The sequence below is a fragment of the Amphibalanus amphitrite genome, unplaced genomic scaffold (genome assembly GCF_019059575.1).
Source record: "Amphibalanus amphitrite isolate SeventyFive unplaced genomic scaffold, NRLGWU_Aamphi_draft 001635F_arrow, whole genome shotgun sequence".
Lineage (NCBI taxonomy): Eukaryota > Metazoa > Arthropoda > Thecostraca > Balanomorpha > Balanidae > Amphibalanus > Amphibalanus amphitrite.
This window is the reverse complement of record NW_024883128.1, coordinates 71,796-135,689: the sequence shown is the minus strand read 5'-3', so window position 1 is coordinate 135,689 and position 63,894 is coordinate 71,796. Positions and strand designations below refer to the sequence as shown.

The 63,894-nt window shown below is 48.3% G+C and overlaps 3 protein-coding genes and 1 long non-coding RNA gene across 6 annotated transcripts; all 4 read right to left on the bottom strand.

Moving 5' to 3' along the window:
- Positions 1-3,296: 3,296 nt before the first annotated feature.
- On the bottom strand, positions 3,297-10,532 carry LOC122374293. Of its 3 annotated transcripts, XR_006255191.1 has the most exons (6): positions 10,221-10,238; positions 9,921-10,108; positions 7,458-7,520; positions 5,507-5,563; positions 4,751-4,833; positions 3,297-3,775 (listed from the first exon to the last, which is right to left on the bottom strand). It is a non-coding gene; the product is annotated as an uncharacterized LOC122374293 (long non-coding RNA). The 3 variants fall into 3 exon arrangements; XR_006255189.1 differs by having other exon boundaries at positions 3,301-3,775; positions 9,921-10,532; XR_006255190.1 differs by lacking the exon at positions 3,297-3,775 and adding an exon at positions 3,837-3,939 and having other exon boundaries at positions 9,921-10,532.
- Positions 10,533-10,804: 272 nt separating this feature from the next.
- LOC122374292 (SCO-spondin-like) lies at positions 10,805-29,630 on the bottom strand. Its single transcript, XM_043352945.1, has 15 exons — positions 29,498-29,630; positions 29,231-29,263; positions 24,601-24,804; positions 24,158-24,322; positions 23,515-23,748; positions 23,120-23,230; positions 22,577-22,786; positions 21,938-22,153; positions 21,171-21,269; positions 20,652-20,855; positions 20,218-20,433; positions 19,806-19,894; positions 11,850-11,868; positions 11,400-11,609; positions 10,805-11,082 (listed from the first exon to the last, which is right to left on the bottom strand). The coding sequence occupies exons 1-15, from the start codon at positions 29,595-29,597 to the stop codon at positions 10,805-10,807; spliced, it is 2,388 nt and encodes a 795-aa protein (XP_043208880.1). The 5' UTR covers positions 29,598-29,630.
- Positions 29,631-32,458: 2,828 nt separating this feature from the next.
- On the bottom strand, positions 32,459-34,609 carry LOC122374291 (collagen alpha-3(V) chain-like). The gene has a single exon (XM_043352944.1). It carries the CDS (start codon positions 34,457-34,459, stop codon positions 32,459-32,461), a length of 2,001 nt encoding a protein of 666 aa, XP_043208879.1. The 5' UTR covers positions 34,460-34,609.
- A 119-nt stretch (positions 34,610-34,728) lies between these two features.
- On the bottom strand, positions 34,729-44,740 carry LOC122374290 (chorion peroxidase-like). Its single transcript, XM_043352943.1, has 6 exons — positions 44,622-44,740; positions 36,357-36,529; positions 35,755-36,156; positions 35,467-35,608; positions 34,788-35,200; positions 34,729-34,741 (listed from the first exon to the last, which is right to left on the bottom strand). Exons 1-6 carry the CDS (start codon positions 44,670-44,672, stop codon positions 34,729-34,731), a joined length of 1,194 nt encoding a protein of 397 aa, XP_043208878.1. The 5' UTR covers positions 44,673-44,740.
- Positions 44,741-63,894: the final 19,154 nt, after the last annotated feature.

Here is a 63,894-nt window from a genome sequence, read left to right as displayed (position 1 = left end):
CAAATACAGAAAAATGATAAACATAAAAAAGCATAAAACATAAATAAACATAAATGACATAAAAGCTGTAGAATTGACAGGGCTACAAAACTGCTATCTCGGATTTTTAAAATTCTTGGATTTTGATCCCAAAAATCAAAAAATAGATTTTTTGGATTTAATAGTCGAAAAATCCAAAACGTTTTTTTGAATTTCGCAAAAACCGGAATATATGTGGTAGTCCTTACCGCCTTCTATCCACATACCAAATTTGAGATTGATACCTCTTTTTTTGGCGAAGTTATAGCGAAAAAACTGTTCAAAATTGATGATGTCAAATTTTCAAACTCAATTTTTAGCAATTCTAGACCCCGTAGCGCAAAACAAAGACCACCATTAGACTCCCCCGTGACGAGCTGCATCGAATCAATACCCATTTTATGCAAAACTATCAACTTTAAAATTTGACCTTTTTTGGCCTGACCTTGACCTGACCTTCACCAGAAAGTGACCTAAGCCGTACCTGATAGTCTTATAACCAACACCATTGAGTTGGAAATGAAAAATTGGCCATAAAACATGCATCACACAACCTTAGTAAAGTTGGGTTCATGTGACCTGACCTGTGACCCTTGATGACCTGACCTGGTATTGTCAGTGACCTCTAATAGTAACATATCTACTAGGCAACTGACGCCCTATCGCTGATTCTCGACAAAATGCGTTTTCCTTGGTGTTATAGCGCATTCCCTAGAAGACCCGTGAACGGTGAAACATTTCATCTTTGACCTGACCTGTGACGTCATCGGTGACCCCGAGGTCAATGAAATTTGATTTCCGTAGACAAATTTGACAGGCCTTTCGAACGCCGTTTGAGTTTTGCGGATCCGTCCAGTAGTTTCGGAGATACGAGGGGGGAATAGTTCCCCCCCCCCCAACCAGGTCGCGTTATAAACAGACCCCACCAGGGCGCGGGTTAAAGCTGAATGCTCCCAGTGACGTCACTAGGATGCAGTAGGTAGTAGGCTGCCATTCCGGCTACGCCCGCTTTAACATCCAAAAGGGTAGGGTGATGGCTCATGCAAATCTTCTGGCACCGGGACCCTAACAGGACGGGCACTAGCAGGACGCGGGCCCCTGATCCTGACCGGCTGGCCCCTACGTAATTGATGGCTGGTCCCCCTCTGGTATTCTGATCCCCCGGCAGCTCGGATCCTTAACAGTCCGTGCCCCGGGTATCACAGACCGACGAGCCCCCGAAAGGCCCGGTACCCCAGAAGCGCTTGGCACTTGGCTCTCGCCTATCGGGCACCTGGCATCCAGGGCTCCCGACAACGCCGGCAGCACAGGCCTTCGAGGACGGGCCCCAGCAGCACAGGTCGATTCCTTTACTATACCTTTACATTTGACCGATTTAACTGTTTAACCATTATGCATATAGGAGGCGACACTGGTTATGGAGGTATAGTCACGATGAATGACTTTTACCGAACTGATACTGTATAGTTATCCAGATCTGTCAAAGGCAAATGCAAACAGGTGTAATAACATATGTAGACCATCTGGCTGCCCGGGTCCCTGGAAGAACGAGCCACTGCAGGCCTAGTTCCCCGCCAACATGGCCCTTTGAAGGTCAAAGCCCCTCCCCCGAAGACGGGTGGGTCTCTGGTACTTGGGCACTCAACGGCACGGGTCCCCTGATTGGCCGGCTCCCCGAAAGGACCCAGTTCGGGTAACCAGAAGGGTGGGCCCCATGTAGCTAGGACCCCTTTCAGCCCAGGCCTCTAGCAGCACATGGCCCAGAAGCCAGGCGCCCGGTCATCCGGGACCCCTAACCTCGCCTGCAGGTCCTCTTGAGCCACTACTAACTCCTAGAAATACAGGGTCCTTGGTATATCAAGGACCCCCTTCACGTGGTCCCTCACTGTTTGGTCCCAATGGAAAAACGGGTCCCTGGCACGAGCACAGGTGACAGGTCCCCTGGACGCCCTGGCCATAGACAAAAACAGATGTCGATCACGTCCCCTGAATTCCGTCCACTGCCCTAACCTGGAGGTCAAGCCCCCCCCCCCCCAACCTCTGGAGGTCAAGCCCCCCGGACCTCTGGAGGTCAAGCCCCTCCCCTGAAGGTCAAGCCCCCCCTTGGAAATCGTGTCCTTCCTAAGGAAAATCCTGTATCCGCGCCTAGCTCCTTTAACCAGCGCCCCGCTGGGGATCCTGGATTTCTACGCCCTGCTGGGGGGGGGGGGGGTTGAACACCCCCATTCTAACTCGGCTCCTGGACCACGTAGTGATACGCGGAAGGCGGCGTTCGAAAGCGCGCCAAAAATAATGAGAAAATCACTTCAGTCACTTTTTGGTCAGGTCAAAGGTCAGGTCAAAGGTCAGGTCACCAGAGGTCATTGAAGTCAAAATTTCGCCGATTTTCAGGTCGAATGTCGACAATTTCCAAAATGCCAAAGCATAACTCGGGAAGCAATAGAGCGCCGCGGAAAAGCGCATTCGATAGCCCTATTAGCGCCATTTCTGAGTAATTCTCTCAGATTTGACCTAGCGTCAACGGTTTTGCCTGCAGGGGGCAAAAACTGCCAAAATAGCCTATTTTTTTTCGGAAACAGTTTTTCTGTAATAACTTTTGACCCAAGCTTTGCACTAGCTTACTTTTACCGGCATCGTGTTCCTCTCGTCAAGCGCATCGAATGAACCATAATTTGACCTTGGAAGGTCAACTTGAAAATTTGACCTCAGGTCAAGGTCATGACCTGACCGGAAAGGGTCATGTTGCATATCAGTCGATCCGTATCGTCGAGCTGAACACATCTAAGGCGTTTTCATCGCCCTATCATGCTTCTATCAAAAGTTATTCGCGAAAAACTGTTAGATACCATTCGTGACCTGAGATGACCTCAAGGGCATAAACAGGGGTCATGGATACCATTTTAATGCTCAGTGTGTCTAAGTTCCTTGTAATTCAGTGTTCGGTAGTGTTTATAATGGCTTTCGTCCAAAAGAGGCGCCTTTCAATTTTCTCCCATTGACTTATGATGGGGAGGTCGCAAATTGACCTGACCTTAGGTCACCGATATCAAAATTCCGAGATATACATTTTATACATACTACTGATCTTAGGAATCGCTGAAAGTTTCAAAGCGATGGGTCACTCGGTGTAGCTGTGGCAGACATTGAAACTTTTTATGAGGTGAGGTCACTTCAAGTGATTTGGTGACCTGACCTTGAACGACCTTGGTCTGAAATTTTTACATGTGTAGAATTGATGTATGATAAGGTGTGCCAAAAACGGCGGCGATATTCGCGAAAAACCACAGGGGGGAGGGGTGTTCAAACACCCCCCTTGTACATACACAATCACAAGGCACAAATATAGGTACACAGTACACACACGGCAATTAATGATTTTGGTTTTAGGGGCACCCGACTGCCACATCATTTGGCTCATATGACACGCAATGGGCAGACCAGTCACACGCCCTGGGGAAACCACCCACTGACTTTCGCAGCGTTCAAGAAAACAAAATCGCATCATAAATTGATGTAGAAAGCTCTTATAAAGGATGGAGTCCATCAAAAACCAAACATGGGATAAAGCACAACAAAACAAGCAACGACTGAAAAATTAAACGCTCTTTTAAGTCACAATTGCATGCACCTAAACCCAATAAAAAACACAAGCCGTAGATTTGTTTAGCTAACTGGAATGCATAATGTATGGCTCTTACCGTGGTACTTTTGAAGGATCACAGGATTCAGGTTCTGCGCTGGCTCCCACGTAGGCATCCTTTGGAAAAGGAAAGGATGTCAGAAGGCCAGCTTAACAAAAAAACAAAAAAAAACAATCAAGTAGAAGTGGATTATCTTTGGAAGCTAGATGGCTTCTTTCTCGCGGCGTCGCACCGTAAATGTTCCATGTCACCGGTATCTCGGGATCTTTAGCCCCATTCCCTGCGAGTGGGGAAAGATTCCGTCATCCTCAGGTTTTCAATGGAATCCTCCATGGCAAGACCCCTAGCACAAATGCAAAACACAACCTTCGGCCCGCGACACCCAAACAAGGCGTCGCCCTTAGGTAGTTGAATTATGTCGCGAGTGTGTGCGTGAAATAAAATAATGTGAGTGAATTATTTCAATTCTAAACCCATAAATTTCGACCAGTTAACATGCTAAAGAATGTCTTTTATTCACTACTGGTTAGGCAGAATGCAGTTTCTGTAGTTTTAAAAGGAACCTAATCAATAAAAATAACTGATTTAACGTAAAAGCATATCAATGTCCTTTTCACAATGACGTTTCCAACGGGTTCAGAGGCCTATTCGGTGATTCCCAAACCAAGGAATGAATGACCCTAGCCATCAGACCGATCAATGAATCGTTTTCTTTTTTAACCCTAGTGCACACAAAGTGTCGAGGCTACCCGCATCGACACAATATACTGCATATGTTGAAACAGGGGCCAAGAAAGACCATGCTATTACTGCGATAACCACCAGGACATTCCAGCAGGATGACGCAACCAAACGCCCACTTTGAACAACCATGGAAAGAACCAGAAGGCCTGGTCCCTTTATCTCAAGAGCCAGCGGTCCCACCGCATTCCCGGGAATAGATACAAGTACATGATACGATGAAGTCTGCACACCAACGGAATTCATGAGAAAATATGCAAAAACAAAATTGTTTGTCCAATCGGTCACTAAGATATTGAAGGTGTCCCACTTCTCCCGCGTCCCAGTTATCCCCACTCTCCAACGCTTACCTGAAACCTTGCCACTTGATGAGGTACATCATGTTGCCGTCTTTCCACTGGTGGGCTAATATTCTTTCCACAAAATAGAGATCCTGAAAAAATCGATTCCGTCAATTACCTTTTCTTCAATTTAGCTTAACTAATTGGTAAGTTCGCCCCCCCCCCTCCACGTGTTCCTAATGCACTGTTAGCTTTAGTGTTCAGCCTGCAAAAAGAGGCTGATGATAGGTAATAGTGGCGCGTCGTCTTATCGATATCAGCTATATAAAAGAGAAGTTAAAAACTAATCTTTCAAAATCCGAAATTAAATCGTAATTGTTGATGAAACATTTTGCCTTATTTTGCTCAAGGCAACATTTGGCCATCAATCATAACTTGGCCGTTTTATCTGTAACTTGGCTCATTACTAATTGCTTAGATTATAACCGATTAAGAGCAAGTACGCAGGAGAAATTAAACATTACGTTCAATACAATTTTAGCGTCTCTTTAAATTAATACCACAAGAGATAGTCCCGACCAGACACACAAGTAGGTGCAAGTGAGGCGCCATTGCATATTGTGTAGGCGCTACCTGGCTGCTTCCGCGGGACTTATCCCTTTAATAATGCCCTCAGTAAAAGTTGTATCAGCAAACCAGGTTTGACCCACAGTAAACCTTCATGAAATTGTCTGCTAGCTAAGCATTAACAAAATGAGAAACAATTGTGGTGCTTACGAAATATGAATAATGTCTTTCGCATATGGATACTGAACGAACACTTACCTGAACAGTTTTCGCCACTTTCCTCCTTCGTCCAGAAGTAACAGCTGCTGGTCGCTTCTAAAAAAAAAAGAAATATTACCTCACTTCAATTGACACACCATGATTTAAAAAAAAAATAGAAGGGTTATCATGGTAACACGCAATTCATCATTCATAATTCGGGTAGAAAGGAATGATTAATTCATTTACATGCGCCCCCTTAACCTGCGCCCTGCTGGGGGGGGGGGGTGTTTGAACACCCCCCTTATGGTTTTTCGCAAATATCTCAAAAACGGCGCTCGTTTTTTGTACGCCTTATCACACATCAATTCTACACATGTTGTGAAAATTTCAGACCAAGGTCATTCAAGGTCAGGTCACCAGGTCACTTGAAGTGACCTCACCTCATAGTTTCAATGTCTGTCATAGCTACACCGAGTGACCGATCGCTTTGAAACTTTCAGAGATTGCTAAGAGCAATAGCATGTACAAAATGCATATTTCAGAATTTTGATATCGATGACCTAAGGTCAGGTCAATTTTGCGACCTCCCCATTATAAGTCAATGGGAGAAAATTGAAATGCGCCTCTTTTGGACGAAAGACATTATAAACACTCCCAAACACTGAATTACAAGTAATTTATACACACTGAACATGAAAATGGTGTCCATGACCCCTGTTTATGCCCTGAGGTCATCTTAGGTCACGAATGGCATCAACAGTTTTTCGCAAATTACTTTTGATAGAGGCATGCTAGAGCGATAAAAACGCCTTAGATGTGTTCAGCTCGACGATACGGATCAACTGATATGCAACATGACACTTTCCGGTCAGGTCATGACCTTGACCTGATGTCAAATTTTCAAGTTGACCTTTCAAGGTCAAGTTATAGTTCATTCGATGCGTCTTGACGAGAGGAACACGATGTCGGTAAAAGTAAGCTCGTACAAGGCTTGGGTAAAAAATCATTGCAGAAAAACTGTTTCCGAAAAAATCGGCTATTTTGCAGTTTTTGCCCCCTGCATGCAAAACCGTTGACGTTAGGTCAAATCTGAGAGAATTATTCAGAAAGGGCGTTAATAGGGCTATCGAATGCGCTTTTCCGCGGCGCTTTACCTCTATTGGTTCCCGAGTTATGCGTTGGCTTCATGGAAATTGTCGACATTCGACCTGGAAATCGGCGAAATTTTGCCTTCAATGACCTCTGGTGACCTGACCTTTGATTTGACCAAAAAATTGACCGTAGTGATTTCGTCATTATTTTTGGCGCTCTTTCGAACGCCGCCTTCCGCGTATCGCTACGTGGCCCAGGAGCCGAGTTAGAAGGGGAGGGGTGTTCAAACACCCCCCCCCCCCCAGCAGGGCGTGGAAATCCAGGACCCCCAGCCGGGCGCGGGTTAATGTAACTCACTCACTCACTCACTCACTCATTCACTCCCACTAATCCGCGCCGAGCCGGGAAGGGGCGTCTGGACCAGTCTGGACGGCCAACCCGTATTTTTTCTGAGCTGAGCGGAAAATTACCGTGCGTAGCGCCGCCAAACTTTGCCTACGTTTTCGGCCGTTCCTCTCAACAAAAGTTAGTTTTACTATCCTGTGTTAGTTAGTTTGTTAGTGTTGGTTACCCTGTGATGATCTACTCGCATCACCTTGAATTTAAAAATCAATTTTCTGTCCTTCACATACGTCTCGAAAGGGAAGGGAAATAATTAACAGCTCAAAGAACAATGGGTCTTTTATACGCGCAACGAAGGAGAATGATGGTTAACCCTACTTCCCCATTCCCACTTTAATTTAAGGACATATTTCTAACTTTTGAGGCAGTGAAACTGCCTCTCACGATTCACAGGCACGGCAGAAGTAACTCAATACAGAATGGTTCTTTCGAAATAAATATTACTTTATTTATTTGGATATGGAGATTGTTAAATGCAGACACATAAAACAGATTGGATGACCCCACATCTTACCTTGCGTACATTAGTACCAGACAGCATCTTGGACTATCAAAGTGGCCTGAACATCCAAGCTACCTGAAAAGAAAGCCTGCATGTAAGATAGCTAACAAGTCACCTGGAAAGAAAGCCTGTATGGTGAGATTTTTCTGTAAGCATTTATCTTTCTTTAGCCGCTTTTAGTAACTAAGGCAGAAAGAAGACAATCTGTATGGCCAACGGGCATGCAGCAGGTGACTCATAATTTTTGTTGCCACTGCAATTTTCCAACAACGAATTGAATTAAAAGGTCAAGAAAAATAGACTTTCAAACAAGGTATTAACGGTTCCTAGTACAATGCACTCTAGAGCTGGCCTTTACTCCTCACTTGAAAACCTTACATTGTTGACCTTCTCAACAACACACTTAGGTATATAGGTACCATTATATTTTATGAGGCAACTGGCATTATGCCTTCAATCGCTACATTTAAATGGCTGAGATGTGTGCAATTTGCAGTGTTATACACAAATGATGCTAAAAGGTCAGTTGTATGGTTGAGTACGGCATGTTGGGCAACTTAAAAAATAAAAAAAACTGGGCAAAGGACACCGCTGTATACAGTATACACCCTTAAACCATATTCCGGGCGGGCTCTGAAAGGTAAGATTCCGGGCAGGCAGGGCAGGCTTATCAGCCCCCCGTTATTTCTCGAAAACCACGCATCGACGCAGCAAACGGCGTTTGATAGGTCGGTCAAAGAGCTACAACTTTTAAATAAAAATGCGTCAGGTCAATATTGAGGTCACCAGAGGTCATAAAAATAAAATGTTATTGAAATAGTAACCTAAGTATAGTAGATAAAACTTTTGAATAAAGACATAAAATTGACACCATTGTGCTTCTCTTGTCGAGGCGATTCGAAACAAATACTTGATGACCTTCATTAAGGCCAATTTAAAACTTGACCTCTGGTGGGGGAGAGGTCATGACCCAATAGGGGCGGGGTTGATACGTCACGTTGTATAGCAAACGACGCGTGACTTGGCAAGGCAAGCAGTTTGGTGCCACTTACATGTCTTTAGCGCCAATTTATCATGGTTTATTGACAAGCAACTATTGATGACCTCGCACGAACTCAGATGACCTTTTCCTGTCTCTGTCAGTAAATGATACCTGGATCGTCATAGATGATTCAATATGTCAAAATCCTGAAAGACTTGAGTGGTTTTGACTCGTTTCCACAAAGCGGTGCGCATTTCAAATTTATCCATAGGCTTGTAATGTAAAGATAATGAATCTGACCTGACCTTACCTCAGGTCATAGATATACAAATTCTGAGATATACAAAATGGACATAACGGTAGGTCATTGGGGGACCCACCCATAAGTTAAGGTCATAAGGCCAAAGTGGGTCTTAATTTCATTAAAGGTGACCCATAAGATAACAAAATGCTAAAACTGAGCTGAAAACCATTTGGGATTGAGAGACTCTTCAAGCTTTGGCCTATTGACAATACACTAAGAGGTCATGACCATAAAATGTCTTTGAATGACCTAGTTAGGCGCGGGAACCGGGGGGGCTAGCGGGGGCTGAGCCCCTCCAACTTTTCGGCTGGGGGGCTCATTATGTATTTGAGCCCCCCCCCCTCCTCACAGCTGGAGGAATCAAAATCGGAAATCTACCAACATAATTTCATAGATTCATACAGAGGCACAGGAACCGGGGGAGGGGGCAGTGAGGGAAGCTTGCCCCCACAACTCTGGGGCCGTGGGAGCAGTGCCCCACAACTTTTCATGAGACCAGGAACTATTAGGGCAGCTTGTCCTCCCCAAATTAGGGGTAAAGTTAGAAGGGCTCAGCCCCCGCTAGCCCCCGGTTCCCGCGCCCGGCGCCACTGCCCAAAACCTACACTTATAAACATGGTGTTTTCCCCTAAACTGGATTCAGATTGGGATCCTGAACACAAGTACATACTTCAAACAGGTTAGTGCACAATGTAGGGCAGCCCTGCATTTTGTTGAATTGATCCGGAGCCAGAGTACCTACATCATTAATTGACCCCGAGGCCTGAGATCTTGTAAAGAAATAGCAAGTAGCGGCTAGCCACATTTCAAGGGTAGTCGTAAAGCAGGCGTAACACTTCTTTTAGCAACCAAGGAGAGGTGCTGTAGGTTAGGTTGTAGGTTGTAGGTTTTAGGTGGTAGGTTTTAGGTTTTAGGTTGTAGGTTTTAGGTTGTAGGTTTTAGGTTGTAGGTTTTAGGTTGTAGGTTGTACTGGTTAGGTCAGGTTTGGTTAGGTTTGGTTAGGTCTATTTTGGTTTGGTTTGATTAGAAAGCATCTCTGGGTATAGTGACCATCCGGCCCCGCTCCTTGGTTGCAAAAAGAAGTTGAAGTGTGACGCCTGCAAGTCCGGCCCAAACAATCGCATGGCAAATCGGTACTCTGCAATACCAGTATCCAACAAATAGATGTCTACAAATAATTTCCACTTACCTCACAGACTTCAAAAAGCTCCCAGCACAAAAAAAAAACACAAATTAGTACCACCCAAAGCTTTATCTCTTCCAAATCCCAACACTGACACCGCCACGTGGTGAGCCGTGCCGCGCCGATAACACCGCAACAAAAAACAGTGTTGTTGCAACTACACAAAACTTCATCATACTCTAATTCACGGGTTTCTAAGATACATAATATAATTAATTTATTTTTACACTTTTTTAAAAATAAAACAAACGTCTATTTTGATCGCTTCACATTCCACAGACCACACTATAAATCATATCATGTTACGTTTTTGCTGCATGCCCGCGCTAGCCCGCGCTGATCAAGGCGTGCGTTTCCGAGCTTCAACACAGAGCCAGCCGATGGTGGCGCCGTCTGTGGCAGATATTGGAACTACGAACCATCAAATTTTTTAGTTTAGAGATAGATGGCGCCTAAGGTGGACAATTTTTGAGTCCACCGAAACAGACTTGTTCTTTCGGATACGTTTACGTCCAGCTAAAAGGTGTTCTGTGCGTTTATTTTTACGTGGACTTTTTGGGTCCACCAAAACAGAATGTCCACAGTAAATCAGAAAAAAATCTTGAAAAGTCCACCTAAACCAGAATTTGGAAAGCATTCTGAAATTAAGGATGTAGACTTAGGCGAGTTATTGAAGTGAGTAACTTCGCTCCTAATCACGAAAAAGGTTTAATCGTGCCAGAAGTAAGCCCGTAATCCTTAGGAAACGTTCTCTCTCACTATGTTCTCATCAGCCGTTTACTCGAAGTATGTCATGACATGCTACTAGTAAAATGATGTGTCGGCCTTTGCGAGAAGTGACATGAACTTGATCATTTTTTTTTTCTCCCGAACGAGCCGTACTTTGCTCTTCAGTTCAACCTTCCGTTGCTTCCATTATCAGCAGTCAGGCGTCCGTGCAGAAGTTGCTCACCTTCTCTGTTGGGCGCTCTGCACACCTTGGTGGCCAGGTGACGGGGTCCCTCGACCAGTCCCGGCTGACAGGGTTCATCTACCGGTACCTCCTCCTCGCCGGGCGCCAGTTCCAGGCCGCACTGGCAATAGACGCAGTTCTCGCGGGAGGAGAAGCGGACCGTACCGCAGTCGGCCGGACACGGCTTGCCGCCGCACACCTTCACGTCGCCCTTCGCTGCGGGGCGGGGCAGAGGTGAGTGACAGAAGGGAAGAAATGATGACATCGGCTAGTGGAATGGAAACTCCCCAACATTTTGTATATAGGTAACTCTTTGGCTATTTTTCCAAAGATAGAATTAATAAGAATATAATAAAGTCACAAAGGAAAAAACGAAACATAACGTGAGTGTGAAACGGTTAGAAAGGGAGACGTAATAAGTGCAGGTTGGGAGAGAAAACACCGCAACGGTGGCCTGAGAGGAAACATCGCTTGCACCTAACAAACCAATGTATGCAATGATGGAGGAAATGGAGCATACACTGTACACTCACGCAGTGTATCGATGGGTCCACAGGCCTTGAAGAAGGCACCCGACTCCCTGAAGTCGGTACCGGGAGGGCAGGGCTCCTCGAACCCAACGTGGGTGTCTCCCGGCTCCCCCACGCCGCATTTGCACTCGAAGCAGTCCCTGCCGGCGTTGTAAGTCCTTCCGCAGTCTTGAGGGCACTCCGGCAGTCCTCCGTCACATGTCAGTGTGGACGCTAAAAAGAAAAGAATACGCTGAGCCATAGACCTCTGTACACCGTATGACCTCTGTATGCGGTGTACAGAGGTCTATGGCTGAGCGTGCGACTGTGCGTATTGCGCAAGTGCGTCAATTTGAAATGAAATTGACTTGCAAGCAAGCGGTGTTTATAATTTCATCAGCTTATATGCTCATCAAATTTGAGCGATATAAGCTTCGTATCAACATACTGTTGGCACGAAATTCAGTCGCTCACCAGAAGGCTCTCGTTTGCACTCCTGTGACGCCGATTTCGGTTTTAAGCGCAATCACGTGACACACCCCAGTCACGTGACCTAGAGGTGCGCTTTCAATAGACAGAGTGCGCTTATATCGAACCGAGAGTTGTACGCAATTAAAGACAATAAACGTGCTCAGTTTAACCTGCTCTCTTCAATAAAGCGAGATAAATGTTTCATAATTCTTCGGTACCAACGATATTGCCAATCCATCAAACATTGTAGTCAGGAGACGATTTGGCATTCGACACTTTTTCGAATTAATTCGGCGTTAGAATTGCACATATTTTAACAAATTGCGCTTTACAACAACAGTCGACTGAGCCGTCCGAGCGCACCCATTCCATCTGCGCCGGCAGGCGACAGAAACCGCCAGTGGCGGAATCAGGGAGGAAGGGGGGGGGGGGGGGTAAGAAAGTGGGGAAGAAGTAGCAAATGGCTTGTGGCGTCCGAAGCTCAATAAGAGCCTAGGTACTCAACCGGAGCCGGAGCCGTCCACAAATCTACGGCTGCATATCTTCTTTGAATTGGGCTGCCTAATCGTAGGCTATGACTTCATTGGTGGTTGATTTATTTCAACCGAATGTCATAGTCATGAGCTGCTGATCGCATGTCTCTGGTCCATCTGCATTCTGTAGTTACTATCATGAAATACTCGGGAAACTTTGCCCTATTATAGATACTGTGGCTGTTGACGGCGTTCGAGTGTGAAACCAAAGGCGTTAATGACGTAGAGGAACTTCAGTGAAAATGTCTCCCAATTACTCCAGTGACCTTGACTCCAGGGTGGTGTTTCACAGCAGATCGCTGAGTGCGCTGCGCGCGTCGGCGCGTTGGGTTTCCATGGCAATATCAACAAACTTCACTCTGACGCTAAGCTATGACGTCATCGCAAAACGCTAGCGCGCCGCTCCGCCAGCACGCTAGCAGCACTCGCACTCAAACCTCTGTTCTCTTTGTACTTGGTTCCTTAGGACCTCTGTTCCAAACGCGATTCATCATAAGCTAACAGATCGCTCGCAACGTCATTCGAGTGACGTCAGGGGTATGCCTTAGCTCCCAGCGCGCGCAGCGTCGGGCGGTGAGACAGGGGCCAGGGCCCAGGACAATATTCATTAATCGGTTTATCGTCCAAGGCCGTATATTAGGGGGTTAACTCGTCAGTAGGTTTGTTTACATTTGCTCAGCTGACGAAATGACGTCAATGGTCGTCCGCCCCGCAAGGATCAGACGGCCGCACACAGTAGGTAGGTACATAACGCGGGCACAGGCAACAATCTCATCGACCTTATCTTGATAGAAAACACAACAGTAAAACGCTCTAAACAGGGGCGCAGCCAAGGGGGGGGACACACTGGGCTTTAGCCCCCCCCCCCCCCAAATCTAGTAGGCGCCCTCACTGGATGGCGCCTTCCACGATCATTTCGGGGCGCCGAAGGCGCCTTTCTAATGTCCAGCACTCTAGGCGCCCTCGACGGTTAGCCATTGCGGTACACCATGCGGCACTGGCGCCCAGGTTTACAATTTTATATCTCTTTGTGGGTGAAGATGCACCCACAATCCTGAACTGCCAGACATCCACCCCCAATCTCCTGACCATCTAGCACCCTGGCATCATCTTCAGCGCCCTTCTGTCTGTTCGGCGCCTTTCTGATCTGTCGGCGCCCTTCTCGCCATTCAGCGCTCTTATGGCCTGCCGGCGCCCTTTTCACATTCGGCGCCCTCTGGGCTGACCAGTCGGCGCCTTCATGGTCCTTACCACACAGCATCCTCCTGATCTTTCTGCGCCCTCCACACTTGCCGGCGCCCTCCTGACCTGTCAGCGCCCTCCTTATCGTATTATAGCGCCCTCCTCACCGTACAGCGCCCTTATGGGCCCATCGATAGCGCTTCGGCGATACCTATCACCTAGAGGCTGCAATGGGGCCCTTAGAGTACGGTGTCAGACCCCCCAGAGGCCGGTGTTCGACCCAAGGGTCAGCGAAGGGCATCAAAGGGAAAAGGCCTAAGGTAGGGCCCCAGAGGCTGATGTGGGCCTTCAGAGGCAAGTGCGTGACGCCCAAAGGTAAGGCTTGAGCCCCCCAGAGAACATAATAGGGCCATCAGTGGCCGGTGTAGAGACCTCATAGGCCAGTTTGGGGCCCCTCAGAGGCTAGTGTGGGGCCTCAGGTGTCGGTATGAGGCACTTAAAGACCGTTATGGGTCCTCAGAAGCCGGCATCGATCCTTCAGAAGCCAGTACGGGGCCCTCAGAGGCACATAAGGGTCAGTTTGGGTCCCAAAGACAGAAATGGGAGTTGGGACCATCAGAGGCCGGTGTAGAGGCCTTTAGAGGATGGTTTGGGTCCTTAGGGGCAAAATTAGGGCCCTCAGAGACCAGTACAGGACCTGCAAAGGGCAGTTTGAGACCATCAGAAACCGAATTGGGCACTCAGGTCTCAGAGGCTAATGTGGGTCCTTACAGGCCAGCATGGGGCCCTCAGAGGTTAGCGTGGGGCCCTATAAGACCAACATGGGCCGGCGTTGGGCCCCAGAGGCCATTAGAGGGCCCTCAAAGGCTAAGATGGGCCCTCAGAGGCCGATGCGGGCCCTTAGAGGCCGGCATCAGGTCTTCAGAAGCCCGTGCGGGGCCCTCAGAGGCTAAGGTGGGTCCTTACAGGCCAGCACGGGCCATCAGAGGTCAGTGTGGGGCCCTAAAAGACCGGCATGGGCCGGCGTTGGACCCCAGAGGCCAACAGAAGGCCCTCAAAGGCCAAGATGAGCCCTCAGAAGCCGATGCTGACCCTTAGAGGTCGGCATCGGGTCTTCAGAATCCAGTGCGGGGGGCCCTCAGAGGCTAATGTGGGCCCATACAGACCGGCATGGGGCCCTCAAAGGTCAGAATGGGACCCTAAAAGACTGGCATTGGCCGGCGTTGGAACCCAGAGGCTAGCAGAGGGCCCTCAAAGGCCAAGATGGGCCCTCAGAGGCCGATGCGGACCCTTAGAGGCCGGCATGGGGTCTTCAGAATCCAGTGCGGGGCCCATAGAGGCTAATGTGTGTCCTTTTAGGCCAGCATGGGGTCCTCAGAGGTCAGTGTGCGACCCTAAAAGACCGGCATGGGCCGGCGTTGGACCCCAGAGGCCAGCGGAGGGCCCTCAAAGGCCAAGATGGGCCCTCAGACGCCGATGCGGGCCCTGAGCGGCCGGCATTGGGTCTTCAGAATCCAGTGCAGGGGCCCTCAGAGGCTAATGTGGGTCCTTACAGGCCAGCATGGGGCCCTTAGAGGTCAGTGTGGGGCCCTTAAAGGCCGGCATGGGCCGGCGTTGGACCCCAGAGACCAGCAGAGGGCCCTCAAAGGCCAAAATGGGCCCCCAGAGGCCGATGCGGGCTCTTAGAGGCCGGCATCAGGTCTTCAGAAGCCCGTGCGGGGCCCTAAGAGGCTAAGGTGGGTCCTTACAGGCCAGCACGGGCCATCAGAGGTCAGTGTGGGGCCCTTAAAGACCGGCATGGGCCGGCGTTGGACCCCAGAGGCCAACAGAAGGCTCTCAAAGGCCAAGATAGGCCCTCAGAAGCCGATGCGGGCTCTTAGAGGCCGGCATCAGGTCTTCAGAATCCAGTGCGGGGGGCCCTCAGAGGCTAATGTAGGCCCATACAGACCGGCATGGGGCCCTCAAAGGTCAGAATGGGACCCTAAAAGACTGGCATTGGCCGGCGTTGGAACCCAGAGGCCAACAGAAGGCCCTCAAAGGCCAAGATGGGCCCTCAGAAGCCGATGCTGGCCCTTAGAGGCCGGCATGGGGTCTTCAGAATCCAGTGCGGGGCCCTCAGAGGCACATAAGGGTCAGTTTGGGTCCCAAAGACAGAAATGGGAGTTGGGACCCTCAGAGGCCGGTGTGGGACCTTTAGAGGCTGGTTTGGGTCCTTAGGGGCAAAATTAGGGCCCTCAGAGACCAGTACAGGACCTGCAAAGGGCAGTTTGAGACCATCAGAAACCGAATTGGGCACTCAGAGGCTAATGTGGGTCCTTACAGGCCAGCACGGGCCCTCAGAGGTTAGCGTGGGGCCCTAAAAGACCAACATGGGCCGGCGTTGGGCCCCAGAGGCCATTAGAGGGCCCTCAAAGGCTAAGATGGGCCCTCAGAGGCCGATGTGGGCCCTTAGAGGCCGGCATCAGGTCTTCAGAAGCCCGTGCGGGGCCCTCAGAGGCTAAGGTGGGTCCTTACAGGCCAGCACGGGCCATCAGAGGTCAGTGTGGGGCCCTAAAAGACCGGCATGGGCCGGCGTTGGACCCCAGAGGCCAACAGAAGGCCCTCAAAGGCCAAGATGGGCCCTCAGAAGCCGATGCTGACCCTGAGAGGTCGGCATCGGGTCTTCAGAATCCAGTGCGGGGGGCCCTCAGAGGCTAATGTGAGCCCATACAGACCGGCATGGGCCCTCAAAGGTCAGAATGGGACCCTAAAAGACTGGCATTGGCCGGCGTTGGAACCCAGAGGCTAGCAGAGGGCCCTCAAAGGCCAAGATGGGCCCTCAGAGGCCGATGCGGACCCTTAGAGGCCGGCATGGGGTCCTCAGAATCCAGTGCGGGGCCCATAGAGGCTTATGTGTGTCCTTTCAGGCCAGCATGGGGTCCTCAGAGGTCAGTGTGGGACCCTAAAAGACCGGCATGGGCCGGCGTTGGACCCCAGAGGCCAGCGGAGGGCCCTCAAAGGCCAAGATGGGCCCTCAGACGCCGATGCGGGCCCTGAGCGGCCGGCATTGGGTCTTCAGAATCCAGTGAAGGGGCCCTCAGAGGCTAATGTGGGTCCTTGCAAGCCAGCATGGGGCCCTTAGAGGTCAGTGTGGGGCCCTTAAAGGCCGGCATGGGCCGGCGTTGGGCCCCAGAGGCCATTAGAGGGCCCTCAAAGGCTAAGATGGGCCCTCAGAGGCCGATGCGGGCCCTTAGAGGCCGGCATCAGGTCTTCAGAAGCCCGTGCGGGGCCCTCAGAGGCTAAGGTGGGTCCTTACAGGCCAGCACGGGCCATCAGAGGTCAGTGTGGGGCCCTAAAAGACCGGCATGGGCCGGCGTTGGACCCCAGAGGCCAACAGAAGGCCCTCAAAGGCCAAGATGGGCCCTCAGAAGCCGATGCTGACCCTTAGAGGTCGGCATCGGGTCTTGAGAATCCAGTGCGGGGGGCCGTCAGAGGCTAATGTGGGCCCATGCAGACCGGCATGGGGCCCTCAAAGGTCAGAATGGGACCCTAAAAGACTGGCATTGGCCGGCGTTGGAACCCAGAGGCTAGCAGAGGGCCCTCAAAGGCCAAGATGGGCCCTCAGAGGCCGATGCGGACCCTTAGAGGCCGGCATGGGGTCTTCAGAATCCAGTGCGGGGCCCATAGAGGCTAATGTGTGTCCTTTCAGGCCAGCATGGGGTCCTCAGAGGTCAGTGTGGGGCCCTAAAAGACCGGCATGGGCCGGCGTTGGACCCCAGAGGCCAGCGGAGGGCCCTCAAAGGCCAAGATGGGTCCTCAGACGCCGATGCGGGCCCTGAGCGGCCGGCATTGGGTCTTCAGAATCCAGTGCAGGGGCCCTCAGAGGCTAATGTGGGTCCTTACAGGCCAACATGGGGCCCTTAGAGGTCAGTGTGGGGCCCTTAAAGGCCGGCATGGGCCGGCGTTGGACCCCAGAGACCAGCAGAGGGCCCTCAAAGGCCAAAATGGGCCCCCAGAGGCCGATGCGGGCTCTTAGAGGCCGGCATCAGGTCTTCAGAAGCCCGTGCGGGGCCCTCAGAGGCTAAGGTGGGTCCTTACAGGCCAGCACGGGCCATCAGATGTCAGTGTGGGGTCCTAAAAGACCGGCATGGGCCGGCGTTGGACCCCAGAGGCCAACAGAAGGCTCTCAAAGGCCAAGATAGGCCCTCAGAAGCCGATGCGGGCTCTTAGAGGCCGGCATCAGGTCTTCAGAATCCAGTGCGGGGGCCCTCAGAGGCTAATGTAGGCCCATACAGACCGGCATGGGGCCCTCAAAGGTCAGAATGGGACCCTAAAAGACTGGCATTGGCCGGCGTTGGAACCCAGAGGCCAACAGAAGGCCCTCAAAGGCCAAGATGGGCCCTCAGAAGCCGATGCTGACCCTTAGAGGCCGGCATGGGGTCTTCAGAATCCAGTGCGGGGCCCATAGAGGCTAATGTGGGTCCTTTCAGGCCAGCATGAGCCCTCAGAGGTCAGTGTGGGGCCCTTAAAGGCCGGCATGGGCCGGCGTTGGACCCCAGAGACCAGCGGAGGGCCCTCAAAGGCCAAAATGGGCCCCTAGAGGCCGATGCGGGCTCTTAGAGGCCGACATCGGGTCTTCAGAATCCAGTGCGGGGCCCTCAGAGGCACTTAAAGGCTAGTCTTGGGACTAGAGAGACAGAAATGAGGCCACCAGAGGCCGGCGTGAGGCTATCAGACGCCGGATGGGCCCCTGAGGCCGGTTTAGGGGCCCTTAAAGGCCAGTGGAGGGCCCTCAGAGGTCAATGTGGGTCCTCAGCGGTCAATGTGGACGCTTGACCGCCACTGAAGGGCTCTCAGAGGTCAGTGTAGGACCCTCAAAGACTGGTATAGGAGCTGTTAATAGCTGGCGTGGGTTTCTCGAGCCTCGTGACAATCGAATACGGGCCAGGGCCCCATACGGCCATGGGGGCCCATCGGTTGTTTGGGGGGGGGGCAAATGATATGATGCCCCCCTGATTTGCCTTTTGGGGGGCATGGCCCTGATGCCCCCCCCCCCTGCGACCGCCACTGGAGCCGTCCGCCTTGCATACACCTATGCATTCATATCTCGGCCAACACCGACCAGCTGAGCGCCACACGGACACATTTGGCAGCACATACACCAGTGCGAAGGAAATCCCCTCCGCTAATACTTTACGCATAACAGGCCTAATGAAGAGGGGTTCCGCGCAAGCAACAGGTAAGTATGCGCATAGAGTAAATACAACAAAACTGGTCGTTAACATCTAAACATGCTAAAGTATAGCATAAAAGGCATTAAATCCACAAAACCAGTGGCTGAAGCCGCCTCTGTCAAGTAAATTGTGCCGTCAAGTGTAAGTGCAATGCGCCCAAATCAAACATAAAAGTGTCTGGAAAGGGCGCATATGCGCTCGGATCATACTGCAGAGCGTCGTAAAATGGCGCAGTGCGCTTTTATCTGACTCGGTAGTGTCGTTTTTAGGCTAAGTGTCTGATAATTGCGCCTGAAGTCGACTCGGGAAGATTATTCAAACAGGTATTTCGAGAAAAATACAGTGTTAAAAGCAAAAAAAAAGCTGTTGGAATGCGTTTTGCAAACACACCTATCAATTAAAAGTGTTTGGGTCACCTTCAGGTCATTATTTAAAAAAAAACTTGTTCACCGAATTCCAGCTCAACATCTAGGTAAGGTATACGACACCCACTCCGTCTTCGCGGCAAAATCCTTCATCTGAAAATTCAAGTACATATGGTTGTGAGTGTGATGTACCAAATGTATGCATTATGCATCAGAAATGACGAGCGAGAAAATCTCTTTCAAATGAGCATCATTTTTTAAAGATTGGTTACGAAATAAACGAATGAGAACAGAAAAACGGAAAGTGCTCGACCACTCAGGGTCCAACAGGACTGTTGAATACAGGCGCAATTTACCCACGATTTGTCGCGAATGAGCGCAGTTTTACCGCATCGTTCTGCATCGCGTTTTTCTCATTTGTGGCGGAATCAAACAGTGTCCTGATACTATCACATATTCCGGGGGGCTAAATTTACCTCTTTTCATTGCAGCGAGCTTCCTAGAATGCATAACTTTGAAGATTTTGCGACATGAAAGAAATGTCGTATTTCAGCGCAGTTTGAGTGTGCAATTTGCGGCAACTGTCGCTTTTAAGCGCTGTCGTTTTATTTTGCGCAAAGTCGAATTCGAGCGCAAAAAAGTCGAATGAGGGTTGAATCGCATTCCCGGCGTGCAAGCCGGCTCTCCATCGTTTGTGCACACACACCGGCTACAGCCGTCGTGCTGCACACTCCACTCCGAGCCCGGCTGGCAGCCTGTGAAAAACAGCGAGGGTGAAGCCCGGGAAGTTAGACGGGATTGTGACTAGCATTAAACGGAACACTGGCCTGGCATATTTACTATTTAGGAAGCGCACGCGAGATGCAAGACGTCGCTCCAACTTTTATCCATATGAAACAAGACACAAATACCGACGGATGAAAAGATGAGAAGGAACACGCTTGGCAAGAGAGGACAAGTTAATTCAATTAAAAATGCATCCTAATTCTCTTGAGATCCAAGCATTGGTGATTGAAGAAGTCATGGCTGGTTTTGGAATGGAGTTTGTCGCGGTTTCGTAGCGTCACTCGTCGCTCACCCTGTCCGAGGCAGACTTTGGTGGCGAACTGGCTCGGTCCCTCGGCCAGTCCGGGCGGACAGGGGGCGTCGATGGCCACCTGGACGTCACCGAACTGCAGCTGCGGCCCGCACTGGCAGCGGTAGCAGCCGGAGGCGGCGTCCAACACCTCGCCACAGTCGGCCGGACACGGACCAGAACAGTACTGGCGGCCCTCGCGGCCACCGCCCGGAACAGCTAAACAAGCAAGCACACCGACAGCCGGAGAGATGAGAATCGGAAACAATACACTCCCATTTGGACCGCTAAATTGAGGAGTTATCGCGACAATGCGAATGTTTTTTGGATGATAGCGCATTTGGATGGTCAGGTATAAAGCATTATTACAGTATTGTCGTAGTAAATCAGAGGCTTGGCAAGCGGTGCATCAACGATATTAACACATTTACTCGCACCTGGTGAGCAGGTTTTGGTGGCGAACTGGTGCTCCTTGGTGGTGAAGCCGGGCGGACACGGCTCGTCAATGGCCACAGTGATGTCGCCCTCCTCTAGGCGCGGCCCGCACTGACAGTACTGGCAGTAGCTGTCGGAGCCGGCCGTGCCGCAGTCGGCCGGACAGCCCCGCAGCTGGCTGTCACACACCTGCACGTCGCCGTACTCTGCAGAAGAAAATTAGGCCTTTGCTGTTTTGATATGCACTCTTCAACATGCTTTAGCACTCTGGTCAAGAGCTATCGTAGTTCAGGCTTTCGGCTTCATCTAGTGGTGAACGCTTGATGATTGATATAAGCTTATATTTATGATTCATAAAGGAAATATTTGAGAGAGCAACGTGTGCTTAGTAGGACAAATAACATTCTGGTATAAGACATATGTTTCGCGGTGTGAACTGTGAAAATGAAGATCGCGCTATATGCTAATTAGCATTAGTTTTTTAGTGACTCTAATTTTACAGCGAGACATTCGATACTCACCTGGAAGGGTACAGTCCCGCAAAGTGCACGTGGGGACACCACTATCTTGGCAGATGCAAATGTCGCACTTGATGTTATATGTGGTATTTGGTACACATTCTGAAAAAGCATGAGAAGAGACAATTGACTCCAAATGAACATCTTTCATTCCAACGGCAGAAAGATATCACCCGACGGGAAGACTGGCTTATTACATTGGCAGCGCGTTGCCGAGGCTCGAAATGCCAGGTAGGTGTTTTAGGTTGTTTTATGCAGCCGGGTTCGACTCCCGAGGTTCCTCAGTACGAGTTGGCATTCGTCGGGAAAGCGGTACTCGGTGTTGATCCAGTTTTCCCAACAGACGATTTGTTTCAGCTGCGTAACAAGATGTCAAAGAGGAAACAAGTAACAAAGCTCAGCCGCAACCCTCGCTTCCCGTCTCAATGACTCAGAATATGAGCATCAGCAGTGCAGTGGCGACTGAAGTCCAGCTGATGCCAACTACTAACTGGATGTGTCCAACGTCAGCACGATTTATCTTGCAAAGATTTAGCGAAGCTGGTTGAAAACTTCCAGTGACCAATTCATCCGATGCATAAATATTATGTCTGCAGAGGAATTAGCAGAATATCAGCGCAAAAGACAGAGGGATTTAGATACAATCACATCCATGAGACTAAACCGCAAACTAGCAGATGAATCCCGAATCCCGATCACAACCAGGAGTGCTTTCCATAGAATATTTTGCGGGTAAAAATATGCCGGACCGGTTTTCGGCAGCGGCTCACCTTCCCTGGTGGGGGCCCGGCAGACCTTGGTGGTCAGCTGGGTGGGACCGGGCAGCGTGTCCGGGGGACACTGCTGGTAAATAGGCACCACCGTGTCCCCCGGAGCCAGCTCGGGGCCGCACTGGCAGTAGGCGCAGTTCTCCTGGGTGGAGACGCGCACCGTGCCGCAGTCGGCCGGACACTCGAGGCTGTCGCAGATCTTCGTGTCGCCCTTTGCTGCAACATTTACAAACAAACATGGCAAGGTTATTTGCAGCAGCAATGCCCACCATCTCTGAGATAGGTGATGCGGGGTTTTCCCAGGGCTATTGTCTGATAAACCGGTCGACGCTTGCCAGTTGAGCAATCGCCAATTTATTGCAATACACATATAATCCTAAAAGAGATGTGGTTCCAGTACCTACTATTCGCAATGCCCTGTTACATAATACATAACTGTTTCCAGAGTATGATTACACCATCCTAAAACATGCTCATCGCTAATTCATGAAAGGAAGCAACAAACTACCAGGCTATCATAAACAAGAAATGAGCATTCAAAAGATTGTCTCGATCATTGAAAGCACGGAAGTTATCAAGGTATTCTGGAAGCAGTACATACAACATTCATATACAAGCATACCAGTATGAGAGACTCACGTAGCGTGTCGATGGGTCCACAGGCCTTGAAGAAAGCGCCCGACTCCCTGAAGTCGGTACCGGGAGGACAGGGCTCCTCGAACGCAACGTGGGTGTCTCCCGGCTCTCCTACGCCACATGGACAGTCGAAGCAATCCTTGATTTTGTTGTACTTGGTGCCACAATCTTGAGGACATTCCGGCAGACCACCGTCGCATGTCAGGGTAAGTGCTGCAAAACATTCATCGCCAGCGTCAAAAATCGCTTCGCAGACTTCGTCATATTTGAGTTGCATTTCACAAAACACTGTTGAAGGATGTTAGATACATAGATGCGATTACCGGACTCATGGAGTTTATTATAAAAATAATAACTGTATACTTCCCCAGCCGATGAATAGCAAATCATACGCATATTGCATGCATAACCATTTGTAACACTGCTTGTATTCATTAGTAGATGCTCATTCTTTTCATTAGTTTTGTTCAAGCGAACCGAACCATCTATTTGTGCTCGACAGCCGATGGTATATAGTTATGTTGCACGACTAACCTACATACTCACGTGTTGGGTCTCGCTGGCACGGGGTGCAGGCCGGCTCGCCGTCCTGAGTGCAGATGCACAGACTGCAACCGCCTCCGAGGGCGTTCCAAGGACCCGAGCCGGGCGTGCAGCCTGTAAATAAGGTCGCATTTGTGTTGCGGTAGGATGCGGTTAGCTGAGTCGATTTTCAATCTTTGTAGGTTTTTTTTAGCTCAGGGAAGAGTCAATTTTGTTTGGATGGTCATCGCCTTAACGAATGGAATATTACGACGTTGGCGGGTGATTATACAGATGTGACGAAAGCAACATATTATTGAACATCCGGGCGACAAACAAGCAAGTTGAGGAGAAAAGATACATGACGTTGTCATTGTGCCCCTTACTTGCATTTCTGATTTTCAAATTTGTGTACACACCTTGTCCACGGCAGATTTTCGTGGCGAACAGCGTGGGTCCCTGCTGAAGGCCGCTGGGACACGGCTCGTCCACGGCCACCACCACGTCCCCGAACTCGAGGTCCGGGAGGCAGCGGCAGCGCACGCACTGAGCGGCCGCGTCCAGCTCCTCCCCACAGTCGGCCGGGCACGGGCCGTCGCAGTACCGCTTGACAGGGATGTCGGGAACGTCGCCACCGCCGCCACCCAGGATCGCTGACGAATATCGGTGACGAGGTCACTGAGGGTCTTCTGAGATGGTTCTTCGACCCACATACAGTTGCAGACCGCGACAAATTTTAAACACAGTGTCTATAAAAAGAAACGCCACAGCCGTTGGCTACCGTGGTTGAGTAACACGCATCTGACTCAAGGTCGTATAAGGGACCAAAAAGCGTCGTTTATAAAAGCGCCCACGTCACATTTGCATGTGCTCCCAGAGATCTGCCGATCTCTCTCTCTCTCTCTCTCTCTCTCTCTCTCTCTCTCTCTCTCTCTCTCTCTCTCTCTCTCTCTCTCTCTCTCTCTCTCTCTCTCTCTCTCTCTCTCTCTCTCTCTCTCTCTCTCTCTCTCTCTCTCTCTCTCTCTCTCTCTCTCTCTCTCTCTCTCTCTCTCAATTTCCTACGTTTTCCGTGCTGACAGTCGGTCTTGCCCTGGCAGTGGAAAGGACCCTGGTCTCCACTCTGGCAGTCTTCGTTGGTGCACGTTATCTGCCCGGTGGCTACGCAGGTACAGGTGTTGCAGGCCTCTTGCCAGGAAGACCCCGGAGTACATTGGGAATTCAAGTCCGCTAAGACATTGAGAACGTCAGACGGTCAATGCACTGGAGATCGACACTACATGGTAATATATCTAAAGAACATCTAGCTGGCCCTGAACCCATGCCTCAACTTCATGTAAGTGAAGTTGTTGCAAGTGAATGTAAACTTTATTGTAAGATAAGAATAAAGCAGTTTCAAGTCATTTTGCAAGCTGTTACATTTGGGAACTTGAACCCTCCTCACAAATGTCTGATCCAGCCCGAATGATTCAAATTTCAAACCTTCGTTTCCCGACCGAACGACTCACTGGACTCAGCGCGGACGATGCCGCGCTTGCAGAACAGTCGCCAGCCGGCGGTGACTCGGATCTCTCCGTCGACCTCGCAGGCCATCGGCTCGCCGGGAGTACCGTTCAGACAGCCCTTCTCGGTGCACTGGTACTGGCCGCCCACTGTGCACGTGCACCGGTTCTGGCACTGGTCGATGAACGCCAGCCCGTGACGACATGGCACTGGAACAGTAGTGAAAGGCACGCGAAAAGGAGAGGGAATGTATGCTGGACCCAACAGGGATAGGGCGAAATTTTAGCGTGGTTATAGTCCCATCCGTCCTGGGTGATGCATGATATGTGTAGATCATTGAATGTCAAATTTTCAGATCGGTCTTTTGCTCTTCAGCATGGTCGGAAGTAACATGTCTCTCATTATCGCTTTGAATGGTAGGAACAAATTGCTAACTTTGGAATTTTTGTCCATACTAATCATGTAACTGATAAAACATTATTTCTAACATATAAAAAGCATCGGTCGGTATTCAGATTTTTTTTTAATCATTTCACTTTAAAATAAGCTCAAAAGGGTTCATTTTTTTGCTGCAACAAACATTTTCAGACGATGTACCGTGGTCAAAAGCCTGTGTATTTTGTGTGTGTGCGGTGTGGTGGCGCTTATCTAAGTATATACGAGAAGGCGCATAATATACCTAGATATAGCACACTTTTTACTGGTGACAAAACTGAAATGATGATGCTCTTCTTGCAAGTATACGAGTACATGTCTTAACCCGCGCCCCGTAGGACTACCGGTGGACCCTACCACCCGTAGGGGGGGGGGGGCGTTTCGGCCCCCCTAAGATCTCGAAAATTCACCGGCCGATTTTCAAAATTCAAACGGCGTTCGATAGCTTCACCCGGGAACTACCTTGTGTCCAAATTTAATTGACCTAGGTCAAATCGATGACGTCACAGGTCAGGTCACAGAGGTCAGGTCACTGGGGGTCACCTGGGGGTCACAATATGAAAGTGTCGTGTGATGCATGTTTTATGGTCCATTTTACATGACAAATGCGATTATGTGGGTCAGGCAGCCTTTGGGGCCAGCTTAGGTCACGTTTTGGTGAAGGTCAGGTCAAGGTCAGGTCAAATTAGGTCAAATTTCAAAGTTGATATTTTTGCATAAAATGGGTATCGATTCGACGCAGCTCTCCACGGGGAGTCTAATGGTGGTCTTTTTTGTTTGCTCTACGTGGTCTAGAATTGCCAAAAATTGAGTTTGAAAATTTGACGTCATCATTTTTGAACAGTTTTTTTTGCTATAACTTGGCCAAAAAACAAGATATTGATCTGAAATTTGGTATGTAGATAGAAGACGGTAGGTACTATCACATATATTCCGTTTTTTTAACTCAAATTTTTTTTGGATTTTTTGGCAATTATATCCAAAAAATGCTTTTTTTGATTTTAGGGGGTAAAAACGAAAAAAAAAATTCAAAAATCCGAGATCGCAGTTTTGTAGCCCTGTCAATTCTACACCTTTTATGTCGGATCATTTTTCTGTATCTTCAAAGCTGTAGGCCTGACAGCTCTTCTCGCGAAGGTCTTTTTTTCGGTCGAAAATGGCAGAACATGACGTCATTCTGACGTCATTTGTGGCCAACCTATCATAGCCTCTGGAAGAATTTTTGGTCACAATGTGTAAAATTGATGTCCGGAGGGGTCCTGAAAGTTTGGTGGCGATATCTCCAGCCGTTTAGGAGATATCGACGGAAAGGGACAGGGGTGCCGTTTCGGCCCCCCCCCCCTACGGGGCGCGGGTGGGGTTTTTCTCAGCCGATAAGGCCGTTTCTGTGATCGTTAGATACTCTGAATATATATGTAAATGGACAAAGGGCGATGTCTGCAAATGGTGATTGACCCGATCACGTAAACAGTCAACGCGGGGGTGAGAGTATGCAGACGCATCTCTGGCGGACTCTGTTTGGGGTTCTGGCGCACTGTTTGCGTGGTGAACGCTCCTCGCCAGCTGCATAGCGGTCTGCTAGTGATCGGTGGACCACTGGGTGATGAAAGATCACCTACAGTGGCTGACAGTTAACCTAAAATGGTCCAAAATTCCTCGCCTGATGAGGGGGCAAACCATTTCATCTGAATATTCATCAGTAGTTATTCGATGTGGGCGAATATCTGAGAAGATTTTAGCATTCTCAGCCAAACGCATATTCGAAAAGTAAATCATGTATGAAATATCATGCTTAAAGTTACACCAAAGCACAGCTCATCACCATTACATACATTACAAATATTGTTAGAATTCACTATTATTCATTGAGAGGTATCCATTACAAGTACGCTAATCCTAGCCAGCAGTTATTCCGACGTTCATCCTTGACCATATCATTTTTAAACGTGAGCTCCAAACAAATGAGATTGCTGAACTATTGCATGTGGTGCGTCGGCGCACAGTGCATACCTAATAATCCTTTTTCCTGTGTTCTCGGTGCATAGTGAAGTCGAGTATTTAGATCTTTCAGAGATATTTTTCAATGAAGCTTTGGTCAGAGCCACCAAAATCAATTGACCGGTCTCTCTTGCATTTCACAATCCATGTGACGGCCAGCTGGCAGCCATCAAAGGAGGACACGTTGTCCGGCTCCTCCCCCTACCGTTTTTCGTCAAAAACTTCTAAACATGTTAGCCCTCGCCGGACCTATTGGTTTTCTACACACGTGCCGGCCGAGGGAGGGGGGGGGGGGCGACCCCACCTTCGCCATTTGGCCCTTAGTGGAGCTAGTGCGTCGCGGAAAAAAACGAGTGCCGCTACGAGACACAGCGATTGATACCCGATTTTAACCCTCGCCCGTATAGGGGGGGGGGTCGAACGGACCCCCCCATGGTTTTTCGCGAATAACTCGCGTAAAAAGCGGCCGATCGCGACGAAACTTTCAGTACTCTCGCGTTAATCAACTTTACACCTACCCTGAAAATTTCATGACCCTGACCCCAATGACCTTTGACCTGTGACCTACTTTTCGAGACCATGTTTGGCCGGAATCGCGATTCGGCGTATGTCGGCTCGCATTAGCCGCGCGTTTGCAGTCTTTTCGTGGTTTCAAGCGTTCAAACATGTGATATGATGCTGCCCCCATGCATTAGGGTGGGAATCAAGGTCACCTGAAGGTCAGGTCAGGTCATTGACCTTTGGTGACCTCGGTTCACCTTTTCGAGTTTTACATGTTTCTAGGCCAGTTTTTGGAGCTGAATTCGAATTTAGCAACCATATGAACATTTACGAAGTGGTTTTGGTGCCTTCGTTACATGTTACGAAGCTGTCAGAGGCGGTTGACACCTAGGAATACCCGGCAGGACCCCTACTGGTTGACCTGACCTGACCTGACCCGACCCGGACTAAATGCATAAATACATCATCTGTGATCAAAACTAACATGATATTCGTGATCAGCGCCCCGAAAAACCCCATAGCAGCCACACTTTACGACGTTCTAACAGGTCCCGATTTTCCCGACTTTTGGGTCATTGACCTGACCTGCAAGGTCAACCAATGACCTAGGACCTTAAAATTAGGTATCATCGGCTTCCTCTCGTCACGGGCAACACGCTGGTTTTTCCGCGAAACTCTAGCTCGATCAGGGGCGAAACGGCAAGGGGGGGGGTCCAACGGACCCCCCCCCCCCTTATACGTTCGCGGCTGGAAAAACACCAATACGGGCGAGGGTTAAGGCCCTAGGTCAACCAGTTACCTCTGACCAGATCTGAGTTCAGGTCAAATGCCCCAAGGTCCGGTTCTTTTTTTGTGAATAGCTTCGCAAAAAACGGCCGCAGAGCCGCCATTTTGGCAGCATCGTGTTCGCCTCGCTCAGGCGCATCGAATGCTATGCTTTTTGTTTGGGTGAGGTCAACTTAGGGTATTGACTCCGGGTCATGGTCAGGTCAGTGCCCCCAGGTCACTAAATTGGTCGAAAGGGGTCATGTCGCATATCATTCGATTTGGCAGGTCTTCCTGAGTCCATTGGTGGCTCTTCCGACTCGCTAGCTTAATTTGCTCGGGAGTTATTGACGAAAACTAATATGACCATAATGACGTCATAAATGACGTCACGCAAGATCAACATTTCAAAAGTAACGCATCAAACCTGGCAAGGAGTGCATGAAAGCACGATTCTGTGTGCTTGGGATAGTTGGAGATCGTTCCCGGCGCCAAAATAGCAGTTTTCATTTTCCCCCATTGACTTATAATGGTGAGGTCACGAAAATGAACTGACCTTATATGACGTTTAGGAAAAATACAAAATATACAAGTTGTGAGGCTCGTAATAGGCGTTTTCACGACGGGCTATCCGGCAAATGCACCTGATTTGACCAAGTCAAAACTTGATCTTTTGACTTGAAGTCAAAAGATCCGGCTTGAATCATAGGTCAGGTATGCCGAGGTTCAGCTCTCTATCGCTAGCGTGTTCGGAGCTATCGCAAAAAAAAAACATGGGGGAGGGGTGGCACTACAACATTGTGGATGTTGATGCAAAAACGCGGCCATGTGCCCCGGCGTGGGTTACGCTAAGCTACGGTGCACTTTTAGAAAGACTGAAACAGTTCACAGACACTAACCACTTTCGCCGTTTACATGCGATTGCTAGTTACTTACGAGCTTCTGTAGGCTTTAGTGATGTTTGGTATGCTGAAAGAGACATCAAAAATATATTAGAATATGTGCGGAATGGATTTCATGGCGTCGGACGACAGATACTAGTATTATTGCATTTGCCTTAGCTATTCGCATTTCGCTTGACATTCATTTCGGTGACTCATACGTGCTTCATACTACGGAATTCAAGCATACATAACGTAACAATCAAAATCATTTGAACCGAACTGTTCATTGTGGCATTTTTTCAGCCACCCTTGTCCTCACCTGGCGAGCCAGCTGCGGTGACAGCGACCATCAACAGGCCGGCTGCGGCTACCAGGGCCCGGCCGAAGACCGGCCGGGAGACGCACCGACGTCCCTCCATCGTGTAGGCCCGCGAGACACGGGACTGCAGTGGGCGGCTGGAGGTGCACCCCTAAATACCCCCTCCCCGCGCCCCCCGACGGCGGCGGCGGGGGGGGGGGGGTGCAGCGGACGGTCCGGGAGGCGTGGGCGCAGAGTCAGTCCAGAGCAGGACAGTCCGCAGACGTCATTCAAAGTGGTGATGACGTCATTGCAATGCATCGGTGTGGTGGAAAAGCCTTTTTGATACTACATTTTGGTGCTTTTGGACTTTGTAATATGCAATAGCTATGGAAAAGAGGAGCTACGTATGATCTTCAACAATGTATCAATGAATGAAGAATGCCAGCAAATCGGTGCTATTTTGAGTCGTCTGGAGGTAACGACAAATGAATGTTTTCTTGGAAGCAAAACATTGGAGCAAGTGTTTCGTCTCCGATTGCAGTTTGCATGAAAGTTAACCCGCGCCCCGTAGGGGCCCCTCCTGTCCTTTTCCGTCGATATCTCCTAAGCGGCTGAAGATATAGCCACCAAACTTTCAAGACCCCTCCTCTGGGCCTCAATTTTACACATAGTGACCAAACATTTTCCAGAGGCTATGATAGGTTGGCTTTAAATGACGTCAGAATGACGTCATGTTCTGCCATTTTAGACCGACTGCATACCAAATTTCAGATCGATCTCTCGTTTTTTAACCAAGTTATAGCGAAAAAAAAACTGTTTACAAATGATGTCAAATTTTTAACACGCGCAGTGGAAGGGGGGGGGGCGGATTCCGCCCACCCCTCCTGTTTTTCGCCAATAACTCGCGCCGCAAGCATGATATTAATGTGAAATTTTGGCTACCTGTCCAGAATTGAACTGCAGATCTTCTCGTGCAAGAAATAAGAAAATCGGGTCACAACTTTTCTTGTAATAACGGTGTAGCGGCGGCGCGGCGGCCGGCGCTAGCCGTTACGCGCCGCCTGAATTGTAGACTGTGCCGGGGTGGGACGGTTCCGTCTTTACATCGCGCTCCTTACCGCTGATTATATTCGATTCGCGCCAAATTTTGTGAGAAGACTAAGAAATGTACAGGCAATCTCATGGTCAAATAATTTTGAAAATCGGCCGGTAACAACTTGAGTTATGAGTATGTAAACACAAACTTGTGATTGCCGCGTTTCCCGCGTCGGCCGATCCCGCTTCAGCCGGCGACATCTTACCCTTAGCAGGCTTCTAACTGCCATATTCATTGTTGGATTAACTAGAAATTCACCATACATACTCACAAATGTTTGGTCTTTTGTATAGTGAAAGAAAAAAGAAAATCAGCCGGTAACTTTTTGAGTTATCGGCGTGTAAACGCAAAAAAGTCGCAAATATGGCAGATTTGACCACATTTGACGTCATTTCACCTTGAAGATATTGAACTAGGGTCATGAAATTCACACACAACAGAGTTTCCCATGGCCCCCACCTACCCTCCAAATTTCATCTTGCTAGCTCCAGTGGGAGCTGAGATCTTAGGGAGGGGGCGACATCCGCCCCCCCCCCCTCGACTTGCACTGGGCGACGGGCGTAGTACTCGCGACCCTTCCACTGCGCGTGTTAAACTTAATTTTTGGCAATTTTAGACCACGTAGGGCAAAACGAAGACCACCATTAGACTCCCAGTGACGAGCTGCATCGAATCGATAACCATTTTATGCAAAAATATCAACTTTGAAATTTGACCTAGTTTGCCCTGACCTTGACCTGACCTTGACATGACCTTGACCTGACCTTGACCTGACCTTGACCTGACCTTCACCAAAACATAATCTGAACTGACCCCAAGGACTGCCCTGCCTGTCCCATAGAATCGCATTTGGCATATAAAATGGACCATAAAACATGCATCACATGATATTTTTAATTTGTGACCCTCAGTGACCTGACCTCTGTGACCTGACCTGGTATCAGTGACCTCAAATAGCAAAATATATGTTTGGCGAACATTTCCCCATCGATAATTTTCAATGAAATGCATTTTACTCGATTTTACAACGCATTTCTTGAAATGCCTGTAAACGGTGAAAATTCGACCTTTGACCTGACCTGTGACGTCATCGGTTTGACCTAGGACAATGAAATTCAGTCGCAAGGTAGTTCCCCATTGGGGCTATCCAACGCCGTTTGCCGCTTGTCGCTATGTTGCGTGGTTCTCGAGATCTTAGGGGGGGGGGGGCAAAATGCCCCCCCCCCATCAGACCGCGTTGCTCGGCAGACCCCATCAGGGCGCGGGTTAATAGAAACGATAATTTCATAGTATAACTTTTGAAGAGGGAAAATATCTGCAATACCTAGTTCCTTTCCATACTACAATCAACAATTTTGTCATTGCACCAACCAAAGAACAGATGTATGAATTTATCCTTTTTTTGCACTGATGTGCCCCACTCTCCCCTATGCCATCAGAAATGGTACCGGTTTACCCCGGACCATGCTGCAGGAAGGGTACCGATGGACCCGTGACCATTCCAACAGAAAGGACCCCGGTTGACCCGAGACCTAAACATTGGGAGCCGTTGGATTCCTGTCGTAAAGAGCGGCAAGCGTATTTTCTGTGAAACCATACCTCTTTTATGGCTAAACGCTAGGAAGTCGGTCTAACTCCTCCTTTCCCTTCCCTATCCTTCTTATTCCGTCAAAGGGGAAAAAGTAAATGCCAGCGATGACATTGGTGATGAAGCAATACTGGTGATGAGGAGCACGGAGCCGAAACTTCATGATGAAACAAGGCAAATACAAGCAGCTCATTTATTCGACAGTGATAGTTATGGAACCATGCAAAGCGCAAGCATCCGAGCATAGCTACATTTTGCAGGTATTTATCATGGTCTGATGTTACTGTATGAACACCTAAAACACGTCCAGGCTGACCCGTGGGATGGCCGCCGCGGTACAAAGCGTCATCTTGTTGTGCGCACTGATGGGCTCGAGCACGAGTGGCAGCACACCATCCCGTCCACCGGGCTGGTTGTCGCAGAGAAGGCGAGCCAGACTGGCCTTCTGCACCTCGGCCAACTGAGCGCCACTCAGTGCGCGGTCGTAGAAGAACCGGTCACCATCGCGCGCCCTGCGGAACTGCTCTTCAATGATACATTGGAAGGCGGGCCCCACCCTGGCGGCCGGCGCCCGGCCCTCCAGCACGCCGCCCACCCAGAGGTCGATATCTCGCGGACTGCCGTAGACGGACTGCAGGGCACCCAGCTCTGGCTGCGGCACCACGCCCTCCAGGTCGGTCCAGACGCTGACGTTGGTGCCCGTGCACAGCTCGCGCACGTCAGCGAACGTCGGCAGACCCAGCTCCCTGCCGCGCAGCACGTGCGCTGCCGCCTCCTCGGCCGGCTCAGAGTTCGTCTGTCCGCCGCCGCCGTTCCTCAGCCGTCTGCTAAAGCCAGATGCTGCGGCCAGACCCTGCACCGCGTCCAGGAAAGAGCGCCTCCTGCTCTTACTGTCCTCGCGTTCGGCCGGAGCTGTCGCAGCGGAGCGTTGCCAGAACCTGAAGGCTGCGGCTGCAAACTCAACATTCACTGTGGGGTCGTCATCGAGACTGGTCGCTATGGACAGACGCTGGCCTGCCGCGGCGCCCAGCACGTGCGGCAGATACTCGCGGTAGATGATGTGCTGCCACTCGGCGATAACCACGCGGCGAGCCAGCTGGAAGATGCGCTCGTCCTCCCAGTCGCGATGGTTGCGCCGGACCGCGTCAGCCACCCGGTTGTGCTCACGGAGAAGGATCTGGTGAAGCTGATCGGACGACACCTCGAGGGTGTGGCGCTGAGCGGGGAGACGTCGCGGGCGGAACAGCGACGCCGAGCCGCGGTAGCTGCCGCGCGGCGAGCTCCAACTGGTCTGAGGAGCGCCATAGTGGCTGGAGGGAGGTGGTGGCGGAGCGCCATAATCTGGGGAGGGCGGTGCAGAATAAGATGGATGCGGAGCTCCGTATTGGCTGGACGGTTTGTCCACGTATATGTACTTTACGATGCCAGGCGGTCCCGCAGGGCCTCTTTCGCCCTTCATGCCAGGACTGCCAGTGTCACCTTTAGAGCCCTTAGGCCCAGCTGGTCCCTGCGGGCCATCATTTCCCATCTTTCCCTTATCACCCTTTTCTCCCTGACTCCCCTTTTCACCACGATCTCCTTTCATTCCTTGATCTCCCTTGGGTCCCATCATTCCTTTCATTCCTTGGTCGCCCTTTGCTCCTTGATCCCCTTTCATGCCATCATCTCCTTTTGGGCCCTTAGGTCCCGTATCTCCCTTCATTCCATCTGGACCTTGATCACCCTTCATTCCCTTAGCTCCATCATTGCCCTTCATTCCAACATCTCCTTTATCTCCCTTAGGACCAGTGTCTCCCTTTTGCCCCGTCGGCCCTGGACCCCCTTTCATGCCCTTCGCTCCTTTCATTCCATCTTGACCTGTATCTCCTTTTTGACCCGGTTCGCCTGGGGCGCCTGGCTGACCTTGCGGACCTCGTCTACCCCGCGGTCCCTCTGGTCCCTCGTCCCCTCTGCTGCCCTTCGGACCTACCTCGCCTTTCATGCCTGGTGGACCTTTCATACCCTTCATGCCTGGTTGTCCCGGCATGCCTTTTTGTCCTGGAAGTCCGGGCTTTCCAGGTGGCCCCTCCACACCTTTCATGCCCGGTGGCCCTTCAGCGCCCTTTTGGCCCGGTGTTCCTTTCATTCCGTCCATACCTGGGTCTCCTTTCATGCCCTTCATTCCTGGAAACCCGTCCTTTCCCTTCATTCCCGGTGGACCCTGCATTCCTTTCATACCGGGTAGGCCTTTCATCCCTGGCCCTCCCTTGGGTCCTGGTGTACCCGGTTCGCCTCGGTCTCCTTTCATACCCGGCATGCCCTTATCACCTTTGTTTCCCTTCGGGCGCTTTGTAGTCAAACTTCTTACGTCGTCGCCACCAGTGATCCCCTCAGAGCCTGACTGGGAAGCCCTAAACGAGAACTGGTTCTGCTCAGCGCTCCTTGACGGAGTGATGTAGCTTCCAGGCGGCGGGCTGAGCTCGGCCTGCGCAGACCTGCGCAGCCTCAGGTGCTCTTCAGAACCCGCAAACAGATCATTGTCCAGGGAGAGCTCGCGCTGCTGCTGCTGGCGCCCGCGGTCGGCCCTCAGCCTGCCACCCTGGAAGGTGCGCAGTCGTCGCCCAGCGGCGGCAGAACCTCCGTACACCATCTCCAGATCCAGGTAGGCTGAGGCCTCCGAAAGCGGCGCCGCAGGCCGCATCACGCAGTCGAGCGGCTGCGCCGGCAGCAAGCGCACAAAGTTGACGCAGCTGGTGTCCATGTGCAGCGGCAGACAGGCCGGGTGGTGCTCCGTGCAGCAGTCGGGCTCGCGGCCGTCCTCCAGCCGGAATGGTGCCGTGCGGGCCAGGTCCAGTCCGATGAACTCGGAGAGCGTGGACGCCCACCGACTGAGCGGCTCGGCCAGAGGCTGGTGCGCCACCAGAGAGCCCACCAGTGCCGCCGGCGGCAGCGGCGAGCCGTCTGACGCCAGTGAACGGGGCTCGAAGAACAGGTGGTCCTCGTAGGTGGCGCCGGTCAGCCGTCCCAGTCCCGTCAGCGCTCGGCCGAGGAACGGGCTCTGACGGAACAGTGGTCGTCTATCCGTTAGCGGAGTTCATTGATAGTGATAGGAACAACTGATTGTGCTGGATATCGGTAAATTATTGCTAAAACACACAGGAGGGCTGAAGTTTCACGTCTTTGAGGGTCAGTTTATCAAATCAGATTTTACATAACATGCATATAACTATTTACATAGGCCATTGCATCAATAAATATGAAGCTTTACATATGATGTATAATCCAATTCCAAGTGTCACGGCGAGGTACGGTCCCGCCACTCACCTCCGGGTGGTTGCAGTCTCCACTCAGGGATCGGTTCTCTGCGCCAACGTCCCCGCACGGTACGTCCAGCTCCGGGCTCTCACAGCCGGGCAGCAGCATCGCTGACTGGTCGCCGACCGCCGTGATGTCAGACTGCACAGCGCTGTCGGTCAAACCAGGAATGAACGCTAGGTTTACCTTGCATCATCGCAGTGCACGTTAGTTATTTCAAACTGCATGTAAATAGCTGCCGTTTCATGTGGTATAGGAACGTATACAAAACTCAGGTTTATCGCGGAGAACACTCACAGCCTACTCTGGTTGTTGATCGCCTGGATGGTGAGGAACCGCTCCAGACCCAGTCTGCCGAGCTGCTGCATCAGCATGGAGTCCTCATCGGAGCCTTCTGGCAGCGGGTCCATCATGTCTGCCTGCTCGGCGCCCGGCCGGTGCAGCACGGCCGCCAGCCGCTCCTCCAGCTCGGCCAGTGCGTCCAGGTGCTGCGTGGCCTGCCACTGTGCCTCCCGCAGGTTCACCGCCTCGGCAGGCGGCGCCAGTAGCGTGCTCCGGCGGCCGGACAGAGGGCGCACCGCGGCCGGCGTTGGTGGCGCCCTCACTGGACAGCGGACACCGTCCGAACCATCCGGTAGAGGGCAGCTCAGCTGAGAGTCCGAGTCGACCGGCTGGCACAGGACCGGCGCCCGGCAGACGCTGGTGGAGGTCAGACCAGGTCAGAGGCCAGGTGGAAGGGTTGACATTATATCAGCGGACACATGACGGCATTGAACAGTATCAGTGGCAGCTGGAATTAGTGGTGGGCTCAATTCTACAGTCTGGTGCTCTTAGAAGAAAGATCACATTCATTCCTCTATACGCCGAAATCTCGCCAAAAATTTGAGCAGTGCGATTACCTGTTGAGGCGATCACCATCTTCGCAGCACACTCCCTCCTGGCCCGAGGGTAGCGTGCAGTTGGTACGGATGCCTCCAGAAGACAGCGGTGTCGAGCACTGGCCGGGCGTCACACAGCTGGCGCACTGGGGTGACAGGGAATCCACCTGTCCCCAGCAGGAGGCCACCAGCAGCTAGCAGAGACGGGGAAAGCTAGATCAAGCACATCAACGCACCACCAAGGAAAGAAAACCAGCCCACAGGCCGGGCGTATGACAGTGTATATCAGCTAGGAAAGCCTTTCTTAGTAACATGAAATGCCACCTGCATAGTGAGCCCTCCACAGGTTATAACGAGAGGCGGAAAATATTGCACCAATTCTTCGCCCTCCTTGCCGGCGAGGAGGGGCTCATGTAGGTCTCATGAAAAGCCTGATTTCACCCGATGCCTAGCGACATATTTAAGCTGCACCACTGATATCTTTTGTTTTATCGATTTCTCGGAACACGCCATAGGGACATAAAAATTGGACGAAAAGCTCCTACTGCATATCAGTCACTGCCTCTCCTACTGTCAAACATGGTTGTACTATTTCACGAGCTTATATATGGTTTGAATGGAGGCGAAACTGTGAGAGTAGTCATAACGTCTCGCTCGGGAGTCGGGACGTAAGAAGAAAACCGATAGGACCAACAGGCAACAACATTCACAGCTGGTAAAATTTGGTAGCTTTCTCAAAACATTCCTAGCCAATTTGTTTAAAAAAAAAAAATAGACGGCTATATTGCGCAGAATGGCTTCCAGCTTCCCGATGTCTCTGACGGGGCAGTTAACCCGCGCCCCACTGGTCTGTGTATAACACGCCCCTCGGGGGGGGGGGGCCCTCCTAACTCTGAAACTACTGGGTAGATCGTCAAAATTCAAACTGCATCTGATAGCCCCGGAAAAACTGTCATGCGAAAACCTAATTTCATTGACCTCGAGGTCACCGATGACGTCACAGATCAGGTCAAATTAAAATTATCGATATTTGGCTTGCCTCACTTTTTGGGCTCTGGCTGCCGTTTTACAAGTCAGATCCGGCTGATTTTTGGTTTACACACTCGTGAACAGATGCTTAAGATACCCTAAGGGTACCAAACTTGTACTTTGATTTTCAGGTCAGGGTCAGGTCATCATAGGTCACGGAAATCTTATGTCATAAGTTGGTCACGTGACACATGTTTTATGGTCCATTTAGGTCAAAGATTTCGAATTCGGTGTTGCCTGTGTCATTTGAGGCCATTTTCATCTGAATATAGCTGAGGTCAGGTCACTTTCAGGTAAAAAAGGTCAAATTTCAAAGTTGAATTGTTTTTTGATTTTTTTTTAATTTTGAAAGCTTCAAAGCGATCGGTCACTCGGTGTAGCTATGACAGACATTGAAACTTTTTATGAGGTGAGGTCACTTCAAGTGACCTGGTGACCTGACCTTGTATGACCTCGGTCTGAAATTTTCACAACATGTGTAGAATTGATGTATGATAAGGTGTACCAAACACGGCGGCGCGGAGCGCCGCCGTTTTTTGAGATATTCGCGAAAAACCACAAGGGGGGTGTTCAAACACCCCCCAGCACGGCGCGGGTTAACAGTCGGGTTTGCTCGATTATAATGATGTAGCGCTCATTGCAAAAGCTGCAATATGCACACAATATACACTTGATTGCTATATCAATGCTGCGTCATAATTGTTAAATTCTTACCAATTATGTAAAGCCCCACTGTATATTTTGTCAGGGCACTTCATGGTAGTGCGCATTGATCTCAGGCAGTTGGACAAGATATCCCGCATTTCATGTAGATAATGAAAAATAAGCTGATACAATCTTTTCATTCACTGCAGAAATGCAATAAACCAATAGATGTTCACGTCCATCAGATATCGATCGACAAAAACGCACCAGTAACGAGATGTCGCAGACGGATTGTATCCTCAGGTTATAGTTTTATTGTACATGGATGATGAACGACTGGCCTCGGTAATCCGCGCTCACTGAAACTCCCGTTATCCGTCAATCAGATAAGTGCCGGGCGCTGTGGGATATGGCAGCGGCCCTGCGGCGGCGCGCTCGGCTCTGTCCGGCGGCCATTGCTGCACTAATCTCGGCTCACTGACTGCCGAATACCCCCGGCACCGACTTCGCCGTGCTACCCCAGAAAATGAGACCATCCTGTGCGTCTGACATGGCAGACCTTCGTCAGCATTAGAACGAATAGCGGACATGTCTACAATTTTCTGACGTCGATAAATACTTCAGTTGGTAGACGGCTGTTGGTTGAAGCTATCGGCAATTTTATTAACGGGATTCGCTTGACACAGGTATGTGGAATTGCGAATTCATCCACGTTTTTGCCTTTTCCAGCTTTTCTTTGGTTCCAAACCTAAGAGACCCATGACCTGAATTTCAAGGCTCCCAATGAAACACGCATTTCAAGCGAATCAAGGAACTCCACGACTGACATCGGCATTCTTTACCTGCGTGCCGATTTTGAATTGTCTGCATTGGCTGAGAGCCTCGTGTGATAATATTATGGGTTTGAATTACCCTCATACATGTAAATTGTACGTCTTCCATGTTGTACGCATCCTCATAGATAGTGATCCTATATGTTTTGATACGATCTCTATGAGCATTCTTTATAAAACATCAGGAAGCTACACAATTAAAATTCAAATTAAAAAAACAAATGCAAGAAACAAACCCGAAGTCTGATAATAAATAACATTCATTTTTTCTCAAATGTAGTCAAAAGTAAAAAGGCAACGGTTTCTATGATACGATCAAATGGGATGATTGATGCCATGATTTGAGAATGAGCTCTGCCTGTAAATGCTATACCTTTTCTATTGAAATTTTACATTTCCTTTACCACCACCCAGCATCAGGTGACCTCATCAGGTGATCAGAAGTGCATGCTCTTTCTCTGTCCCAGCTGCACCCTTAAATTGAACAGCAACCTTTTCTACCTTTACATTGAAGTCGCGTCTCTCCCTGCTAGAAAATGGAAGGAATACAACTTACAAGTAAAGGGGGAAAAGCCACGCATAGATTTTAGTGATAACGAACAAGAAGCAAAGTAGAAAAAACACTGAAATCAATTGAGGCTTCTGCAACCAACCCACCACCCGAAACGAGACGACTGTTTCAAGGTATCCCATTCAAATTTCTTAACCCGCGCCCTGCTGGGGGGGGGGTGTTTGAACACCCCCCTTGTGGTTTTTCGCGAATATCTCAAAAACGGCGGCGCGGAGCGCCGCCGTTTTTGGTACACCTTATCATACATCAATTCTACACATGGTGTTAAAATTTCAGACCAAGGTCATTCAAGGTCAGGTCACCAGGTCACTTGAAGTGACCTCACCTCATAAAAACTTTCAATGTCTGTCATAGCTACACCGAGTGACCGATCGCTTTGAAACTTTCAGCGATTGCTAAGAGCAATAGCATGTACAAAATGTATATCTCAGAAGTTTGATATCGATGACCTAAGGTCAGGTCAATTTTGCGACCTCCCCATTATAAGTCAATGGGAGAAAATTGAAATGCGCCTCTTTTGGATGAAAGACATTATAAACACTCCCAAACACCGAATTACAAGTGGTTTAGACACACTGAACTTGAAAATGGTGTCCGTGACCCTTGTTTATGCCCTGAGGTCATCTTAGGTCACGAATGGTATCTAACAGTTTTTCGCAAATAACTTTTGATAGAGGCATGCTAGACCGATGAAAACGCCTTAGATGTGTTCAGCTCGACGATACGGATCGACTGATATGCAACATGACCCTTTCCGGTCAGGTCATGACCTTGACCTGAGGTCAAATTCTCAAGTTGACCTTTCAAGGTCAAGTCATAGTTCATTCGATGCGTCTTGACGAGAGAGACACGATGCCGGTAAAAGTAAGCTCGTTCAAGGCCTGGGTCAAAAGTTATTGCAGAAAAACTGTTTTCGGAAAAAATCGGCTATTTTTGCAGTTTTTGCCCCCTGCAGGCAAAACCGTTGACGTTAGGTCAAATCTGAGAGAATTACTCAGAAAGGGTGTTAATAGGCCGCTGTCGAATGCGTTTTTCCGCGGCGCTGTAGCTCTATTGGTTCCCGAGTTATGCGTTGGCTTCTTGGAAATTTTCGACATTCGACCTGGAAATCGGCGAAATTTTGCCTTCAATGACCTCTGGTGACCTGACCTTTGACCTGACCAAAAAATTGACCGAAGTGATTTCGTCATTATTTGTTACGTTCTTTCGAACGCCGCCTTCCGCGTATCGCTACGTGGCCCAGGAGCCGAGTTACAAGGGGGGGGGGGTGTTCAAACACCCCCCCCCCCCCAGCAGGGCGTGGAAATCCAGGACCCCCAGCAGGGCGCGGGTTAATGATGATGCGGAAGTGTTTATCTTAATTTGGCTTGCAATACTTAGTGTAATAAGTGTTTTCTAGGATTGCAAAACATGCCGATTGGTCTATTGGCTTTATAAAATGCAGAAAAACGAGATAACTCTGTGGAACCCCTCCCGTCATGTGCGCGGGGTTTCCAAACATCGTTAACCGTGATGTAACGTTGTTCTTTGGACCAGAAAGTTAGGCAGCTGTCAATGTACATTTTGCTTGCTATATGTTTCTAGATAAGTTTAGATTGATCTTAGGTCGCTTAACCCGCGCATGACTGGGGGCTCTACAGAGCCCCTCCCCCTTCCGTTTTCAGCAATATCGTCGAACTAAACCGTTTGACGGATCAACACAAAACTTGCGGTACCCTCAACGACATCCATTTGACACCTTGTGTTAACCCTCGCATGTGTAGGGGGGGGGGTCGGATGGACCCCCCATGGTTTTTCGCGAATAACTCGCGTAAAAAGCGGCCGATCGCGACGAAACTTTCAGTACCCTCGCATTGATCAATTTTACACCTACCCTGAAAATTTCAGGACCCTGACCCAAATGACCTTTGACCTGTGACCTCTTTTCCGAGACCATGTTTGGCCGGAATCGCGATTTCGCGTATGTCGGCTCGCACTAGCCGCGTGTTTGCAAGCTTTTCGTGGTTTCAAACGTTCAAACATGTTATTTGATGTTACTCCCGTGTGTGTCAAGGTCACCTGAAGGTCAGGTCAGGTCATTGACCTTTGGTGACCTCGGGTGACCTCGGGTCACTTTTTCGAGTTTTACATGTTTCTAGGCTAGTTTTTGGAGCTGAATTCGAATTTAGCAACCATTTGAACATTTACGAAGTAGTTTTGGTGACTTCGTAACATGTTACGAAGCTGTCAGAGGTGGTTGACACGTACTACGAATACCCGTCACGACGCCTACTGGTTGACCTGACCTGACCTGACCCGACCTGGTCTAAATGCTTCAAGACATCATCTGTGATCAAAACTAACACGATATTCGTGATCAGCACCCCGAAAAACCCCTTAGCAGCCACACTTTACGACTTTCTAAAAGGTCCCGATTTTCCCGACTTTGGGTCATTGACCTGACCTGGAAGGTCAACCAATGACCTAGGACCTTAAAATTGGGTATCATCGGCTTCCTCTCGTCACGGGCAACACGCTCGTTTTTTCCGCGAAGCTCTAGCTCGATCAGGGGCCAAACGGCAAGGGGGGGGGGGGTCCAACCGACCCCCCCCTACACATTAGAAGCTGGCAAACGCCGCACACATGCGAGGGTTAACCCGCGCACCGACGGGGGTCTGCGCCAACTTCGCACCGACCGGGGGGGGGGGGGCGGATGACCGCCCCCCGTGAGATCTCGAGAACGAAGCAAGATAGCGACAAGCGGTAAACGGCATCGGATACGCACGGTCAAGATCTACGATTTTTACCAAAGTCATTTTCAGGTCCGGGCAAAGATGACGTCACAGGGGTCGAAAAAGTCAAAATGGCGGCGCCAGATATGGAAAGAGTTTTTCTCGAATAAATTTCGAATTAGTCAAGATAGGAACAAACTAAGGGCATCATCGTGATCCTCTCGTCCATCCGCATCGAATGATATATATGTTGACCTCGAAAGGTCAAGGTCAAAGGTTGACCTCAGGTCACGTGACCTCGAGGTCATCATGTATATCATTCGATGCGTCTTGACGAGCTGAACACAATGAGACCACCCACGCGGCTGTATCTTGTTCCTGTACGGAGTTATTGGCCAAAAACCTTTGTGACCTTTGATGACGTCACATGACCTCACAGCTGTCCAACAGCAAAACAGACCTCAAGGTAGTGTCGGTTGATCGTATATGAAGTCATGTATGGTATATGTGGCCATTCCGACCCGTTTTAGTGGTAAAAACAGGGAGTTGATTTTTCCCCCATTGACTTATAATGGGGAGGTCGCGAAATTGACCTGACCTTAGGTCACCGATATCAAAATTCCGAGATATAAAAATTGTAGCTACTAATGACCTAATAACATCCTGCGACTTTCAAAGGCCTCGGACATCTACTGTAGCTCTGGCACGGTGACAAAGTTGCAAAAAAGTGACTTGAGGTTGGGTCATTCAAAGTGACCTGGTGACCTGACCTTAAATGGTAGGAGGTTCAAACTTGCACACCATGTGTAAAATTGATGAGGGAATAATCATACCAAATTTTGCGGCGCTGTGCGCCGCGGTTTTCCCGCTATTCGCGAAAAACCTCAGGGGGGCGGATATCCGCCCCCCGTCGGTGCGCGGGTTAAAACTTCAACTTTCTAGCTATCATAGTTTGGCCGGTAATGACGTTAGAGTCACGTCATTTCAGCCGATTTTGATGCAAAATATTGAAATACGGCAAACACTCAAGAGCTCTGTTTAAGCTAAATCCCATTTTTTGCATGAATTCACTACAAATACACGTAGCTATCAAACTGCTAACTCGAATTATCGAAAATTAGAAAATTTTGAAAAATATGGATTTACAATTACACAAAAAATGTTTTTTTGATTTTTTTTTTTCAAAAAAAAAGTTTTTGATTTTTCGCAAAAAACGGTAATAATGTGATAGAACACACACTGATAAACTACTCTAGCAAGTTTTAGCCTAATATCTTCAAAAATAGCCAGGTTATTTGCATTATTGTCAAAAGTTAACAGTTACATATTTTTCAAAACTATTGTTCAGTACGTGTTTGACATCGTAGAGCAACATAAATGGCACCATCGTATTTCTGAGCTAAATCTCCATCTGATAGACACCTTATTTGTTGAAAAACTTCATTTTCAAGATTTGACCTTTTCTGACCTGAAAGTGACCTGACCTCCGGTAAATTCAGCTGAAAATGACCTCAAATGACACAGACAACCTTGCTTTCGAAATCTACGAGTAAAATGGACCATGAAACATGCGTCACGTGACCGATACATGATATACAATTTTCATGACCTAGGACGACCTGCCTTGACCTGAAAAATTGGAAGCAAAAGTTTGGTACCCTCAGGGTATCTAAGGCATATATCAAGGAGTGCGTATACCAAAAATGAGCCTGATCGGACTTGTCAGTCGGCGGCCAGAGCCTAAATTGTAAACAAGCAAAAATGCCGATAATTTTTACTTTGACCTGACCTTTGACGTCATCGGTGACCTCAAGGTCAATGAAAATAGGTTTAGTTCGACAGTTTTTCCAGGTCTATCAGAAACCGTTTTAATTTTGACGATCGGCCCAGTAGTTTCGGAGATAGGAGGGAGGGGGGCTCTGGAGAGCCCCCCAGTCACTCGTGTTATTGAAAATACCCCAGTCATGCACGGGTTAAGGTTTTGAAATGGAAGGCCCTGTCGTCATTTTTAAACCATTAGAAAGGAATCATCATGGAGGTTGTGTCAGTACGGAAAAGTGGGGTCTAAGGTAGCCTGTAACATAAAAAGCTACAACTCAATCAGATACCTACATATATCACCATCAGTTCATTTATCAGGAGAGGCCTAACTGGAAAAAATCGTTGGTTTCCATGTCTTTTATATGGATATTACAAGACTTTTATGTTTTACACAAGCCGAATAAAGAAATCTAGAAATCTAGTAGCGCTGTATAGTGTACCTACTGGCCACTGGGCACAATTTTCATGGTGGAACACTACAAATTTCAGCATTAGCGCTTGAAAACAAATGGTCCATAATCCATATTCTTGCATTGGCATGGCATTTCTCCCTGTTCTCCTAACTGCTTTCTACCGTCGTGTTTCGAAATCCCGCTCTTGGGCACTTCAACTGTCGACTTTGACACTGCACAAACTCTTTTCGTGCTGAGCTGCCCGCGGTGGCCACCACACTCACCGCAGCGATGAAGGCAATCATGGCGCGCACCGCCGCGGTAGCGACGAACATGACGCGGTCCTCCGCGGGGACCGACGAGCTGACAGGGTCGACCGCCACCAGTTCAGTGTGGCTCCGCTATCCCACGGTCGCCATTTATACTCGGCCCGCTGAGACTGATAAAACTGGCGCTAATCCGACCGCGCTGTGTGGATGATTGTCTAATGGTCTGTCCTCACTGTGCAGATCCGTGTACGGTGGGTCACTGTCTGGAGATGATTACCATGATAGCTGGTCACTCCACGACCATATTTCTGCATGGTCATGGATCATATTATTATATTTTCCAGCGCCCCGTCAGCTACACTGTAAACCAAATTGACAAGTCTTGTGTAATATAACCAATCATCTCTTGGTATGTTTACTAACTGATACTTTTTAAACAAGCCGTTGTCTGGTGCATTGCTTGTCAGGTGACGACTACGAGTCAATAGTTACTATGCACACCAACTTCTCAGCATCCAGACCAACTCTACATTTGTTTCAACGTTTGTTTCTTAACCAGTTTTGGAAACCTGTTGCCGCCTAACTTGTACTGGTCAGCTGGTCAGCATACACATGGTCAGCTGCGCCTGACGTCAGACTTGGCGGACCAATCAGTGGTCGCCGCCCGCCGTTAGCGGGCCCCGGCGCGGCGGTTTCAAACCAGCAGTTGTCGCGCGGCCGCCGTGCAGCCTGGAGCAGCGACGAGGGCTGTTCCAGCATTTGTGCAGTAAAAAGTGAAATCTGTGAACTGTGGTTTTCGTGCTATGAGTGAGGCTCCCTCTGGCCTGCGGGACGCACTAATCGTGCCTATACCCGCGGTCGAGACGCCTCCCTTCCCCTGCGCGCGCAATGTAAGTGGGCCAGACCTGTGCAGTGTGCATGCACATGTGAGCAGATGTTTTGCGGTCGGTGTTTTTTTATATTTAAATACATTTATTTGCCTTTAATTCAACTCTTTGTATTTTTAACCTGATGGACATATATGGGCTGTAAAAGCTAATCTGGTTGGCGATCATGATTTATTCGAATTATCAGCGTAATCGTGCAACTGCATGATTGTTATGCTTAATGTTCAGGAAATATTCGTCATACGGGCATGTTACACTTCTGGCTTGATGCGGTGCACAAAACCATGTTCTTCCACATACGCAGCAGTTCTTGCTTCAAAGACTTATATGCTGACGGTGCACGATAGGTATACCTACTGGGTATACCTACCTCATGCATTTACCACATCCATTCGAAAATAGGTATGCACTCGGAATTGTCTCCAGTCAATAGTATTAATTACGTGACCGTAATAAATACTAATGATTCCAGAAACTTCCGAATGGATGTGGTGTATGCATTCATTGATTATATAACCCATCAGTTTTTCGTTTCTTGTCAGCGCAAGCCTTTGAGCAATAACTGATGCCAGTCATGGTTTTGTGCACCACTTGCAGCCAAAAAATAACCTGTCCGTATCGAAAATATTTCCTGATTCAGTATCGTGGTAATTGAAAACGAACGCGAATCGTAAGTTCTTAAGGTTATCAACGCAAACAAAGCGATTGTAAGGAAGAACAAGTTCGAACAGAGCGTTAGTACACTTACTTGTTGACAATTCGTAAGCTAGCAATGCCCAGTCAAAGGCTAGTTCATCAACAAACCAGGGGTTGGTGAACCGACAAGGAAACGACTATGCCTATCCAGAAGTTGGTAGGTCCACAAGGCCCAAACTAGTACTCAACAAGGTGACGCCTATGCGAATTGGAACCAAACTTGTAGACAAACTGTTAGTTTGTTGGCCAACAAGCCTGGGGTTGGTGAATCGACAAGGTATCGACAAGGTGACGCCTATGCGAATTGGAACCAAACTTGTAGACAAACCGTTAGTTTGTTGGCAAACAAGCCTGTGGTTGGTGAATCGACAAGGTATCGACAAGGTGACGCCTATGCGAATTGGAACCAAACTTGTAACAATGAGCCAACTTGTAGATTTGGTTTACAGTGTATCCTTCCACCTACATATGCATCCTCGCTTTGCTTCATACTACAAGTAGTGCACCGACTATTTTCAATCATTGCATTTGTACAGGATACAAATCCGAGAAAGAGCACAACTTTACTTGTAATGGGCATTAGGCATTGGACGGACAGCAAATTATCAGAAATAGATGCCGCTATAAATAATCACAGAGTGTTACAACAATAAAGCCAAATATTGCAGAGTAGCGGCATAAGCCTCATATGTAAACAACACAAATAGGCCAAACACACAAACATCATCAGATAAGATTGACGACAATCACCTATGCCACGTACATAATAAGTTATCGACGACAATTTAACCCTCGCATGTGTGCGGCGTTTGCCAGCTTCTAATGTGTAAGGGGGGGGGGTCGGTTGGAACTTGGAACCCCCCTTGCCGTTTGGCCCCTGATCGAGCTAGAGCTTCACGGAAAAAAACGAGCGTGTTGCCCGTGACGAGAGGAAGTCGATGATATCCAATTTTAATGTCCTAGGTCATTGGTTGACTTTCCAGGTCAGGTCAATGACCCAAAGTCGGGAAAATCGGGACCTGTTAGCAAGTCGTAATGTGTGGCTGCTAAGGGTTTTTTTCGGGGTGCTGATCACGAATATCGTGTTAGTTTTGATCATAGATGATGTCTGCATGCATTTAGACCAGGTCGGGTCAAGTCAGGTCAGGTCAACCAGTAGGGGTCGTGACGGGATTGCGTAGTACGTGTGAACCGCCTCTGACAGCTTCGTAACATGTTACGAAGGCACCAAAACTACTTTGTAAATGTTTAAATGGTTGCTAAATTCGAATTCAGCAAAAAAAAAAAAACTAGCCTAGAAACATGTACAGCTCGAAAAGTGAACCGAGGCCACCAAAGTTCAATGACCTGACCTGACCTTCAGGTGACCTTGACATCTACCCAAATGCATGGGAGCAACATCAATTCTCATGTTTGAGCGTTTGAAACCACGAGAAGCTTGCAAACGCGCGGCTAATGCGAGCCGACATACGCCGAATCGCGATTCCGGCCAAACATGGCCTCGAGAGATAGGTCACAGGTCAAAGGTTACTTGGGTCAGGGTCATGAAATTTTCAGAGTAGGTGTAAAATTGATGAACTCGAGTGTAAAATTGATTAACTCGAGGGTAGTTTCGTTGCGATCGGCCGCTTTTTGCGCGAGTTATTCGCGAAAAACCATGGGGGGTCTATCCGACCCCCCCCCCTACACATGCGAGGGTTAACTTTATAGCAAACTGCAGCATCCACGAAACGCTAAACAGTAAACATACGTAAAAGAAACACTTTATAAATCAAGAATGAGGTTGAGTATCCCAGGATCACTCGGAAAGGATTAGGGGTTGTGAATTGTGATCAGGGGTCAAGGGATCTCCCGGGGAATCGCAAGATTGTCTTGGTCAAATGGTCGCCTGCAAGGGCAGCAGGGTCATTTGCAGGGTTAACAAGTCATCTTTGGGGCTCGCAAGGTCGTCTACGGAAGTTACAAGGCTGCCTGCGGGAACAAAGACTCGCCCGCTAGGGATTGCCTTGGGGAGCTACTGCGTCATCCGCAACAGTTTCGGGTCGCCCACCGGGTCACCGGATCACTCGAGAGGGTGGCAAGGTCACACGCAGGGATTATTGACACCAAGTAGCTGCTCGAAAACCACGACGCCCAGCATCACCCCATTACTTTTACTCATCCTGCCGGGCAGAAGAGTGGCATTGTAGTTTAGCCAAAAATGGCAATCCTTCCAAAAGTCGGCTGTATCCCAATCTCTTCACCAGCTATGAAAAGTCATAGTTTCATCTTCCAAGGTATTGGTCGACGTTTGTTCAATCTTCCCGAATAAGATTGACTATATGTTTGTATCCTCACAAGCGGTGGTCTGATGCGGGTTTATCTTCCCATCAGGAGAGGATGGCTGATGTTCTATTTTCCTAGCTGTGGTCGGTTCTAGATCCGCCTCCTCGGCTATTGTCGGCTTTAGCTCCACCTCTTCTCTTGGATTTACCGGCTTTATATCCGTTTCTCTGCTAGCATTGCCTGACCGAAGTCCCTCCACAACTCTGGTCGAGTGTAATTCTGTCTCCCTTATATCTATGGTCAGCTCTATCTCCGTCGTTTTCTCTATGATCGGCTCTAGATCTGTCTCCCCAGCTGTGGTCGGCTCTGGTTCTGCTCCTCTAGCTGTGGTCCGCTCTAGATCTGTTTCCCCGGATGTGGTCGGGTCTAGATCTGTTTCATGCTACTTGCGTTTACTGGCTGTAGATTCATCTCTCTATTGGTAGTGTTTGACTGAAGTTTTTCAACAACTGTCGCCGAGTGTAGCTCTGTATCCCCAGCAGCTATGGCCGACTGTAGTTCTGTCTCTCCAGCCGCTATGGTCGACTGTAGTTCTGTATCCCCAGCAGCTATGGCCGACTGTAATTCTGTCTCTCCAGCCGCTATGGCCGACTCTAGTTCTGTTTTCCCATCAGCTATGGTTAATTCTGGATTCGTATCATCACCAATAGCTGCTGGCTGTGGTTCTATCTCTGCAGCTATGATGACCCGCGATTCTGCTTCCTCAGCTATGGTCCGCTGTGCTTCTGCATCCAGGGATGTCGTTCCTTGTAATATTGTCTCTTCGTGTGGTGTCAGTTGCAGCGCCGTCTCTTCAACAGCTGCGTCAGACTGCGACTTCATTCTTCCTCCCATTATGTTCAGTTGTAGTTCCATGTCCCCACCACCTACTGCCGGCTGTCGTTCCATCTCCCCACCAGCTACCGCCGGCTGACGTAATATCTCCCCACCAGCTACTGACGGCTGAAGTAATATCTCCCCAACAGCTACTGACGGCTGAAGTAATATCTCCCCAACAGCTACTGACGGCTGTACTTCCCTCCTAGTAAGTTCCGGAGGCAGATTTGTAACATTTCTGGCAGGGGCAGGGGTTTCGGCACAACACAGCAGCTTCTTCAGCTCTGCCAGCATCTCATCGCTAGTGCAGAAGGTCCAGCCGTCAACGATGTGGTAAACGAGTCGCACGAAGCCCATGACACGAAACGAAGCCATCGACTGGTGAACCCCCAGTCCGTAAAGAAGCAGGGAAATCTTGTATGGCATGGAGCAGACCAGGAAAAGGCAAGCAAGCTTTATGGTTAGCTTGATAATTTTCAGTCTCTTCTTCAGCTGAGCTTCTTCATTCACGTTTTGTTGACCAAGTGTTTGCGCCTGTGTTTTCTTCATCTGAAAGATAGAATGGTAGCGTTTAAATTCAATCATATATAAGTGCCTATACCGTTGAATCGGTTACGATAAAATGACAGGTGACACACGTCACAGCTAGAGAGGAAAAAGAAGTCATTTTTTAAGTATTATGCGTTGAATTGAAAGGTATGCGTGGATATTAACATCTGATCCAATCAAAAACGTAAAGCCACATTCACATACTACATTAGCGAGACGAAAACCTGTATGGTATTCACTACTCAAGGCTAAGCCAGGCGCAGCTGCAAAGGCTTTGTACACTTGTGGCTGTGGCTTGCAATGCAACTGTTTTTGACCGAAACCTGACTTGGCACAGTAAAGTTCTTCTAAAACCCCTATATCTGCGAGTTATGGCTTTAGTGCTCTCCATCGAAATCCTTTGGACAAAATACACAATTGCCTTGTCGCTGAGTTATGAGTGCGATTCGGTTGCAGAGTGGCCGTCTTTTGGACTCACTTCCTGCTTCGGGAGTAGACTGATTCAGGTCATTGAGGTTCATTGAGGCCATGTCAATACTGTGGAGTGAGAGAATACAAGGGAGATCGTGTGCTGAATCGATTAGCCACTAGTGTTCCGCAGCTGCTGAGCCCATCCTCGTTGGAACGGGAGTGCCCTGGTATGCACCTACCCAGCCGGTCAAACGGTTGCATCGCAGAGGGGGTATGTTCCGTTTGAAACTACATTCCACCGGCTTGCTGGTGGGATGACCGCTAGCCTGTAACACGGTATGCTGACACTGAACAGTGAATACCAATGTGGATAGGCTAGTTTTCGGAGATAAGGAGGACCTTGACTACTTGATGATGGTAGTGAGAGTGATCACTGATTCACGACGCTCATATGGGCGCAGAAAAATAGGCCGCCATTTTGAAGCGCGTATTTTTGTAAGTGTTTGCTGACAGGAATCTGGTGGCAGCTGTGGGAAACCTGTATGCGGTGGGCCATCTAATAAGCCTGAGCTGTGACTCAGCTCAGCTTCTGAACGCTTTGCAATATGGAATTACGACCATAGTTCATTGTCAGACAACAAAGCCAATGCTTTTTATTTGACGTTCGCCACACGGACGGGTAAGCGATGCTAGCTGTTGACCCCACCGAAGAAATGAGGATGCTAGAGAGTAAAGGCTACAAATTAAAAGATTTCATAAAGTGATGTTTTATATGGTACATTTTGCCGGTAATGGTCCTGTCTCGACCATGCATCCGAAGAAATGGAGCTAAAAATTCGCAAAAAAACGTGTTTTCTTCCGAAAAAAAATGCAAGGATAGCAGAGTTGTATCATTCAGGTCAACAAGTTGCATCAACTGGTACACAAATAATAAATTGAATTGAAATTACCAGTTTATGACCTTGATCGTCATACGACAATTATCAGTGATACGTCTTTCACAAAAATAATAATCAATCGAATGCTCACCTTGGTGGCACAGTAGATGACCCTGACATTAAACACCAGCGTGCCCAGGTCCAGTACGATGTTGCCAGCCGCCGATAAGACGGCCACCAGCCAGTACTCAGGCCGTAGCAGCCAGATGAACGCGCTGCAAAACACCTGCGACTTGCTCAGGTCGTCGTTGTAGGCCCGCGCCGCCACAAACATGGCGCCGTTCATGACGCCGTAGGCGGCCGCCATCTTGGCGTGTCTCCAGACTGTGCCCGCCGATGCCATCAGGGGATAGGTGAGCGCGTTGTTGACTGAGAGAAACCGGTCTCGCGCCAGTGCCAGCATCATCAGACTGACTGCGTTCATGGTGCCGTTGAGAAGCACCTCGAAGACGAGGCACAGGCCGCTGTGAACGCCCCCGGTGAGCGCGAGCAGTAGCGCGGCCGTCACTGTGCTGGTGATGACGACGGCGGCGAACAGGCAGTCCAGCAGGCACAGTGTCAGCACGTACAGGTAGAACGTGCGCCGGAGGGTGGCGCGCCGCCAGATGACGGCCGCCGGAGGAGCCGAGCACACCAGGATGATGGTGGCCGTCACCAGGCTGCCGGAGAGACCCGAGACGGCGCGCGGCGGCAGAGAGCTGCTTCCGAACCACTGCAGGGACGAGCTGATGTCGGCCGCCTCCGGACTGGGACTGGTCAGCGGGGAGGCAGTCCCCGGACTGAGACTGGCTAGCAGGGAGTCAACCTCCGTGGCAGGACCTGACAACAGTGCAGGCATCCTGCGGAAAAGCGGAGATGTTTTCAGACAGCTATCTCTGTGGACAATACACTTCAGTCACGAGTGTGATTTTCTGACGCTGTATGCGATACTTATGGCTAACAAATGTGCTATAATCCGTTTGTCATTATGAAAATATAATATTTTATTCCAATGCATAACTCTCTTTTTAACCCTCACCGGCACAGGGGGGTTGATGCAACCCCTCTCCCTCAGGTTTTTCGCAAATAATAGCTCGCGTAAAAAGCGGTCGATCGCAACGACACTTTCAGTAGGGTAGGGTGGGGTAATTTGAACATGTGGGGCAATTTGAACATAGTGTGAATAACAGAAAATTACGGAAAATCCATAAGTGGCATGACAATAAGACCGATGAGAGAAATTATCGTAACTAAAAGGGCTATCATATGAACGGGGTTTAGAGTTTCAGGGAATGAGGATGTTGACGCACAGTGTAACAAAACCAATTTCGCAAGGAAAAGCGCCTAACACGTCATTGCAACTTCATTGCAGCGCAAAATCTTGCATTGCTAGCGCCTAATACGCAACGGCTTTTGTTGTATAATGACCTAATCAGTGCCGTAAATCCAAGAAATTTGCTTTTGAGCCCTGTTTTTTTTTTTAAATGGCAAAATAACTTTTAGCGTGGGGTAATTTGAACATAGTGTGAGAATTTGAATGAACGAAGGAATAGCTCCGAAAAAAACAACGCTCCCTTTTTTTTTTGACAATATTTTCGACCCAAGGCAGTAGCAGATAAGTGATGCCAATTTTAGAAAATTTAGTCTAATATCCGTCTAATGTCCGGCATTTTTGTTGATTTTCCGTCCAAAAATGTTTAAGTCAACTATTTGTCCAAATATGTCCAAAAATTATGCAGCTATCAACACTCAAAACCGTCATTTATATCGCTTATCATGTAATTTTACCAGCCGAAAAGTGTTCATTATATTGAGAGCTTGACAAGCTTTCCATTCGCCAATCAATGTTATGCACGATTACTTTATAAAAAGCGCTAAAGTAAAGCAAGCCATTGTCCAATGTTGTCCAGTCTGCTACCTTTGTCCAACCAATTCCGAATTGGACATTGGACAAAATCAGAACTCCAAATAACCAGGTTTCGATTGGCACCACTTTAACAGATGTATTATACGGTTGGGAGAGTTTTTATCGAACAAAAATGATAGACGTTCTGTTAACCCGGCACCGCCTGGGCTATTTCCGTACCCACATCAGCCTGGGGGGGTCGGATCCGACCCCCCCTTTTATCTCGAGAACCAATGGTCGTATCGAGCCCCGCGAGGCGGCGTTCGAAAGGTCTCTACGAGACCTTCCCAAAGCACTCTTAAGATTTTAACCCGCGCGGGGCTAGGGGGGTAAATTTTACCCCCCTCGCGAATTTTTGCAATATCTCAAAAACGGCGGCGCGCAGCGCCGCCAAACTTTCAGTACCTTTTCTTACATCGATTTGACATGTTCCCTGAAAATTTGAGCGAAATCCGTCGGAAGTTTTTTTGAGAAATTGACGTTTAAGTGACGTCATGTTCGCCATTTTTGCCTCAAAAACGGCAAAAGTTCAAACGCCGCTAACATCTTCATTTGTAAAGGAATCAAGACGTAACAAAAAAGGATATACGTAATTTTACTTTGTCTATCAAATGGCTATCTCAGTTTTTTGAAAGTTTAGGATTTTGGCCCAAATTTTTTTCAAAAAACTGACTTTTTTGGGAAAATAGCTATAAATCCAAAATTTTGAGTGTATCAAAAAAACCGGAAAATATGTCAGAGAAGTGGTCTATGTGCACCTACATACCACGTTTTAGAAGAATCGGTTCAAAAATGTGGGAGTTATTCAAAATTGTATGACGTCACGACACACAAAAATTTTGAAAAATGACTTTTTTGGAAGTTCTAGACCTGGTACGGAAACAAAAGTAGCACCATTCGATTCGCCGTGAAAAACTGCATCAGATAGACACCTTTTTAGGCCTTAACAACCAACTTCAAAGTTTGACCTCACTTGACCTGACCTTGACCTGACCTCGACCTGAAATTCATCCAGAGGTGGTCCATATCACTTATTGAGTGTGCCTATTGAATTCTATGAGTAAAATGACCCATCAAACATGTGTCGCACATGCCCTTTTTTATATTTTGTTTTTGGTGACCTGACCTGACCTGACCTGACCTTGACCTTGACCTCTGAATGATATTGTATGCAACGAATATTGTCTTGGTAGCCTAAGAACACGTTTTGGGCGAGCAGTCTCAGTCCATGACTCCATTCTTCGGCAACTACAGTGCAAGGCCGATACTGTAGGAACTTGCAATTTGTACCCTTGACCTGACCTTGACCTTGACCTCAAACTTAAAATTAAGCACATGTTTTTAGTTGTTCGAGGTGAGATCTTTCGATTGGCGTTTGAATTTTCCAAATCGGACCATTAGTTCGGGAGATAACAGGGGGGGTAAAATTTACCCCCCCCCCCAGCCCCGCGCGTTCGGCTGGAGACCCCAGCCCCGCGCGGGTTAACCCGCGCCCCACTGGGGTCTGTGTATAACACGCCCTACTGGGGGGGGCTATTCATAGCCCCCCCTCCTAACTCCGAAACTACTGGGCCGATCGTCAAAATTCAAACGGTGTCTGATAGCCCCGGAAAAACTGTCGAGCGAAACCTAATTTCATTGACCTCGAGGTCACCGATGACGTCACAGGTCAGGTCAAAGTAAAAATTATTAGCACTTTGGCTTGTTCACATTTTGGGCTCTGGCCGCCGTCTTACAAGTCAGATCAGGCTCATTTTTGGTTTCCACACTCGTGAACAGATGCTCTAGATACCTTGAGGGTACCAAACTTGTACCTTGATTTTCAGGTCAGGGTCAGGTCATCACAGGTCACGAAAATATGATATCATGCGTCGGTCACGTGACACATGTTTTATGGTCTATTTAGGCCATAGATTTCGAATTTGATGTCGTTTGTGTCATTCGAGGTCATTTTGAGTCGAATTTAGCTTAGGTCAGGTCACTTTCAGGTCAAAAAAGGTCAAATTTTGAAGTTAAAATTTTTCAACAAAAAAGGTGTCAATTGGATGCAGTTTGAGCTAAGGAACACGATGGTGCCATTTATATTGGTGTACGATGTCAAATACGTACTGAAAAATTGATTTGAAAAATTGATAATTGTGAATTTGTTGCAATAATGCGTATAACTTGGCCATTTTTGAAGATATTTAGCTAAAACTTGCTAGAGTTAGTCATAATAATGCGTTCTGTCACATATATTCCGTTTTTTTTTCGAAAAGCCAAAAACTTTTTGAAAAAAATATAAAAATATAAGTTTTGAATATTATTATATAATTTTTTCGAAATTTTCAAAATTTTGAAAATCCGAGATAGCAGTTTGATAGCGCGGTCAATTCTGAGTCCTTTCATGCAAAGAAATTGGATCTAGCTTAAAAACTGAGCTCTTGGGAGCGATTGCCGTGGTTCAATGTTTTGCATCGAAATCGGACGAACATGACGTCACTCTGACGTTGTTTCCGGCCGACCTATGGTAGCTACGAAGTTCAAATTTTGACACAAGGTGTCAAATTGATGCAGCCGAAGGTACTGAAAGTTTGGCGTCGATCCGTCAAGCGGTTTGGAAGTTATTGCAGAAAAACGGGAGGGGGGCTATAAATAGCCCCCCCAGTGGGGCGCGGGTTAAGATTGAGGTCAACTTTCGGGTCAAGGTCAGGTCAAAGGTCAAATTCAGGGGTTTTGCGTGATTAGGCTTACGGACAGCGGAATCGATAGCTGCTGCTCGAAACTCACCACAAATGACCTCAAAGACCTAGTGAAGGTACCATGTGCGTATAGGGGTCATACTAAGTACGGGTCAAGGTCAGGTCAGGTCACGAAAGGTCACGGTTTTCACTTTCTGCTACATGGGCGTGCGACACATGTTTTATGGCTTATTTTTCACGCCAAATCCGATGTAAATGGTTTTATGTGACCCCAAGTCACTGTGCTGGTGATAAGTGTGCATTGAAAGCATAAAAAATCGTTTATTCCATACATAACTAAACGAGGGCTAAGAAAAAAAGTCAATTTTTCAACTTTTTATTTTTGACATAAAAATGCACTTTTCTAGACGAGCTTTGTCCCAGGAATCTAGTGGTGCCATTTGTTTTCACATGCGATGTTCAGATGTGCCTCTAATTTGCGAAAATGCTTATGACGTCACCATGCCCTATGCATGTTGGAGCTATTTTTTACAATTTGGGGGTCAAAAATCAAGATAGAAAGTTGAAATTTGGAACATCTAATGTTCTAATAGAGCTCTATAACATATATTCCGGTTTTTTGGCAATTCTCAAAATTTGGGATTTAATTAGCTGTTTTCCAAAAAATATAGTTTTTTGAATTTTTAGGGGTGAAAACGCATTTTATGGAAAATCTGAGATAGCTATTTTAAAGAACTCGTTGAGCTGCGTCTTTTCATGTCCTTAATTTGCAATTTGCTTAACCCTATTAGTGGCAGGCTCCTGGCTACCCCCTATTAGTGGCAGGGGGGGGGCTGTTTACGACCCCCCCCCCCTTGATATCTCGAGATCTAACGGGCCGATTTTCAAAATTCAAACGGCATTCGATTTCGCTCAACGTGATCTACATTTCTAAAAAATAAAAATTAAAAAATGTCAATAGGGGGGGTAGAGGGGGGTAAAAACGGGCAAATTGCAGATACATTTTAGACTGTTTATCACGGCCAGGTTTCTGAACCAATCTTAACGCAACTTTTGCCGATCGATAGAGAATGAACCAGGAATTCACATGGATCCTAAAAATATGCATTTTCAAAAATCATAGGCGGATACAGATCATTGAGATTGGGGGTACACAAAAAGTATAGTAAATAAGGTTTTTGTTGGTACTGTTTCTAAAAAGGGTGGTAATGGTCTTGTTATGTTATAATTTTCTTATGAGAGAACGCCTAAAATTGTATTGGTAATGCATAGGCGGTGTCAGGGCACCTATGTTGGGAGGTAAAACATAACCCCCCTTTTTGGACGCCTGGATCCGCCTATTATAGCAAAAACGTGTCAAAAGAGGATGCACAATAACTGTATATGTTATCACATGATACCTTTTATTCACTGTTCGTAAAACTGGCGCAGCATCGTGATCTTCGCCCAAATGACTCGCTTCACGAATAGGACCCCCCAATTCCCAGTGGTCTGGAGCCGCCCCTGGTAAAGTTATGAACTTGAAATTTTCAGGGAATGTGCCCAATTTAGTTTTAGGAAAAGTCAGAAAATTTCAGCGTCGTAGCTTCAGCGGTTTCGGAGATATTCCCGAAAAACCTGAGGGGTGGATAAAAACAACCCCCCCTGCCACTAATAGGGTTAAAACCTCGATTTTTGGCGATTTTTTAAACATTTACCATTTTTTGACTGAAAACGCCATGTAGTTACATCACTAAAATCGATATATCTAAAAAAATTGAAAATGTTTTCTTAAAATTACACAGGAGACGTCAAATTGATGGGGGAGAAGGTATGCGAAGTTTCAAGTTGATAGCTCAAGCGGTTCATGAGTTATTCAAGAAAAACAGAGGGGGGGTCGGATCCGACCCCCCAGGCGGTCGCGGGTTAATTGAAGATGGGCGAATTCTGTCAACTAACCGGTGTGCAGCGTGCAGATAATGATACTCTGCAACTGTTATTTTTGCTGTTGTGTTAATTTTTCAAGTGAAGGTATGTTTAGAATTGTTCTGCCTATTTGTTCATGGGTCAAACAACATCGGTGCTGGCGAGACTATCGTTTTTATAACAGGTAAAGGCAGTATGTTCAAATTACCCCACTGTGGGGCAATTTGAACACACCGTGACTTGGTGGAGAAGTGAGGCTATGCTATTCAAGGTATGCTCGTCCAAAAATGAGGCTTGCATGGTGAAAGCAAGTGACACTTGCGCTACTGAAGCAGTTTTTCTTCATCCAGGGTTGAACTGGAATTTGGTACAACGGAGAAGACGTAAAAATATGTTCAAATTACCCCACACTACCCTACTCTCGCGTTGATCAATTGTACACCTACTCTGAAAATTTCATGACCCTGACCCCAATGACCTTTGACCTGTGACTTACTTTTCGAGACCATGTTTGGCCGGAAAAGCGATTCGGCGTACACATGTCGGCTCGCATTAGCCGCGCGTTTGCAGTCTTTTCGTGGTTTCAAGCATTCAACCATGTGATTTGGTGTTGCTCCCATGCCTTTGGGTGGATGTCAAGATCACCTGAAGGTCAGGTCAGGTCATTGAACTTTGATGGCCTCGGTCCACTTTTTCGAATTTTACATGTTCCCAGGCTAGTTTTGGGAAGTGAATTCGAATTTAGCAACTGTTTGAACATTTACAAAGTAGCTTTGGTGCCTTCGTACCATGTTACGAAGCTGTCAGAGGCGATTGACACGTACTACGATTGAATACCCCGCACGACCCCTACTAGTTGACCTGACCTGACCTGACCCGACCTGGCCTAAAAGCTTAAAGACATCATCTGTGATTAACCCGCGCCCGGCTGGGGGTCCTGGATTTCCACGCCCTGCTTGGGGGGGGGGTGTTTGAACCCCCCCCCCCCTGCTAACTCGGCTCCTGGGCCACGTAGCGATACGCGAAAGGTGGCGTTCGAAAAAGCGTCAAAAATAATGAGGAAATCACTTCAGTCAATTTTTTGGTCAGGTCAAAGGTCAGGTCACCAGAGGTCATTGAAGGCAAAATTTCGCCGATTTCCAGGTCGAATGTCGACAATTTCCAAGAAGCCAACGCATAACTCGGGAACCAATAGAGCTACAGCGCCGCGGAAAAACGCATTCGATAGCCCTATTAACGTCCTTTCTGAGTAATTCTCTCAGAATTGACCTAACGTCAACGGTTTTGCCTGCAGGGGGCAAAAACTGCAAAAATAGCCGATTTTTTTCGGAAACAGTTTTTCTGCAATAACTTTTGACCCAAGCCTTGTACGAGCTTACTTTTATAGGCATCGTGTTCCTCTCGTCAAGACGCATCGACTGAACTATAACTTGACCTTGAAAGGTCAACTTGAAAATTTGACCTCAGGTCAAGGTCATGACCTGACCGGAAAGGGTCATGCTGCATATCAATCGATCCGTATCGTCGAGCCGAACACATCTAAGGCGTTTTCATCGCTCTAGCATGTCTCTATCAAAAGTTATTTGCGAAAAACTGTTAGATACCATTCGTGACCTAAGATGACCTCAGGGCATAAACAGGGGTCACGGACACCATTTCCATGTTCAGTGTGTCTAAACCACTTGTAATTCAGTGTTTGGGAGTGTTCATAATGTCTTTCGTCCAAAAGAGGCGCATTTCAATTTTCTCCCATTGACTTATAATGGGGAGGTCGCAAAATTGACCTGACCTGAGGTCATCGATATCAAAATTCTGAGATATACATTTTGTACATGCTATTGCTCTTAGCAATCGCTGAAAGTTTGGAAGCGATCGGTCACTCGGTGTAGCTAGTTATGACAGACATTGAAACTTTTTATGAGGTGAGGTCACTTCAAGTGACCTGGTGACCTGACCTTGAATGACCTTGGTCTGAAATTTTCACAACATGTGTAGAATTGATGTATGATAAGGTGTACTGCCGTTTTTGAGATATTCGCGAAAAACCACAAGGGGGGTGTTCAAACCCCTCCCCCAGCATGGCGCGGGTTAAAACTAACATGCTATTTGTGATCAGTATCCCGAAAAAAAAAACATAGCAGCCACGCTTTACGATGCTCTAACACGTCCCGATTTCCCGAATTTCGGATCATTGACCTGGGACCTTATCCCTCGCCCCGTTGGGGGGGGCCATTTTGGCCCCCCCTGTGGTTTTTCCTGAATAGCAAGAAAACGGCGGCGCGCAGCGCCGCCAAATTTTTAGTACCTTCCCGAGCATCAATTTGACACCTTCACACCAAATTTCAAGTCTTACGTCACCTTAGGTCAGGAGTTATTGAGGTCAAACTGATGTCATGTTCGAGCAAAAATGAGCAAAAAACATGCAATCTTGAAACGCTCACCAAATCTACAGTTATCAAGCAATTTTAAAGTTCTTTATATGGTTTAGTAGACCAAAAGCGGCGCTACAAAACTGCTATCTCGGATTTTCAAAATTTTGGGTTTTCGACAAAAAAAAAATCAAAAAATTGATTTTTTTAGAAAAACTAAAAACAAAAAAATCCGAAACTTTTCCGAATTTTGAAAAAAGGAATATATGTGATAGTCACTGCGCTCTTCTATATACATACCAAATTTCAGGTCGATATCTCGTTTTTTGGCCAAGTTATAGCGAAAAAAAAAAACTGTTCAAAAATGATGACGTCAAATTTTTTAACTCAATTTTTAGCGATTCTAGACCTCGTACGGCAAAACAAAGACCACCATTGAACTCCCCGTGACGGGCTGCATCGATTCGATACCCATTTTATGCAAAAATATCAACTTTGAAATTTGACCTAATTTGACCTGACCTTGACCTGACCTTGACCTGACCTTGACCAAAACGTGACCTAAGCTGGCCCCAAAGGCTGCCTGACCCACATAATCGCATTTGTCATGTAAAATGGACCATAAAACATGTATCACACGACACTTTCATATTGTGACCCCCCAGTGACCTGACCTCTGTGACCTGACCTGGTATCAGTGACCTCAAGTAGCAAAATATGTGTTTGAAGAACATTTCCCTATCGATGATTTTCAATGAAATGCTTTTTACTCGATTTTACAACGCATTTCTTGAAATGCCTGTAAACGGTGAAAATTGGACCTTTGACCTGACCTGTGACGTCATCGGTTTGACCTAGGTCAATAAAATTGGGTCACAAGGTAGTTCCCTGATAGGGCTATCCAACACCGTTTGCCGCTTGTCGCTACGTTGCGTGGTTCTCGAGATCTTAGGGGGGGGGCAAAATCCCCCCCCCCCAACGGGGCGCGTTGCTCGGCAGAGCCCAGCGGGCTAAAATTGGGTATCATTGGCTTCCTCTCGTGACGGGCAGCACGCTCGTTTTTTTACGAAGCTCTAGCTCGATCAGGGGTCAAACTCGAGGGGGGGTGTCGTACCAACTGCCCCCCCCCCCCACCTTGTGCCGTCGTGGGACGCAAAAGGGCCTGTGCCGGCGAGGGTTAAACACTTCCTTGATAAAATTAGTTCGAACCTTTTGAATGGAAGGATTCACAAGGAAAGAGTTCCCGCTAAGCGAGGCTTGTTGCGGTGACCCTGCCCTTTATCCCTCCGATCGTGCAATTCCGTTTCTATGGCAGTATTTTGAGTTCAAAGTTTAAAGTGTGTACATAGCCGCGCACGACTGTTCCCCTCCCCCCCCCCCCCCCCGCTGGTAAATAGCCGTTTTCACGACGGGCTGTCCGGCGGGCGGCGAGTGCACCTAATTTGACCAACTCTGTACCTAATCTTTTTTACAGGAAATATCTTTATTTTATGAATTTATTTCAGTGTTTTATTTGATGATACTCTCTGATAATATGACAAAGCAGGCATATAAGCAATTAGTCCAACCATAGCTGATAGCTACTAAGAGACACACTGAACCTAATTTGACCAAATCTGCACCTAATCTGCACCAGACGTGCACCAACTGTGTACCAGATGGCCGTCGTGAAAACGGCTAGTATCTTCCGCATGGGGCCGTACAGGCTGAGCTTCCACTTCATGAAATGTAAGAGGTCACTGGATAAAGCAGCTACTCGCCTCTGGTCGGGCCTGAGACCAATGCTGTCAAGGGGCAAACCAACTGCCAAAGTCCAAACCAAGTGCCAGAACAGACCACGTGCTGTAGACAAACAGACCAGCTGCTGTCGACAAACAGACACTGTCGATAAGCAGACCAGCTGCTCCCACAAGCAGACTAGTAACTGTCGCCGAACAGACCAGTACCTGTCGCCTATCAGACCAACTGATGTATAGAAGAACTGGCTAACGTCTGCTCTCCTGAAGCACGGAGCGTCGACTACAAATTACAATCAGCGCCCCCTGCTGACGACTCGCCCAATGCGTTGCAGATGGCGTGCTGGTGGTGTTTTCCGATTCAATCCTTTTTCCGCATGATCGCATCGCCATCGGATTGCGAATAAATGCTACAAAGATTTGTGTGATTTAGTTCTACTTAGTCATATTGCCTTACGTTTCAGTAAGATATACTTAGACAATTGACATACATCATGATATTAGTCCACGCATGACTGCAGGGATACCTATATTTCATATCTTGAGCCCCTGATCAGGGCCCTTCAGAGCCTAAGCCTTCCTATATCTGGTACATCTGGTCCCCGAAACTATTGATCCAATTTTCACAATAAAACCAGGTGTTTGGTGTCCCCCCTCCAAAAAAAAATGGAATAAAAGTTGACTTTGTTGGACGAAGGTCATTTATGACGTGACAGGTCAAGTCAAAGTACCATTTCCCAACATTCAGGTATGTTCGAATAGGTTGAAATCGGTACTAAAGTATGCCAAGCGATGAACAAATGGCCAGCTGCGGATCCACTTTATGCTTCGCTTTTCCTATGACAGCTTTATATATAAGGGCGAGGAGAAATTGAGGTAATACTCGGTTACTTTGCTACAAAAAAATCGACACCTGGTTGACTTAGCGATAGGATGAATCGCGTTTTCGATCGCAATAACAATATCAAATTTCTTTCTTAGGAGAGGTGGATGTAGGTACCTATAATGCTAAGGAGGGGAACACGCATGACATTTATGAAATACAATGTCATATCTGATGTATAGTTTATATGAAGTGCTAGTTACCATGCTCAACACCAAAACTTTCACAAAGTAGCCCCCTCACTCACCCACTCCAACGGCTACTTCCTTTTAACCCGCGCCCTGCTGGGGGGGGGTGTTTGAACACCCCCCTTGTGGTTTTTTGCGAATATCTCAAAAACGGCGGCGCGGAGCGCCGCCGTTTTTGGTACACCTTATCATACATCAATTCTACACATGTTGTGAAAATTTCAGACCAAGGTCATTCAAGGTCAGGTCACCAGGTCACTTGAAGTGACCTCACCTCATAAAAAGTTTCAATGTCTGTCATAGCTACACCGAGTGACCGATCGCTTTGAAACTTTCAGGGATTGCTAAGAGCAATAGCATATACAAAATGTATATCTCAGAATCTTGATATCGATGACCTAAGGTCAGGTCAATTTTGCGACCTCCCCATTATAAAGTCAATGGGAGAAAATTGAAATGCGCCTCTTTTGGACGAAAGACATTATAAACACTCCCAAACACTAAATTACAAGTGGTTTAGACACACTGAACATAAAATTGGTGTCCGTGACCCCTGTTTATGCCCTGAGGTCATCTTAGGTCACGAATGGTATCTAACAGTTTTTCGCAAATAACTTTTGATAGAGGCATGCTAGAGCATTAGCGTCGCCACGGGGGGGCAAGCGGGGCAGCTTGCCCCCCCAACCTTGGACCGGGCACCCCCTGAGATCGATACAGATCCGATGAGATTTTGGAATCGGGGAAAAATGGGGGTACCTTTCTGAGAATGCCTGTGAGGTCAGACTCTGTTGGAGCGTGCAGTTCAAACCAAAGTCAGAGTCGCAGTCGCCAAAATCTTCAAGACTCCGACTCCAGACTCGGAAATGTCAATGCCATGATTCATGCCATGTTCCTAGTTGGTTCTGTATTACATTTTGTAGCTGATTTTCATAAATTTTGGAGTGCTGACACATAATTTTCGTTCAAAGCGTGACACGAAATCTTCGGGGCCTTTCTCAACTCTCGTCAAATGTCTGCGA

What these genes read in the sequence shown, in the direction of transcription:
- LOC122374291 (XM_043352944.1), bottom strand. Translation starts at nt 34,459, where the DNA reads ATGCCGGGTATGAAAGGAGACCGAGGCGAACCGGGTACACCAGGACCC.
- LOC122374292 (XM_043352945.1), bottom strand. Translation starts at nt 29,597, where the DNA reads ATGGAGGGACGTCGGTGCGTCTCCCGGCCGGTCTTCGGCCGGGCCCTG. An exon ending in CACCGCAGCTGGCTCGCCAG is followed by an intron (nt 29,264 to 29,497) that starts GTGAGGACAAGG and finishes TGTCTCTTTCAG; the next exon opens with CATACCAAACATCACTAAAG. An exon ending in CAAAGTCTGCCTCGGACAGG is followed by an intron (nt 19,895 to 20,217) that starts GTGAGCGACGAG and finishes TGTTTTTCACAG; the next exon opens with GCTGCCAGCCGGGCTCGGAG.
- LOC122374290 (XM_043352943.1), bottom strand. Translation starts at nt 44,672, where the DNA reads ATGTTCGTCGCTACCGCGGCGGTGCGCGCCATGATTGCCTTCATCGCT. An exon ending in GATGGTGATCGCCTCAACAG is followed by an intron (nt 36,157 to 36,356) that starts GTAATCGCACTG and finishes GACCTCCACCAG; the next exon opens with CGTCTGCCGGGCGCCGGTCC. An exon ending in GAGACTGCAACCACCCGGAG is followed by an intron (nt 35,201 to 35,466) that starts GTGAGTGGCGGG and finishes CTGTTCCGTCAG; the next exon opens with AGCCCGTTCCTCGGCCGAGC.